The sequence below is a fragment of the Erythrolamprus reginae genome, chromosome Z (assembly GCF_031021105.1).
Source record: "Erythrolamprus reginae isolate rEryReg1 chromosome Z, rEryReg1.hap1, whole genome shotgun sequence".
In the NCBI taxonomy this organism is placed as follows: domain Eukaryota; kingdom Metazoa; phylum Chordata; class Lepidosauria; order Squamata; family Dipsadidae; genus Erythrolamprus; species Erythrolamprus reginae.
Genome location: NC_091963.1, coordinates 92,625,448 through 92,686,502, shown reverse-complemented (window position 1 = coordinate 92,686,502; position 61,055 = coordinate 92,625,448). Strand labels below are relative to the sequence as shown.

At 42.2% G+C, this 61,055-nt stretch overlaps 1 protein-coding gene across 1 annotated transcript; it reads right to left on the bottom strand.

The window, feature by feature from the left end:
- Nucleotides 1–2,860: 2,860 nt before the first annotated feature.
- LRRC37B (leucine rich repeat containing 37B) lies at nucleotides 2,861–48,623 on the bottom strand. Its single transcript, XM_070728268.1, has 9 exons — nucleotides 48,568–48,623; nucleotides 46,773–46,844; nucleotides 41,605–41,676; nucleotides 40,717–40,797; nucleotides 36,128–36,199; nucleotides 34,415–34,489; nucleotides 26,618–26,736; nucleotides 10,597–11,153; nucleotides 2,861–3,448 (listed from the first exon to the last, which is right to left on the bottom strand). Exons 1-9 carry the CDS (start codon nucleotides 48,621–48,623, stop codon nucleotides 2,861–2,863), a joined length of 1,692 nt encoding a protein of 563 aa, XP_070584369.1.
- Between the last annotated feature and the right edge of the window lie 12,432 nt (nucleotides 48,624–61,055).

The following is a 61,055-nucleotide window of genomic DNA, read 5'->3' as shown; positions in this document are numbered from 1 at the left end:
ACAAATATTTCCATTAAAATAAATCGGGATATCTCAGCTTTTCCCAAGGTGACATCCCTTAGAAGAAACCTGCATTTAGGCTCTCAGAAGTTTTCACAGATCCAATTGAAGCTTTTCCAAGCTCTTAATTCCTTATTATTTAGAGTTCCTTCAAACACGTCATCCCTCATAAGTTCTCTGATGTGAGGACCAACAAATAGCCCCTTCTTCAGTTTTGTGGTGAAATGCTGGAGAATTCTGTGAAATGTACGGGAATTTGTCTTCGCCATGGCTTTCACAAAGTTTTTAATCAACCCCAACTTTGTCTGTAGTGGAGAAAGAAAGATTTTTGTTGGAGCAACTAAAGGATTATGCTGTACATTGTGTCTACCTGGAGCATAGATGTTTCTCTGTCTTCAATCACCTTAAACATAATGCTCTACTGTATTACTGTCCCATGTACACAAGAAGCAACAATATTTTGTGAAACCTCCTTGCATTCCTATTAGCAGACCAATCACTTTCAAATCTCCACTGATATTCCATTAATGATGCTTATATTGTATAGCATCCAAAACAACTGACAGATTTTCATAACTTTCCTTTAGATGACATGAGTGAGCAATAAGGAGTGATGGTTTCATATTTCCATTGTGAAGCAACTTTGCTTTCAAACTTTTCTGGGATGAGTCAATAAACAATCGCCAATCTGCAACAAAATATTTGTTTGTTTGTTTGTTTTTTTGTTTGTTTGAGTTGAAAGGGACCTTGCAGGGCATCAAGTTCAACCCCCCGCTTAAGCAGGAAATCCTACTTGGATAATACTCTTGGTTCAGTTCTTCGTAGAGGCCATTCACATTGTTACAGTACACCATTGGTCCATCAACTGTGAAATTGTGTTACAATTTTATTTCTGTTTTGGTAATAACACACTTTGACATCATCATGAAGAAGATTTTTCTGTTTCAACCTAGATATAAGAAGTTTTACATTGAAAATGCAGAAATAATGTAATAACAAAAATGCCTCTATATCAGAAACTTTATGTGATAAAGCAAAACTAAGCATATTTTTGGAATCAGCACATCAAACTTTATAAAACAGACATATTACCTTTGCTGATTATTTTTTTGTGTTGACCAGTGTTGTAGTAATTGTTATTGTAGTAGTTGTTGTTATTATTATTGTTATTTATTTTATTTATTTATTTATTAGATTTGTATGCCACCCCTCTCCAAGGACTTGGAACGGCTCCCAACAAACAAATCCAATATTAAAAAGCAAAACAATTAAGAAACTCTTATTAGAACAATCACACAACTCAACATACCATACATAAAGCGGGACAGCCAGGGGAAATCAATTTCCCCATGCCTGGCGACATAGGTGGTTTTCAGTAGTTGACAAAAGGCAAGGAGGGTGGGGCGGTCCTAATCTCTGGGGGGAGTTGGTTCCAGAGGGCCGGGGCCGCCACAGAGAAGGCTCTTCCCCTGGGTCCCGTCAACTGACATTGTTTTGTCGACGGAACCCGGAGAAGGCCGATTCTGTGGGACATAATTGGTCACTGGGATTCCTGCAGCAGAAGGTGGTCTCAAAGGTATTCTGGTCCAATGCCATGTAGGGCTTTATAGGTCATAACTAGTGTTGGGTGAACCCAACGAAGTTCGGGTTTGGCTGAACTTGGCGGCGGAGTTCAGGTAAGTTCGCCGAACCAGAACCAGAACCCGATTTGCCTGGTACAAAGTATTTCAGCTTTTCCCAAGGTGATACCCCTTGGAAGGAACATGCATTTAGGCTGTCAGAAACCATATTTGCCAAAAATAATTGTTTTCATGGCCAGCTGCGCAGTTATCCATTGACAGGATTCAAACACAGAACACACACAAATATTTCCATAAAAATAAACCTGGATATCTCAGCTTTTCCCAAGGTGACACCCCTTGGAAGGAACATGCATTTAGGCTCTAAGAAACTATATGTGCCAAAAATAATTTTATTGATGGGCACCTCCAGTTATACCATTGACAGGATTTGAACACAAACTATACACAAATAATTCCATAAAAATATACCTGAATAAATAGATACAGACATGAATTTTACAGCTGTCGGGGGGGGAGGTGGTGGTAGCAAACACTCAGGTGGTGGCACAGCCAAGTTTAATTTTAAGGAATGTAAGTATGTCCACATTGTCTGTGGATCCTTTTGTCAGTTATGACCCCTCCTGCGGTGCTGAACACACGCTCAGACAGGACACTTGCCGCAGGGCAGGCCAGCACTTCCAGGGCATAGAGGGCAAGCTCTGGCCATGTGTCCAATTTACCTACCCAAAAATTGAAGGGAGTGGAGGCATCACTAAGTACCATGAGATGCGTGGGCAGGTAGTCGTCTACCATGCGTGTCACATTCCGCCTTCTGGTATTATGGGCCATCACATCTGATGGTGGGGGATGTGTGGGATGATGGAATAGGTTTTCCCACATTGTGGCCATGTTCACCCTCCTCTGTGAGGTGCTGCCAGTGCCCCTGCTGCGTTGGCGACTGCATCCTCCTCCTACTCCGCGTGTCACCACTGAGCCCTCCAATTCCTGTGGGAACTCTGCCACTAGTGTGTCCACGAGCGCACGCTTGTACTCTCTTATTTTGCGGACCCACTCGAGTGCTGTGATCAAGGAGGTGATGTTGTCCTTATAACGGGGATCCATCAGGGTGGCCACCCAGTAACTGGCAGAGGTGATGATGCGGGCTACCCTGGGGTCATTGCGCAGGCACTGGAGCATGTAGTGGCTCATGTGAGCCAGGCTGCCCTGAGTCAAGGAGAGGTTGTCAGTAACAGGTCTCTCCTCCTCCCCTTCCTCCTGCTCCTCCCTCCAGCCACGCTTCATTGATGCCCATGAACTGCACTGGGGGCCGCCCTGCTGCAAGTCCTCCTCCTCCTCCCCCAAAACTCTACGCTGGCTGTACAGCGGAGCACCTGGCTGCTGTTGGCCCAGCCACCCACCCTGCAAGCCATGGATGCGCCCCCTGCTGCCTTGGAAAATGGGCCTTCCTCCTCCTCCTCCTTCTCCTCCTCCTTCTCCTCCACCTCTGCTTCCTCCTGTGCCACATCCTCCATCATGGCCTGAAGGGTTTTTTCCAGTAGGCAAAGGATGGAAATGGTAGCACTGATGATGGCATTATCAGCACTGACCATATCAGTGGCATACTGGAAGCACTGCAGCATTGCACAAATGTCCCTCATGGAGGCCCAGTCATTGGTGGTAAAGTGCTGTTGGTCTGCACTTCTACTCACTCGGGCATTTTGAAGCTGGAACTCCACTATTGCCTGCTGCTGCTTACACACCCTTTCAAGCATATGCAGTGTGGAATTCCACCTGGTTGGCAAATTGCAGATGAGGCAGTGGGTGGGAGCAGCTGATAAGGACAGTTTCAATACTGTGGGAGGCCAGTGAGGAGAAGACTCCCTTGACTAAAAACACCTGGAAGATGACAAGAAAATTTGCAGATGAAGACACTTAGTGATACCAACATGCTAGTGGTACCCTACCTGTTTTCCCCTAAACTGCAATATTAAAGCTCTATTTGACTGGTCTGTGGGCAATGGGAAATAGGGACACATCAACCTTGTTGAACTTATTCTCCCATACAAAAGGATCCTGATAGAAGAACTTCTCTATAGTACTAAGAACATTTCACTTAGCACTTTATTCCTCTCCATGTGTTAGAGAGAGAACAATCCTGATAAGAGTGGACAATATTGTTTTTACTAGGACCTTGCTTCTATTTATTTCTAGTGCTATTTATTGTTGCCATTTTAATTAATTTTTTAAACTAATTTATAGGGGGCTAAATTTTTTAAGGATGGTTGATTGTTGTATGGATTGGATGGAGAGTATGAGTGAGTTGAGTGGAAGAACTAGCTCTTCTGGTGATGCATAGGTGGGGGAAGTGGGAGAGCCTATCTCTGGGGTGTCAGAGATCTGGAATATACTGGTCTTGCTGCGGAGGGGCAGATATGGTGGGAGCCATGGGATAGGCCACTCTCGGGGAACAAGAGCTTGCTGCTTGAAAGTGATCCCTTGTTCTTGTCCCATGAAATCAGCCTGGGGTATTGGTAACAGGCAAAATCTGAACCATGGGCTTAGGCTGTTGTTGCTCAATGCCAGATTGATTGTAATGTCAACCAACATTACAACCAAGGGGAGAGAGGTGGAATACAAATCAATCAAATCAAATCAAATAAATCAATCAATCAATCAATAAAGCTTCCCTCATCCTGGAGAAGGACGATCTGGCGTGTGTGACTGAGACTTGGCTGGGCCCAGAGGAGGGATTCCTCTCTCTGAAATGTGCCCAGCCAGGTTTCAGGTGTGGCATCAGCTGCGACCCCAGAGAAGGGGAGTGGCTATTCTAGCCAAGAAGACCAACAACCTAAGCAAGCTCACTGTTCCTGTGATAGAGGGTTGTGAGTCAGTCTTTGTGAACTTGGAGTTCACTAGGGGTTCAGGTGACCTTGTTGCTCATGTACCTGCCTCCCAGATGTGTGTCAACAGCTCTGCCTGCACTACTTGAGCAGGTAGCCAGACTGACATTTGCGTTTCCCAGACTTATTGGCTTGGGGGACTTAAATATACTGTCGCTAGATGAATCCTGTGGGTTAGCATGGGAGTTCATGGCAACCATGGACCTTACTCAAGTAATTCAGGATCCAACACATGAGGGGACGTACTTTTGACATGGTATTCCTCTCAGAGCAGTTGAGCAATTATCTGAATTTAAGAGCTTAGATATCTTGCCTTTGTCGTGGTCGGATCATGTTATGCTACGGCTTGATTTTAAGGCTTCATTCTTCCCCCACAGGGAGGCAGAACCAATTAGGTGGTTCTGCCCCAGGAGCCTGATGGACCCAGAGGGTTTTCAGAGTGTGCTTAGGGTTCTACCAGATTCGCCTGTACACAATTCGGTGGTGCTTCTTGTAGTGGCCTGGAATACAGTTGTGGTAGGGGCTCTAGACCGGATTGTGCCTTTGTGACCTCTCTGTGGCAGTAGACCCAGAGATCTCCTTGGTTTACCATGGAACTCCAGGAGATGAAATGCCAGAAGAGATGTCTAGAGAAGCATTGGAGGAAAAGTAAATTTGAATCTGACCAAACTCTTGTAAAATCTCATAAAGAGACTTATCAGGTGGTGCCCAAGGTGGCAAGATGCATGTATCATGCCACTTTGATTGCATCAGTGGAATCCCAACTGGCCGCCCTGTTTAGGGTGACACACTCCCTCCTTAACCAGGGTGGTGGCAAGGGGTTGACGAACCCTTGAAGGGTAGTGCTGAAGATTTTAATGAGTTTTTTGCAGCCTATGCAAGCTCACTGTTCCTGAGATAGCAAGTTGTGAGTCATTCTTTGTGAAGTTGGATCTAGGGGTTCAGATGGCCTTGTTGCTCATGTATCTGCCTCCCAGCTGTGTGTCAACAGCTCTGCCTGCACTACTTGAGGAGGTAGCCGTGCTGGCGGTAAAATTCCCCAGACTTATTATCTTGGGGGACTTCAAGCTGGGTCCAGGAGATTACCAATGCTTCCTTGAGGGAGGGGTCCTTTCTGGCTCCCTCCAAGGAGGCACTTATGTGCCCCATTCTCAAGAAGCCTTCCATGGACCCAGCTGTATTTAATAACTATCATCCTGTCTTCAATCTTCCCTTCATAGAAATGGTTGTTGGGAATGTGGTGTCACTCCAGCTCCAACAGTCCTTGGATGAAGCCGATTATCTAGGCCCTCAACAAACAGGATTCAGGCCCGGCTACAGCACGGAAATTACTTTGGTCACACTGATGGATGATCTTTGGTGGGCCTGGGATAGGGGTTTATCCTCTATCCTGGTGCTTCTTGACCTCCCAATGGCTTGGATACCATCAACCATGGTATTCTTCTGCACCGACTGGAGGGGTTGGGAGTGGGAGGCACCATCTTACAGTGGTTCTCATCCTCCCTCTTCAGTTGGTTGCAGTTGGTGTTAATGGGGGATCAGAGGTCTACTCCTACGTCCCTCCCTCCCTTGTGGAGTTCCTTCAGCAGTCGGTCCTCTCCCCTCCAGCTGTTTAATATCTACATGAAACTGCTGGGGAAGTTCATCCAAGGACATGGGGTGGGTTGTCGTCAGTATGTTGATGATACTCAGCTATCCATCTCTACCCCATGTTCAATCAGTGAAGCAGTGGAAGTGATGTGTCGGTGTCTGGGGGCTGTTAGGGTCTGCATGAGTGCTAACAGGCTCAAACTCAATCCCAACAAGAAGGAGTGGCTGTGGGTTCTGCCTCCAAAGGACATTTCTATCTGTCGATCCATTACCCTGGGTGGGAACTTTTGACCTCCTCCGCAACTTGGGCATCCTCTTTAATCCGCAGCTGACATTGGACCATCATCTTTTGGCTGTGATGAGGGGGGCATTTGCCCAGGTTCATCTGGTCCACCAGTTGTGGCCCTATCTAGACAGGGAGTCTCTACTCACAGTCACTCATGCCCTTATTACCTCGAGGTTCTACTGCTGCAATGCTCTCTATATGGAGCTATCTTTGAAAAGCATTCAGAAACTACAAATTGTGCAGAATGCAGCCACGCAAGCTATCATGGGCCTCCCAAGATATGCCCATGTTTCTTCAGCACTCTGTGGACTGCATTGGCTACCAATTGGTTTCCAAACGTGATTGTTAGGACCTATAAAGCCCTACATGGCATTGAACCAGATTATTTATGGGACCGCCTTCTGCCACATGAATCTCAGCATCTGGTTAGGTTCTACAGAGTCACCCTTCTCCAGGTCCTGTCAACTAGACAATGTCACTTGGCGGGATCTAGGGGAAGAGCCTCCTCTGTGGGGACCCCGACCCTCTGGAATCAACTCCCCCCAAAGATTTGTACTGCCCCCACCCTCCTTGCCTTCTGCAAAAATCTAAGAACCTATTTAGGCCACCAGACTTGGGGTCACTAGATCCCAGCTTTTGGCCAACAAATGTACGGTATGTTTGTGGCTTGAATGAATAATTTTTAATGTTTTATTCTTATTAGAATGGTTCTAAATTAATTATTTATATTACTTGGATTTAGATGTGTTATTGTATATTGTTTTTTAATTGATGTGTTGTGAGCCACCCCAACTCCATGGAGAGGGGCGGCATAGAAGTCCAATAAATAAATAAGTAAGTAAGTAAGTAAGTAAGTAAGTAAGTAAGTAAGTAAGTAAGTAAGTAAATAAATAAATAAATAAATAAATGATGCTGTTTTCCCATGATGCCTGGCAGCTGTCGGGTCCTGGATAGGGAAATGACAGACATTGACTGAACTGTGGCAAGACCAAATGACTTTGGGTACCAGAGATCTGGGACTTTGTTATCTTCTGATGGATAGCACTCTCCCAGACAAATCTAGTCCACAATTTGGGGGTTCTTCTGGACTCGTGACTCTTACTCAAAGAGGAGTTGTCAATCATGGCTTGAAGAGGCTTTGAATTAACTGGATTGTGCACCAGTTAAGACCTTTCCTGGATCAGGAATTCCAGTGCTTAGTCTTCTCATGCCTAAACTATCCATGCTGTGGATATTCCAACTTTCCACCTGATGGGGTGTAGCTCTCTTCTCTGTAATCACACATGCCCTCTGGAACATATTGCCCTCCCCTCAGATTAAGATTGACCCCAACTCTCCTAACCTTCTGTAAGAGATATAGCTCTGCTAGTAGGCCTGGGGCTTCCATGGGGTGGGGAGAAGCATCACAGTAGAGGTACAGTGATCCCCCGCTCGTTGCGAGGGTTCCGTTCCAGGACCCCCCGCAACGAGCGGGTTTTCGCGAAGTAGCGCTGCGGAAGTAAAAACACCATCTGCGCATGTGCAGATGGTGTTTTTAACTTCCGCAGCGCTAGCGAGGAGCCGAAGATTGGGGGGCGGCGCGGCCGCCGACATGGGGGGCTCGCTAGCACCCCCCCGAACCCCCAACCCGGGTTTGGCGGGTGCTAGCAAGCCCCCCATGTCGGCGGGGATGTTTTAAAACACCCGCGCGGCTTTCCAGTGAGTCCCGAAGACAAACGCGGAAGTTTGCCGTTTGTCTTCGGGTCTAATTGGAAAGCTCCGATCGTTTTAAAACAGTTGCGCCGTTCTCCGCTGACTCCTGGCGAACTTCCCCGCTTTAGGAGTCAGCGGAGAACGGCGCGCCTGCTTGGCTTCCCTCGCCAGCGCAGCCAACGTGCGCTACGATCTTCCGGGCGAGCCAGGCTCAGTGACGGAAGGCAGCCGCTTGGCCCGGGATGCTGGGCCGAGAGGAGCCGGGCTTGATCCGCTGAGCCTGGCTGGCCCGGAAGATCGTAGCGCGCGTTGGCTGCAGCGGCGAGGGAAGCCAAGCCGGCAGCAATGTCGCCGCCGCTGCAGCCAACGCACGCTACGATCTTCCGGGCCAGCCAGGCTCAGCAGATCAAGCCCGGCTCCTCTCGGCCCAGCATCCCGGGCCAAGCGGCTGCCTTCCGTCACTGAGCCTGGCTCGCCCGGAAGATCGTAGCGCGCATTGGCTGCAGCGGCGGCGACATTGCTGCCGGCTTGGCTTCCCTCGCCGCTGCAGCCAACGCGCGCTACGATCTTCCGGGCGAGCCAGGCTCAGTCACGGAAGGCAGCTGCTTGGCCCGGGATGCTGGGCCGAAAGGAGCCGGGCTTGAAGATCGCAGCGCGCGTTGGCTGCGGTGGCGAGGGCTTGCGATGGAGGGTGGAGGAAGCGGCCATGGGAGGGCGAGCTGCCTCAGGGAGGAGGATCGGGCGGGACCAGGTGGGGGCTGGAATTTCTCCGCTGGGAAGAAGCGGCCAGGGCGAAGGGCGGGCGAGCGGCGAAGGGCGGGCCAGCGGGTGCTGGGGAGGGCTTCTCGCCCTCCCGCCAGCAAGAGGGGGAGCGAACGGCATGGGCGGGCGAAGGGCGGGCGAGCGGCAGCGAGGAGTTTGCGTGGGCCGTGGGGAAACTCCTCGCTGATGCCAGCAAGAGGGGGAAGACCCAGGGAAGCCGCCCAGCAGCTGATCTGCCGGGCGCCATCTACGCATGCGTGCCCATAGAAAAAAGGGCACGCATGCGTAGATGGTATTTTGACTTCCGGGTTCAAAATTCGCAAATTACCCTGTTCGCAATGGTTGGGGACGCAATAACCGGGGGATCACTGTAATTGATTGACTAAGAGCAGATCCCACTACCACCCAGTGTTCCCTCTAATTTTTTTTTTTGGGGGGGGGCGGAAAAGTATAGTGTCTGAACGGTAGTCCCTTTGGGACTGAGCGGCACAGAAATAATAACTAAATAACTAAATAAATAAACAAACAAACAAACAAATAAATAAAAAAACCACCCTGTTTTGCCTCAGATAATTTCAAAATAAAATACTGTACTGTGTGTCTATAACAATGAGCTCATAATAGGGCAACTCTATCAATATCAAAATGCCACTTAAATAGTTGAGCTAGTTTCAAACTAGATTTTGATTTTCTTTCTCTCTTCCTTACTCCCATTCTTTTTCTTTCTCTTTTCCTTCCTCTCTTTTTTCTATCTGTTTCTCTCTCTTCCTCTCTCTCTCCTTCCCTCTCACTCTTTCCCTCTCGGCTTCTGGGCAGGTTTGGAAAACTCTGAGTTGATGATGATTTTTAAGTGAGCGATTGCTCACTGCTCAGCTTAGAGGGAACTATGCTACCACCACCCCCTCCTCATCCTACCCTCCCCACTTTTTAATCAGGCTGCTGTGCTCAGCTGTGTGATTTGTGTTTTTATCTTCCAACTTAACAACAAAGCAGCATATGAAGCTTTCAACTACCACCCTCAGGTCATCAATGGCATATCAGCTGCTGTACTAGTAAGTTAGATACCAGATTCAATGACACTATGAGAATTATAAGTGAATATTTTAAAATCACCCCAACTTGCTGGCTTCTTGTTCTGAATCATATAGCACTACCAACTTTACAAAGACAAAATTCACTAATGAGAGAATACCAAATAATTATGAACAATTCACTCCTACCAGGGCATGCCAACTTTCCTCATTTTTTAGCCAGAAAACTCAAATCTAGGAAACCTGCACTAGCACTCATATTAAAATCTGCCAACAACTTTAAAATCAATTCCCAGTGGAAAGCCAAATGGGTCACTGAACTCCTACCCATAGGAAGTCATAAAAATAATCCCACAAAAAAGGTGCTGCGCTTTGAACTATTACACCAACATTGGATATTCCTGAATAGGATTGACATCTCACACATTGTTTGCTAGGAGTTTCTGTATAAATAGTATAGTATACTCCCTTTCTTTGGTGTGACTACAGGATTCCACATCACGCTGTAAATCATATTGTGACCAGCTGTAATCTGAGAGTATGTAGCAATCTAGTATCTGAATTTTTTAATATAAAAAGGCTGCACTTCAATTAGGTTGATTAGGTAACCTAGACATTGGTATTTGAACATAGGTCTTTTAAACATTTATATTTTATTGTATTTTACAAATCTAGGTGAAATGATAATACATATTGCTAGTCCAGGTATATGCCATGTGCTAATTAAATAAATGTTTTTATTTATTTTAATATTGTAAAATGCCAAGAGCTACCCTTAGATAATATGGGTTGCCAATAACTATTATAAATAAAAAATAACATAAATAAAAATAAAATAAGATAGAGATTATCTGGAAAATGACATTCCTATGAGATGGAATGAGAAATGCCAATAGTTTGTTCAACATATCTTCAAAGATATCATCATCATAATCACTGTCTGGTAAAAAATCTGAGGGGGGAGCAGAGGTAGTTTGCTCCTGATGCTCATAATGTATCTCATGAGACAATGCATTATCAGGCAAGACTTCATTAAAAGTTTCTGCATCATCAGAAGGAAGTATGGATTCGCTTCCTAACATTGAGTAGGTTAACAGGTTTTCTATCATGGCTTCGAACTCTTGAGCCTCCTCTTCACTTTCTGCTATTTTTGTTTTGTGAACCACCTTTAGCAAATTGGCTAATGTAACCAGGTTCTCCACCAGGCGAATAGCTCGCGTATTATTCCCAAATTCATCAGTAATTGATTTTCCTATGTTGGCAAATTGTTTCCTGGTTTTCAGTATTTTCATTATTTCATCTTCCATAGTTTCCCCAAGTTTCTCTTTCTCTGCTCAGAAAGAAGAAAAAAGGAAAAGAAAAACAGATAAGCAAATGCTGTGAGTGAAACAAGTAACTAAGTTTGTTGATATTAATCAGTTTATTCAATTTGAATTAGATGTAGCTTATCATTCAATCTGGTATCCATTTACTAATTGGACAAGTTCCAATTACTCTTAAGCAGACATGTGTCAGATTATACAATGGATGTTACATAATCAGTACATTTGAATGATTAGATGTTATCTTCCATGTGAAGAAAAGATGCTAAAAATTTGGGTTGTTTGGCTAAGACAAGAATTAGTGGGGACAATCTACTTTTGTTTGTTTGTTTGTTTATTTGTTTATTTAGTTATCTATCTATCTATCTATCTATCTATCTATCTATCTATCTATCTATCTATCTATCTATCTATCTATTTATTTGACAAGCATGTATAAGAAGATTTTAATAGGTTTTTCGCAGATAAAATCGCTCAGATCCGGATGTACTTTGACTCCAATTGGAATGCAGTGTTGGCTGACAATGAGTCAGTTAAGGGGGCCCATCTTAGTTCTGTTGTGTGGGAAGAGTTTGACCTGAGACGCGGGAACACTGAATGGTGGGGGTGTTCGGCGTCAGAAGACCAGCCAGGTGGGGAGCTGCACGAGGAGGAGAGAGAGGAGACAGAGGGCTATGGGAAAACAAAGATGCCAAGGAGGAGAATACTATTATGACCATCAAAGGAACATACTGTGGCTGCATGGAGGTTCTGAATGCCACTTTAGTTATTGCTGGGAACACGACAGACTGGAAATGTCAATTTATGAGATCTATAGTAATGAGATACTGCTGCAAAACTACTGGGAACCAACGGAGGGCCGACCAGTGTGGTCTGGAGGTACTGTAAGAGTGGATGGGACAAGAGAGAAGGAAGATCTGGAAACATCGACATCAAGGAGTTTGAGAGACAGGGAAATTAATTTAATAACCAGCATACTCGGGATAAGGACATTCTACCGCCACTTCTCTGAGGAGGGGAGATATAGAATGACTCTTGACTCTGAGCAATTTTTGACTCTACCACCTGAGACCTTGGCGCTTTTGTTATTTGCTGCTGACTGGGTCCATTTTAATCAACTGAATTACTGCACTATTACCTATATTTTATATATTCTATATTTATTTGTATTTATTATCTTTTTATTAGTATTTTAATCTTTAGTATTTTTAATTATAAATTGATTCATATTTTAACTAAATTATTGGGGGGGTGTTTTAGTGATGGATAATTGGGGTGGGTATAGTGTGTATGGACCAAATGATTGGTATGGATGGGATGGGTGGGATGGGTGGGGTCACAGTATGGGTGAGATGAATGGGAACTATGTAAATAATATATTTGGCCAACCTGGAGCTGGAGAGGCAGGAGGGGGAGGGACAGCTATATCTGGGGTGACAGAGGGTCAGGATATTCCAGAGAGGCAGATATGGCGGGAGCCACGGAGCTAGCTGTTCCAGGGGAAGGAGGGATCGTTGCTTAATAACGATCCCTTATTCCGGCTCCATGAGGTCAACCCAGAATTCTGGTGACGAGTGTAAGTCTGGCCCTGGGCTCAGATTGCTGCTACTCAATGCCAGGTCGGTGGTAAATAAAGCTCTCCTCATCTGGGATTTAATCCTGGATGAGGAGGCTGACCTGGCATGTGTAACCGAAACCTGGCTGGGCCCAGAGGGAGGAGTTCCTCTCTCTGAAATTTGCCCAGCTGGGTTTCAGATATGGCATCAATCTAGACCCTGGGTAAGGGGGGGAGGAGTGGCTATTATAGCTAGGGAGAGCCTTTGCCTGCGTAGACTCGTTGCTCCGGAGATTGCAGGTTGTGAGTCCCTCCTGGTGAAGTTGGACTTAGGGGTTCAGGTCGGCTTGTTTCTCACATACCTGCCTCCCAGCTGCGTGGCACAAGCCCTGCCTGTGCTACTTGAGGAGGTAGCCGGGCTGGCGGTGGGGTTCCCTAGACTTATTGTCTTGGGGGACCTCAACCTGCCGTCGCTCGGCGAATCCTCTGGACTGGCACAGGAGTTCATGGCCACCATGGCAGCCATGGACCTGACCCAAGTAGTACAGGGTCCGACTCATGAGGGGGGGCACGCACCCGACATGGTATTCCTCTCTGAGCAACTGAGTAATGGTCTGAGACTAAGGGGATTAGAAGTGTTGCCTTTGTCATGTTCAGACCATTTTCTACTGCGGCTTGACTTCCTGGCTCCGATCCTCCCCTGCAGGGAGGCGGAACCAATTAAGTTGTTCCGCCCCAGGCGCCTGATGGATCCAGAAGGTTTTCAGAAGGCGCTTGGGGTTCTTCCAGATACACTTGTCCACAGTTCGGCAGAATCTCTGGCTGAGGCCTGGAACAAGGCTGCAGCGGAGGCTCTTGACCGAATTGTGCCGCTGCGACCTCTCCGTGGCGCTAGACCCCGTAGAGCTCCATGGTTCAACGAGGAGCTCCGGGAGTTGAAACGCCAGAAGAGACATCTAGAGAAGTGATGGAGGAAGAGTAAGTCTGAATCTGATCGAACACTTGTAAGAGCTCATATTAAGACTTACAAAGTGGCGCTCAAGGCGGCAAGATGCGCGTATCATGCCGCCTTGATTGCATCAGCGGAATCCCGCCCGGCTGCTCTGTTTAGGGTAACCCGCTCCCTTCTTAATCAGGGGGAGTTGGGGAGTCCTTACAGAGTAGCGCCAAGGATTTTAACACATTTTTCGCTGATAAAATCGCTCAGATCCAAGCGGACCTCGACTCCAATTGTAAAACAGAGTCAACTGACAATGAGTCAGTCGAGGTGACTGGGGCTAAACGTCTTTGTCCATCTGGCTGGGAGGAGTTAGACTTGGTGACACCTGATGAAGTGGACAAGGCCATTGGAGATGTGAGTTCCGCCACCTGTTTACTGGATCCGTGTCCCTCTTGGTTGGTCTCGGCCAGTCGAGAGGTGACACGGAGTTCGGCCCAGGAGATTGTCAACGCCTCCTTGGGGAGGGAGTCCTTTCTGGCCCTTTATAAGGAGGCACTTGTGCGCCCCCTCCTCAAGAAGCCTTCCCTGGACCCAGCCGTGCTCAATAACTACCATCCAGTCTCCAACCTTCCCTTTATGGGGAAGGTTGTTGAGAAGGTGGTGGTGCTTCAACTCCAGCAGTCCTTGGAAGAAGCCGATTATCTAGGTCCTCAGCAGTCTGCATTCAGGCCCGGCTACAGCACAGACACTGCTTTGGTCACGTTGATGGATGATCTCTGGCAGGCCCGGGACAGGGGCTTGTCCTTTATCCTGGTGCTTCTTGACCTCTCAGCGGCTTTCAATACCATCAACCATGGTATCCTTCTGCGACGGCTGGAGGGGTTGGGAGTGGGAGGCACTGTTCTTCAGTGGTTCTCCTTCTACCTCTCCGGTTGGTTGCAGTCGGTGTTAGTGGGGGGTCAGAGGTCGACCTCTAGGTTTCTCCCTTGTGGGGTGCCTCAGGGGTCGGTCCTCTCTCCCCTGCTATTTAACATCTACATGAAACCGCTGGGTGAGATCATCCAAGGGCATGGGGTGAGGTATCATCAATACACCGATGATACCCAGCTATACATCTCCACCCCATGTCCAGTCAGTAAAGCAGTGGAAGTGATGTGCTAGTGCCTGGAGGCTGTTGGGGCCTGGATGGGTGTCAACAAACTCAAACTCAACCCAGACAAGACGGAGTGGCTGTGGGTCCTGCCTCCCAAGGACAATTCCATCTGTCCGTCCATTACCCTGGGGGGGAATTATTGACCCCCTCAGAGAGGCTCCACAACTTGGGCGTCCTCCTCGATCCACAGCTCACATTAGAGAAACATCTTTCAACTGTGGCGAGGGGGGCGTTCGCCCAGGTTCGCCTGGTGCACCAGTTGCGACCCTATTTGGACCGGGAGTCACTGCTCACAGTCACTCATGCCCTCATCACCTCGAGGCTCGACTACTGTAATGCTCTCTACTTGGGGCTACCTTTGAAAAGTGTTCGGAAACTTCAGATCGTGCAGAATGCAGTTGTGAGAGCAATCATGGGCTTCTCTAAATATGCCCATGTCACACCAACACTCCGCAGTCTGCATTGGTTCCCGATCAGTTTCCGGTCACAATTCAAAGTGTTGGTTATGACCTATAAAGCCCTCCATGGCACCGGGCCAGATTATCTCCGGGACCACCTTCTGCCGCACGAATCCCAGAGGCCAGTTAGGTCCCACAGAGTGGGTCTTCTCCGGGTCCCGTCAACTAAACAATGCCACTTGGCGGGACCCAGGGGAAGAGTCTTCTCTGTGGTGGCCCCGGCCCTCTGGAACCAACTCCCCCCAGAGATTAGAATTGCCCCCACCCTCCTTGCCTTTCGTAAGCTACTTAAAACCCACCTCTGCCACCAGGCATGGGGGAATTAAGACTTCTTCTCCCCCTAGGCCGTTACAATTGTATGCATGGTATGTTTGTATGTATGTTTGGTTTTATATATTAAGGGGTTTTAATTCGCTTTTAGTATTGGATTATTATTGTATACTGTTCATGATTGTTGTTAGCCGCCCCGAGTTTTCGGAGAGGGGTGGCATATAAGTCCAATAAAACTTGACACTTGAAAACTTGAACCTGGTGACACCTGGTGAAGTAGACAAACAGCCATGGGAGCTGTTTTGGTACATCATCTTTCGGCTGTGGCGAATGGAGCATTTGCCCAGGTTCTCCTGGTGCACCAGTTGCAGACCTATTTGTACAGGAAGTCTTCACTCACAGTCACCCGTGCCATTATCACCTCAAGGTTTGACTACTGCAATGCTCTCTACATAGGGCTAACTTTGAAGAGTGTTCGGAAACTTCAAATCGTGCAAAACGCAGCCGCATGAGCAGTAATGGGCCTTTCCAGATATGTCCATGTTTTTCCAACACTCCGCGAACTGCATTGGTTGCCGATTGGTTTCTGGACAAAATTCAAAGTTTTGGTTATGACCTATAAAGCACTAAATGGCATTGGACCAAATTACTTGCGGAACCGCCTCCTGTCACATTAGTCCCAGCAACCGGTGAGGTCCCACAGAGTCGGCCTTCTTCAAGTCCCATCAACTAGACAATGTCACTTGGCAACTCCATATCTCAACCAATAAATGCGCTGCTTACACATTGGTATATCCACCCAGCTTGTATTTGGTATTATGATTTTTTTTGCCAATATGTAAGCAGCACATTTGTTGGTTGAGACATGGAGTTGCCAATTATTTGACTATTTTGATAGAAAGTCAAAATCTCTTTGTAGGGTAGCAGTATTGTCGATGGTGTTAAATAATTTTACATCATCAGTGAAAAGAATACCTGGCCGGTGACCTCATCCCTGGCCCATTTTGCAGCAGAGCCAGGGAGACACGACCCTCGGCGCAGCCGCCATCTTGTTTTCGGCTGAGATCTCGCGAGATCTCGTGAGATCTCGGCCAGCTCCTGGGAGGCTTTGGCCTTCTCAGTGTCGTCATCCAGGAGCGGAGCTTGCAGCCCTATAAAAGGGCTGATCAGGCTCCAGGGCCTCCTGTCCGCCCTGGATGACAACAAAACGAACACCCGGCTCCAGGGGGGGAGGCCTAGCGGGCCTAGTGAGGCCTTCTGGCCTTCAGGCCTTGGGGCCTAGGGGTGACCCCTTTCACTTCCCATTCAGTTTTAGGGGATACCAAGGATCATCCCCATTTTGAGGATTTCTTTCTGTTGTAGTTTTTGAACTGACTGATGGCTCCGAAAAGGCGGAGGCCTATACAACCTCATGTGGAGGCTGAGGCCCGGCCCAGGAGGGCCTTGAGACCTTCAGCCCGGGCCCGCTTGGTTCAGGAAGATACCCAGGCTGGGGCCAGAAGGGACAGATTGAGGGGTCCCCCTGTTAATGAAACTAACATGCCTGCTTATTCCTGGTCCAGGATCATCGAGAGGTTGGATGATCTGGATGCCCACTGGAGGTCAGTGTATGGGCCAGGAGGCGCCACTCCCACAGCTCCAGCAGCCTGTGGCGGACCATCAGGTGAACCAGCGGCCCAGACCGGGCAGATGACAGTGTCCCCCAGCTCAGTAGGAGCCGGGTCCTCATGGATGGCTTCTACCACACACAACACTACAACCGCTCCTCCCTCTGACTGGGCAGGCCATTGTGCCACCAGGTTTTGGGAGTGGGGTCAACACTTTGGGTAGTTCAGCCATCACCTGTAGTCAGGTATGGGCTTCCCCCACTGCTTCTGCGGTGACCCAGGCCCCTTCGACGGCTGCAGGGCCCTCAACTGGGTCAGGGGAGGCAACCGTGGGGGTTCCCGTGATCTTAGACCCTTAGCTGCCATTAGGGCGGCCGCCATTCCATGGGGGTTACCCTCCATGCCCCTGGGCTTTCACCTCCACCCTACTATTAGAGAATGTATTTGGAAAGGGGAGTACGTAGATCTTTTCTCCCTCCTTAATAGGGAAGTCCCTAAGAAGGAGAAAGAGGGTGAAGCTAAGGTGGATAAGCCCAAGAAGGTTAAGGTTAGCAGGTGCTTCAGCTCATGGCTGTATGCATACCTGACATACGCCTCCGTAGTGATTCAGAGGGAGCCTGCTCGGGCTGCCTCTATGCTTAAATACATTGACTTAATTGCCCGTGCTCACTTTGAATACAAGGGCACAGTTTGGCGCAACTACGAGGCATTTAGAATGTGGGTAGCATTTGATCCCACACTCCCTTGGGACGTGGTTGTACCCGACTTGTGGTTTGCCGTGACCCACGTCCGGGACCGGGGGCAGTGACCGCACGGACAGTGGTCACTACATGGAGGGCAAACCGGCGGCATCGCCTCCGGCTATGATGGATGGGGGAGGTGCGGCAACAGGTGCCCCTCCATGTCATGAATTTGCAGCAAAGGGGGCATGTTTTCGTCCCCTATGCAGATTCGGACACGTGTGTGGGAACTGTGGGGGCTCCCACACCACCAGCATTTGTACTAAGCCCAAAGGGGGTAAGGATAGGAAGGATGGGGGGGACAGGTCAAGCGTCCCCCGCCTGGTGGGGAAAAAGGGTCCCAGCCCAATTAGGCTGGGAGTGCTGGAAGAGTAGTTTAGGGAGTATCACCCTCACGGGAGAGCGGCTGCTCTCTTACAGGGTCTTACAGAGGGTCTCCCCCTTGGGGATGGTTCCAGGGAAGGCCAGTGGTGAATTTAAGTAGATTCACCACCGGTCCTTCCCGAAGGGAGAATCAGTGAATGCCTTCATTCCTGATGAGCTTTGCTCGGTCCGCTATGCGCCTTGACGCGGTGGCGGCCATTGGTTAGGAAGTATGGGGTAGGAGCCCTGAGGGGTAAATGCGACATTGTCGGTATTCCGGCTCCTCCCCATACACACAGATTGCCCTGGCCAGCTCTGTCTTACTGTGGCAGTATTAGGGATGCGTGGCAGGGGTACCTTTTTAAATACCAGGACGGTACCCCGCTTACCCGCTACCAATTTTGGGCTTTAGTGATTAGGGCTTTAGTCAGGTTGACATTGACCCCGCCGGATATGGAACGCATTCATTCTGTAGCGGCGGCGCTATCAGCACAGCAGTGTCTAATTTCCCGGGTCATCGGACCCGAGGGATTGGCCGCTGGCGGTCGGTAGCCTATTTTAGATTACGAACGGCCAGTTGCAGTAATAGGATAGGATGTTAGGCTAGGGAGCCTTTCTCTGCCTTCTTCTAGATAATCCCACCAGGGCAAGACCGACGGCGTTGCTGTGTGGCCCTAGTAGTCTTTTGGCTGGCCGCTCTGCAGCAAGAACCGCTGTGGGAACCCGGCTGTCTTTGGGTCCGGTGGGAGGAAGAGGCCTGCGAAGAGAGGGGTTTCTCCTGCTGCTCCTGGGAGGGTGGCACAAGAGGTGTCGCGCCCAGGTGGTCGGTCTTGCACTTCAGTGGCAATGACCTGTGTGTGCTTGGGGGTCTGGCACTGCTTTGCCACGCCCACGAAGACTTGCGTATTCTTCGCAAAGCTTGGCCAACCATGCAAGTGGTCTGGTCTGAGATCCTCCCGAGGATCGTTTGGGGATGCCATTTCCCTTAGGGCCATTCACAAGGTCAGGAGAAGGTGACTAAGGCTATGGGTAGGCTGGTTAGAGTGTTGGGTGGGGTAGTGGTTTCCCATCCCAACATCACCATAGATCAGCCGTGGCTTCACTGCGCTGACAGCGTTTCACCTGTCAGACCAGGGGAACACCATCTTCTTACAGGACCTGCAGCGGGCACTGCGCGAGCTGGTGCAGTTAGAGGGGGGAGTCGGGAGGCCAAGATAGAGATCTGACCCCCACTCCATGGCAGGTTAGGGGCGGAAAACTGGGTGGTGGTTAGCAACTGCGTGTTCTCCGTTGGGCATCTTTGGGGATGATTGACAGGTTCTCTCCAAAGGCTTATGGTGGAAACGACCTGAGCAATTGGGGGGAACCTGTCTTTGGGTCCCGCCCATTTCTTTCTCGTTGTATGGGATAGACGGCGGGACCTTCCACATGCAGGTTTATGGCAGTGAGTCAGGTGAGGGCAGGGCCCCTCACCTGGATCAGCATGGAACTACGCCCATAAGTTGCCCCGGAAGTTTTTCTGATGCTATTTTCCGCCCCGGAAGTAATTGTTTGACCCTGCAGGTCCTTGTTTAGGGTTATAGTTAATTTATGCTAATTTATTTCAATAAATTATGCAAATTTAATTAATAAAAATGACCCATTTTTAAATCCAGCTCTTGTGTCCGTGTCGTTACTCCGCCTCTGGTGCAACACAGTTTCTTATAATATGATTGCAAAGGTCATTTATGTAAAGTAAAAAGAGTGTAGAGTCTAAAATACTGCCTTCCCCCTTTCTTCTTCTAAAAACAATATTGAGAAATTATGAGCATTGGGCAATAAAGTTAAGGAGTTAGGAGCTCAAATGGTGTTTTCATCTGTACGTACTTCCAATGAGGGAAGAAAGAAAGTTAGAAATGAACCATTGGCTTAAAAATTGGTATTGCCAACTTTGGATTCCTAGACCATGATCTGTATTATTTACATAAAGTAATTCTGGCAAGGGATGGACTGCACCTCACAAGAACTGGGAAGAATATATTCAAAAAATAATTGCTCAATTTATCAGAAGGACTTTAAACCAAAATTGAGTGGGAAGAATGACCAATCCTCAGGATCTTTAGGATTATTCCCAAGCATAAACCCCAAAATAAGCAATTAAAAAAATGAGGTAGTGGATAAGAGGAAAGAAGAAAAACAGATATAAATTAGGAGATATAAGGTGCATACCTAGGGTTAGTCATAAAGGACTCAAATATCTATACATAATGCTCAAAGTTTGGGGAACAAACAAGGCAAACCTGAAGTACTAGTACATGAGGAAATTCTGATATACAGTAATTGCTAGTCCCAAAACTTGGAGTGGGATGAAATTCAAGATTGAAATATACTAATGGAAGGATACAAAATGTTCAAAAGAAACAGACCTAATAAAAGAAGTGGAGTCCCATTATACATAAGAGATCACTACATCTCTTCAGAAATGCATACAACCAAAATTGGAACCCTTCTAGAATACATATGGGTCAATAAAAAGGAATGACATTGCCATAAGTGTACATATAGCTATAAAAGTGCTGAATTTAATAAACGTAGAGTTTGAGAAGGATTCTATGGATGAAGATTTCAAAGGGGAAAACAACTCAATAAGTTTGCGAAACTCTGAAAACTCTGATTATAAAAAGTCCCATCAAGCTCAATACCACTGAAAAAGATAAACAAGAAATCTAAGAAGAAACCAGCATGGTTACACAAAGAACTCTTTGATAAACTGAAAAATAAAAAGGATAAATACAAAAAATGGAAAGAGGGGCACATAACTAAGGAAGGATACCAACAAATAGAATATTATAAGGTAGTAATAGGTAGTAGAGAGAAAACAGAGTTACTTACTTCATTATTTACATTATCTTTGTGCAAAAAGATAATACAGTCCAACCTACCAAAAACTTGGAGTACAAATTAAAATAAGCAAGAAAATAGCAAGAAAACACTTGTCCTTTCTAGAAGAGTTCAAATCACCAGGACTTGACTGGTTGCATCATAGAGTTCTGCAGGGTATGGCAGATGCGATCTCAATACTATTGAATCATATATTTCAAACATCTTGGAGTATCGGGAAACTACCAGAGGACTGAAAAAACGAGGTGGTTCCCATATTTTTTATTTAAAAATAATCCAGGAAACTACAGACCAATCAATCTGATATCAATACCTGGAAAAGATAAGCAAGCAACATATCTGCAAACACCTATAAGCAAGTAAAGTTATAGCCAGAAACCAACATATTTGTTAAAAACAGATCATGCAAAACAAATCTAATCATGCAGAACAAATCTACCTCAGATTTCTGTTTTAGTACTAGTACTCTTCAATATTTTCTCCACTATTTTCATAAATGATTTAGATGAGGTAATAGACTCATTAAATTTACAGATGACACTAAACTGGCAGAGATAGCTGATACTCCAGAAGATAGGCTCAACATTCAGATGGAATTTGACAGACTTGAACAGTGGGCCCTATCTAACAAAACAAAATTTATAGTAGAATAAAGTAAGGTTTTACATTTAGGCAGGAAAAATCAAATGTATAGGTAAGATTACATGAAACCTGGCTCAGTAACAGTAGCTGTGAGAGGAATCTTGGAGTCCTAGTGGTCAATCATTTAAATATGAGCAGCAGTGTGTGGCAGCCATCAAAAATATATAAAAGATGTTGAGACTCTGGAAAGATTATAGGAAGGAGCAACAAGGTGACCAAAAGGTTGGAGACTAAAACATATAAAGAACGGTTGCAGGAATTGGGTATGTTTAATCTATAGGTACTTCTCGAGTTATGAATGTAATGGAGTCTGCCAGCTACATTGATAACTGGAAGATTCATTGGAATGAGTCACATAAAATGAACATGAAACCTCCTGGATTTCCCCCACAAATGTGCAGGTCATTAAGTGCATGTGTGGTATCTCAGAGTGGGGAAAGCCATGGGGGCAGAGTAGCTATGGGACAGGCCACCTGCTTAAGCCCATCCAAGGTCTCTCCCAATTCGTGAGATACCTCATGCAATTGCTCCCCCTTCCCATCTTGCCACCCGGGTCATTTACCTTGCAAAAATTTAGCAAGCTCTCTCCTCCCCAGCCTCTCTGCACATAAGATCATGGCCCCAGAAGCTTCCAGTGTTGGCACTCAAAACATTTACAGGATGCCAATGGGACGTTTTGAGGCAGTGTGATTTTGCTGCGTCAAAGCATCCCATCAGCTTGCAAACATTTTACACAGAGATTGGAAGCTTCTGGGGACCATGCAAAATGTTAGCAACGTGATGGAATCCTTTAAAGGCAGAGAAATCGTACTGCCTCAAAGCGTCCCATTGGTATGCAAATGTTTTGCATGGAGAATGGAAGCTTCTGGAGCCTTAATCTCATGGCCTAAAGTTCCGTGATATCACGGTACCCAGAACATTCCAGTGTTCACCCAAAATGTTTGCAAGCTGATGAGACACTTTGGGGCAGCGCAATTTTTCAAAAAAAATCATGGCAGAAAGGAGATAGATCTTTGCATGGTAAAGGAGTCAGGATGGGAGGAGGAAGCAATTTCAGGAAGTGGGGGGATAGGTAAAGTGAATGGGGAGTCAGCATGGGGGTCACACATGCATGTGCAAGGTGTAGGACTCATAGGGGACATTGAATTATGGGTGTGAGTACACACGAGCCTGCTTTCGGCACCTGAGGGAAAAAAGGTTCGCCATCACTGGCCTAGTGAGTAAGTAGTTAGGGTGGCCCTTTTCTTAAAAATATATTATCAAAAATGTATTATAAACCAATGCAAAACTATTGATATGCAAATTATCATATTTTATAAGATATTAAAGTAGTTACTTTCATTTTTTCTATTTCAATATTCCAGAAAATGCCCAATGTAATAGTTTTTCCATGAACAAAATGCGGTATTTTGTTAGTAACTAATATCAATCATCCAAAAAGTTGCAAAAGTTTTTTTCCTAATGTTGTCATTCAGGTACATACTTTTATTTTAATTAAATTCCCTCTTTAATGTTCCTTCAAAAAGTACACCACCAATTATATTTCAAACTTAATCATTATGCCAAAGTGCTTCTTTCTTTCTTTATACATTTTTCTATAAACCAAGAAAACCTCGTATAGCCAATCAGATGTTAACAAAAGAAAATTAAAAACAAAACATAAACATATACAAATTTCAGATTTCCCCCCCTCTAAATAGTACATTTACCTAATCCAAAATTTAAAAATTATTTCAGCCCATCTAACATTTAGCCAATTAATACTTATCTACATTTCTTACTTAATTATTAATCTTCAATTTCAGACAATTTGAGAAAATAAAAAAGGAAAAAAATTCTAAATATTCTCTATTTTCAATCAATTAAAAATTATTAATATCATTAATCTCCCCAACAATTCTAAATTCAATTCCATTTATGCATTAATCCAAACCAGTATCACCTACTACATATTTTATTATGGTTTAGCAATGATGTAAGGGCTATAAATGAAAAAAGGCTGCCTATAGGAGGTATAAAAAGTCTGGAAGTTTAGCTGATAGAGAGGTGTATAAAATGAGACAGGAGGGGGCGAAACAGATAATATATGCTGCTAAAGTCTCTAAAGAGGAAGAAATTGCCAAATTTGTAAAGAAGGGGGATAAAACCTTCTTCAGATATATTAGTGATAGGAAGAAGAAAAACTGCAGCATCACAAAGCTTAGTACCGGGAATAATACATGCATTGATGGGAATAAGGAGATCGCTGACCATTTCAAAAGCTACTTCTCTTCAGTTTTCTCAAAAGACACCTTACAATATAATACTATAGATGGATATAGCATTGTTTCCAGCTGTACAGACTCAGCTCCATTGATCTTAGAAGCCGATATCTTAGAAGAACTTGAACGATTTAAGATAAATAAGGCAATGGGTCCAGATGGCATCCCCCCAGAGTTCTTAAAGAACTCAGATCTGTCATTGACTGATTTATTTAACCAATCCCTGTTAACAGGAGATGTTCCTGAGGATTGGAGAATGGCCAGTTTTGTGCCTATCCACAAGAAGGGCAGTAGAGAAGAAGCTGGTAACTACAGGCCAGTTAGCTTGACATCAGTTATAGTTAAAATGATGGAGACTCTACTCAAAAAGAGGATAAATCAGCACCTAAAAAAACAATAACTTATTGGACCCAAATCAGCATGGCTTTACTGAAGGAAAATCATGTCTGACTAATCTCATTGATTTCTTTGACTATGTCACAAAGGTATTGGATGAAGGTGGTGCTGTGGATATTGCCTATCTGGACTTCAGCAAAGCCTTTGATACGGTTCTACATAAAAAGCTGGTAGATAAATTAGTGAAGATTGGACTTAATCCCTGGATAGTTCAGTGGATTTGCAGCTGGCTGAAGTGTAGACATCTGAGAGTTATTGTTAATGGCGAGACAGGTTACAAGCGGTGTGCCACAAGGGTCTGTTCTGGGTCCTATTCTTTTTTATATGTTTGTGAGTGACATAGTGGAAGGTTTGATAGGGAAGGTTTGCCTATTTGCTGAAGACTCTAAAGCAGTGTTTCCCAACCCCAAAGATCCTGGAGCACCAAGGAATTGCCAGAGGACTGGAAAAGAGCAGATATAGTTCCCATCTTCAAGAAATGGAGGGAAAAACAGATCCAGGAAACTACAGACCTATCAGCTTGATTTCAATACCAGGGAAGGCTTTGGAAAAGATAATCAAGCAACGAGTCAATGAACATCTAGAAGTAAACAGAGTAATAACCAAAAGCCAATACGGGTTTGTCAAAAACAGATCATGCTGGACTAATCTTATAGCATTCTTTGACAAAGTGATACAATTAGTGGACCAGGGGAATTCTCTTGATGTTGTTTACTTGGACTTCAGTAATGCTTTTGATAAAGTAAACCATAACCTACTACTAAATAAACTAAAAGAATGTGGGATGGACAACAACACCTCCAGATGGATTCAAAATTGGCTAACTCACTGCACTCAGTGTGTAATGCTCAATGGAAGTACATCTACATGGAGAGATGAAGTGGAGAGCCCCAAGGCTCTGTTTTAGACCCAGTAGTCTTCAACATCTTCATCAATAACTTGGACAAGGGGATAGATGGGGAAGTTATCAAATTTGCAGATGACACCACACTGGCAGGAGTAGCCAACACTCCAAAAGGTAGGTGCAAAATACAGAGGATCTTGACAAACTTGAACAATGGGTACTATCTAGCAAAATGAAATTCAATGGTGAAAAAAGTAAGATTCTACATTGAGGCAAGAAAAACAAAATGCACAGGTACACTATATGTGGTACATTGCTCAACAGTAGTGAGCGGGATCTTGAAGTCCTAGTGGACAACCATTTAAATCTGAGCCAACCATGTGCAGCAGCTGCCAAAAAAGCCACCAAAGTTCTAGGCTGCATTAATAGAGGGATAGAATCAAGATCACATGAAGTGCTAATACTACTTTATAAGGCCCTGGCAAGGCCACACTTGAAATACTGCATTCAGTTTTGGTCGCCATGATGCAAAAAGATATTGAGACTCTAGAAAAAGTGCAGAGAAGAGCAACAAAGGTGATAAGGGGACTGAAGGCTAAAACATATGAAGAACGGTAGCAGGAACTGGGTGTGGCTAGGTTAATGAAAAGAAGCACCGGGGGAGACATGATAGCAGTCTTCCAGTATCTCAGGGGTTGCCACAAAGAAGAAGGAGTTAACTTATTCTCCAAAGCACCTGAGGGTAGAACAAGAAGCAATGGGTGGAAACTAAACAAGGAGAAAAGTAACTTAGAACTAAGGAGAAATTTCCTGACAGTCAGAATGGTTGACCAGTGGAACAGCTTGCCTCCAGAAGTTGTGAATGCTCCAACACTGGAACTTTTTAAGCAGAGGTTGGATAACCATCTGTCTGAAGTAGTGTAGGGTTTCCTGCCTAAGCAGGGGGTTGGACTAGAAGACCCCAAGGTGCCTTCCAACTCTGTTGTTGTTGCTGTTGTTGTTGCTATTATTATTATTATTATTATTATTATTATTATTATTATTATTATTAATAATAATAATAAAATGATAAAATAAAATCCAAAAGAGTTAATATTTGGAACTGGATACCAGAAATGAGACAATAAATTAAGGGGGGGGAGACTTGTCTGGCTTAATCAATTTTATGGTGCATGCTAATGTATTCTGATGCATCCATTTAATATACAATCATTATTTTGTAAATAAATTATTTACATCTGCCATAATCATTTATTGTTCTATCGTTGGATCCACCCCCCAAAAAATGCAATCTACCTACATTAGAACAATGAAAGATTGAATGGATACAGACAAAGTATTTTGAAAACTGTTTTTGGCCTACCGTACTCAATGAAATTTAAGTGACAATTGATGGTGCAATCCAACTTGGCAATTTTATTCAAGACTTCAGTGGAATCCAGAATTTTGCGAAGGTAGTAGGACATTTTCCTAGGCAAGACACTGGATTAGAAAAAAAGAAGAAGAAGGGCTTCACATACTTTTGTTATTACTTCTATAAGTTAAGATGTTATCTTTTCAATTGGGTGCCACATTTAGAACAATCTTCCCCTACTATGTTGGGAGTTGTAACTTAAGACTATTAGAAGGCAGCAGTTTAGGGAAATTGACTTTTAGGTTTTTCAGATAGTCTTCTATTTGAAGAAAATCTCATTTCTTCTACATTCCCCTTCCAATACTTTACATACTTTACAACAGAGTTCTAGTTTGTGGTGAGGGAAACATTTGGTTTGGTTAAATTATTATTTACTGGACACTATGGGAAGCCTCATTTGCCAATGTCGTTAGGCTCCAGACTTTCAGATTCCAAGATCAAAAAGAAAGATATCTGTGTCCATGTGGCTCAGAACTGGGTTGAAGTAATAAGGAGTTAAGATTCAGATAGCAAACAATGGTGGTAATTGCTTCCCAGAATATCTACCTGATTACTGACCTGGTATTATATTTCCATGCAACATTAGAAATCAATAGGAAGAAGCAAAAATGCCATAAGGAGAAGAGCATCATTATTAGAGTTAAATTGCACAGGCAGAAAAACTATTAACACCAAAGCTCCTTATGCCTTATGTGTATCTGGTGTTCTCCAGAAACTATGCAAGCTGGTACTACAACTTAGAGACTGTACTTGACTTCAGAATTCAGCTACGCTGGTAGAATCTTGCTAAAATCTGATTTTATCAGATCAGTACTTTTAAGCGATACAATGGCTCAAAAGTTAAAAACTCTTGAGTTTATCAGCTGGAAACCTGACAGCCCATTTCTGAGATCCAAGTGATATGTGACATGGTGAGATCCTGTTCTTGCTCCATCTTATGCCAACCTAGGAGTTCAAAATCATGCAAATGCAAGTAGATAAATAGGTAGCCCTTTGGTTGGAAATTAACAGCATTTCATATCCCCTAGAGTCAGACTTGAATGAACAGGGAAAACCCTTACCTTTATCTTTTGGTACATTTAATTCAATAGTTCTGCCTAACTTTAACTGGCAGTAAATTTTTAACCCTACTTCTTAAAATCTTTTTATTAGAAATAACCTTGGCATCTGGCTGTAGTGTATACTCTGTATATGAATTTTTGGTGTTACAAAACAGAAATTTCACAAGAAACAAAACATTTTGTAATGTTCAATGCAGCAGGAAAGAAATGACAACCACTGTGTGCTGTCCAAGGTTGTGATGGCCTGAAATGGAAAAGAATGGAGAAAGAACAGTATGGAGGCTGAATGAGAATATTTTGAACTTTTTAACTTCTATTTAAACTGCCCCTTTCTTTAAAAAAAAAAGACTGAGTGACAGTGGGGTTGGAAAAGAAGGAGGGTGATTTGTTGAAATAGCTGTGAATAAGCACCAAGCACCAAGCTTAAAGAGACCTGAGTAAGAAATTTAGACTGTTTGGTTAATTGGATGTTATAAATGTTAAAGAAGATTGGATTGGTTACAGAAGGAGTTAACTAAGTGGATATTATTGAATTAAAACTTTGTGTAGGGATTTAAACTTGATTTTGAACTTTAAAAGAAAAAATGGGGCATGCAAAGCAAGTTAAAGGAGAGGAGGAGGAGAGAAACAGTGCAACGGTGACATCTTCTGGCCAAAAAAATATCCAGAGAGAAAGGAAAGAAATGAAAATTGATAACAAGCTTGAGCAGCTTATTGGAACCATTGTTGCAAGAGTACTCTGTTAGATAAGATGCCTGCACCTGGGAATTGTTTATAGAGAAAATTACACAGAAAGAGAGTGGGAATAGTATAAGTTATAAATACTGCAGTCCTTTGACTGGATGTGGTTTTTAGCAGCTGAGGAACTGGAACTGAGAAGTAATAGCTGTTGCTTTTAAACAGAAGAAGATTTGTATACATCAGCTTTCAACTCTTCTCCAAGGGAATTCACAACTTTTTGGATATATATTTTGTGGGATCTTGGTGAGTTGTTGTGGATTACAATTTGGTGAACCCCTGTGAATTACAATTTATAACTTTGTGGATTATACAAGTGACTAAAAAGAAAGAAAGAAGAATGTAATTGTTGTTGAAAAGACTTGGACTATGAATATTTTGGAGTCGTGAAAAATAATTTCCAAAAGCAGAAAGTGATGAGATTTGAAAAAAAAACCTGGGAATAAAGAGAGTGTTGGATTTTTCCTCTTCAAATGTCTTTCCGCTTTTGAAGAGGAAAAAAGGGAAGAAAATGGCAGAACTACTGGCAGAAGGGATGAAGATAGACAAACAGAAAGCTCGCTATGGGATGGAAGAAATATTCAGCGTATTATCAGGGACGCAATTCAGCAGATTCTAGAGAATCAGTAGTGAAAATTTTGAGTATTCAGAGAACCGGCAAATACCATTTCTGGCTAGTCCCAGAATGGGGTGGGAATGGAGATTTTGCTATAGCCTTTCCCCTGGAATGGGGAGGGAATGGGGATTTTGCAGTAGCCTTCCCCTGCCACATCTACCAAGCCACATCCCAAGAACTGGTAGGGAAACTTTTAAATTTCACCCCTGGAGCATATACAAGTTACGTGAGAAGAAATAATCTTCCAAGAAAATACATGTGAGATTTTCAAGGAGGGCAATGAGAGTGAGATTACTTCGAAGAGCAAGAGATGCACCACTGAAATATAAAGGAAGAGAACTTGAACTTTAGTCTTGAAGCAGATACCCAGAAGAATAGGAGATACAAGGGGACAATGCAATTTTTGACAAGACAACTGATCAAATGAGGTAAACTTTAGATGGCCAATACCTGAGGGAATACTGGTGATCTGGAAGGAAAAAAGACAAAGACTCAGCACAGTGGAGAGTACACAATTCTATGAGTACTTTATGGCACATGAAGGAGAAGAGAAAAGGGAGCAAGCAGAGATGTTGGAAGTGATAAAAGAAGGAAACACACAAGAAAAATAAATTGGAACAGAGGAAAAAGAGAAGGGGAAGAGAAGAAGCAAAATAGAAAGAGAAATAAGATCAACTAGGACAATAAAACCAATTTATAAGTAAACAATGGAAGAAGAAATAAAAATATTATCGATTAATATAAATGGACTAAACTCACCAATAAGAATGATTTTTAATAAATTAGAAAAATTGAAATTAAATTTAATTTGCTTGAAAGAAGTGCATATTAAAAACAAGATAGTAAGCTATTAGAGTACCCCAAAATTGAGGAACTATACTTTTCATTAGCACAGCAAAAGAAATGAGGGGTTGATCTATGTATCAAAATAAACAATAAAAGCTAGACAACTCTTTGCAGATGAAGGGAGGACAATACTGATGGTAGAGGTAATAATACTGTTGATTGAGATTTATGCACCCAATAATAAGCAAGACGAGTCACATGGGAAAATACACAAGAAAATAATTGAATTGGAATATGAAAATATTTGTGTGTTAGATTTCAAAACAACTGTGGATACAGATCTTGATTATAAGAATAGTAAAAAAGCTAGGAAACATTTCCTAAAAGCATTTCTAAAACGACAGATAAATTAGGAATGCAAGGTGTTTGGAGAGAGACACACCCTAAGGAAAGTCAATGCTTGTTTTACTCTTATATGCATACAAATTGGTTCAGAATAGATATGGCATGGATTGACATCAGAATTGAAAGCATGTGTGCAAGAGATAAAAATAGAACCCCATGTTTAGGCAGATCATAATCCGATGGAAGTAGTATGGAAAGGACAAAAAAGAAAATAGGATTGAATGTTAAACTAAGCATCTCAGCGACTGGTTAGATCATACAGAGTCGGCCTTTTCTGGGTCCCATCGGCCAAGCAATGCCGGCTTGTGGAACCATGGAGAAGAGTCTTCTCTGTTGTGGTCCCGGTCTTCTGGAATCAACTTCCCTCAGAAATTCATACCGCCCCTACCCTCCTTGCTTTCTGAAAGGCATTGAAAAAACACTTATGCCTGCAGGCCTGGGGCTGTTGAGCGATAGTTCTCCACTCCAGCTAATAGTATGGATGAGTGACAATTGTATGATGTTTATACGTACTGGGTTTTAATTTTTTACTTGTTTTTATTCTATGTATTGGGGTATTTTAACTTTGTAATTGTTTTTATTGTTGTAAGCTGCTCTTACGAATTTGAAATTCTATGAATTTGAAAAATAAATAAATAAAATAAATAAATTATTGTAGGCCACTTGAGAAAGACAGAATTTCTAAATTTCTATGAATTTAAGACTCATACTGCGGTTTTATCTCAGGGATTACTTTCTATATTAGCTAGTCTTTTCCAGATCTCCAGACCCATCTGCCACAAAATCAAAATGTACTAAAGATATTTTTGTATGCCACTATTAATCCTAAACTTCCTATCGCTGATCACTATTGCACAGGAATGGAATATTCCATAGATGTCCCTCTCTCCCCCTCCCTTATCTATAGTTTATGTTACTTTTAGATCTTTTAATATTAATATTAGTAGTAATATTTAATTTTTTACTTTTTAAATTGATGGATAATTGGGGTGGGTTTAATAATATGTATGGAATGAGTGAGTGGTATGAATGGGATGGGGTGGGTGGGATTATGGTATGGATGGGGTAAATGGGTATGGTACGAATGATTTACATGGCCCACCTGACGAGAGAGAGGCGGGAGGAGAGAAGGCATCAATCTGACTCAAGTAGTACAGGGTCCGACTCACGAGGGGAGGCACGCACCCAACATGGTATTCCTCTCTGAGCAATTGAATAATGGTCTGACATTAAGAGGCTTAGAAGTGTTGCCTTTGTCATGGTCAGACCATTTTCTACTGTGGCTTGACTTCCTGGTTCCAATCCTTCCCCGCAGGGAGGCGGAACTGATTAGGCAGTTCCGCCCCAGACGTCTGATGGCCCAGAGGGCTTTCAGAGGGTGCTTGGGGTTATCCCAGATGCACTCATCCACAGTTCAGTGGAGTCTCTTGCTGAGGCCCGGAACAAGGCTGCAGCGGAGGCTCTTGACCGGATTGCGCCGTTGCGACCTCTCCGCGGCACTAGACCCCATAGAGCTCCATGGTTCAACAAGGAGCTCCGGGAGTTAAAATGCCAGAAGAAACGTCTAGAGAAGCGATGGAGGAAGAGTAAGTCTGAATCAAATCGAACACTTGTAAGAGCTTTTATTAAGACTTACAAAGTGGCACTCAAGGTGGCAAGATGCGCGTATCATGCCACCTTGATTGCATCAGCGGAATCCCGCCCGGCCGCTCTGTTTAGGGTGATCTGCTCCCTCTTAACCAGGGGGGAGTTGGAGAGCCCTTCCAGAGTAGTGCCTAGGATTTTAACATGTTTTTCGCTGGTAAAATCGCTCAGATCCGGGCGGACCTCGACTCCAATTGGATAACAGAGTCAAATGACAATGAGTCAGTCGAGGTGACTGGGACCCGTACTTGTCCACCTGTCTGGGAAGAGTTTGATCTGGTGACACCTGATGAAGTGGACAAGGCCATTGGAGCTGTGAGTTCCGCCACCTGCTTACTGGATCTGTGTCCCCCTTGGCTGGTCTCTGCCAGCAGGGAGGTGACACGGAGCTGGGTCCAGGAGATTGTCAACGCTTCTTTTTTGGGGGGATCCTTTCTGGATCCCTACAAGGAGGCACTTGTGCGCCCCCTCCTCAAGAAGCCTTCCCTGGACCCAGCCATTCTTAACAACTATCGGCCAGTCTACAACCTTCCATTTATGGTGGTGGCACTCCAACTCCAATGGTCCTTGGAAGAAGCCGATTATCTAGGCTCTCAACAGTCAGGATTCAGGCCCGGCTACAGCACGGAACTTGCTTTGGTCACATTGATGGATGATATCTGGCGGGCCCGGGACAGGGGTTTATCCTCTGTCCTGGTGCTTCTTGACCTCTCAGCGACTTTCGATACCATCGACCATGGTATCCTTCTGCGCCGGCTGGAGCAGTTGGGAGTGGGAATCACTGTTCTTCAGTGGTTCTCCTCCTACCTCTCCGGTTGGTCGCAGTTGGTTTTAGTGGGGGGTCAGAGGTCGACTTCAAGGTTATTCCCTTGGGGTGCCTCAGGGGTCAGTCCTCTCCCTACTGCTATTCAATATCTACATGAAACCGCTGGGTGAGATCATCCAGAGGCATGGGGTGAGGTATCATCAGTACGCAGATGATACCCAGTTGTACATCTCCACCCCATATCCAGTCAACGAAGCAGTGGAAGTGTGTGCCAGTGCCTGGAGGCTGTTGGGGTCTGGATAGGTGTCAACAGACTCAAACTCACTCCGGATAAGATGGAGTGGCTGTGGATTTTGCCTCCTAAGGACAATTCCATCCGTCTATCCATAACCCTGGGGGGGAATTATTGACCCCCTCAGAGAGGCTCCACAACTTGGGCGTCCTCCTCGATCCACAGCTCACATTAGAGAAACATCTTTCAGCTGTGGCGAGGGGGACATTTGCTCAGGTTCGCCTGGTGCACCAGTTGCGGCCCTATCTGGACCGGGACTCACTGCTCACAGTCACTTATGCCCTCATCACCTCAAGATTCGACTACTGTAATGCTCTCTACATGGGGCAACCTTTGAAAAGTCTTCAGAAAGTTCACATCATGCAGAATGCACCTGCAAGAGCAACCATGGTCTTCCCAAGGTATGTCCATGTTACACCAACACTCCGCAGTCTGCATTGGTTGCCGATCAATTTCCGGTCACAATTCAAAGTGTTGGTTATGACCTATAAAGCCCTTCATGGCATCGGACCAGAATATCTCCGGGACCGCCTTCTGCCGCACAAAACCCAGCGACCAATTAGGTCCCACAGAGTTGGCCTTCTCTGGGTCCCGTCGACTAAAGAATGTCATTTGGCCAGTCCCAGGGGAAGAGCCTTCTCTGTGGTGGCCCCGACCCTCTGGAACCAGCTCCCCCCTGACATTAGATCTGCCCCCACCCTCTTTGCCTTTCATAAACTCCTTAAAACCCACCTCTGCCGTCAGGCATGGGGGAATTGAGACATCTCCCCCGGGCTTATACAATTAATGTATGGTATGTTTGTGTGTATGTCTGCTTTAATAACGGGTTTTTTAAAAATGTTTTTAAATCATTAGACTTGTCTTGAATTGTTTTATTGTAGTTGTGAGCCACCCTGAGTCTACGGAGAGGGGCGGCATACAAATCTAATAAATAAATAAATATATATATATATTGTGAGAGAGCAAGATCGTTTACAATGTGCAAAGTATCTGCAAGGGAGCCTTAGCTGCCAATTTGATGTTTACATTGATAAATTTGTAATGAACCCTGGCATATTTTGGAAAGCATTGTGGATAGAAAACATTCTGGGACAACCACCATAGCAAATATTTATTTATTTATTTATTTATTCATTCATTCATTCATTCATTCATTCATTCATTCATTTATTTATTTAATTTTATTTAGTCAATAATATTAAAATACAAGGTACAAGTAAATGTCTAAATATTAAAATACATGCAACAAGTAAAAATAAAGAAACAGTAAGGATAGGGGACGGAAGGCATACTGGTGCACTTATGCACGCTCCTTACTGACCTCTTCGGTCATCAAAGATAATTGAACATCGAAGATAAATTAAACATCAAAGATAATTGAGCACCCTTGTCAGGAAATATGAATTAGAAAATACAGAAAAAGATTCAAAATACTTACAGAGTTTTCAACTTCAAGGAAATTTTGAGTAAATTCTGTGGTATGTCTGGAGTTATTTCTGTAGAACTTAGGTCCCTGCAAAAAAAGGACAAGCATACTTTTTCAAAGATGGGGGAGATGCAGAACAAAGCCAGGGAGAATACATTCATGAAGTTGAATGGGAGATTTCATCTCCTTGGTTATCCCTTTATCATTGGGTTTACAACACAGTTAACTTACTTGTTAACTATGATGTAAGCCCAGTCATAAAGGGATAACCAAGGAGATGAAGTCTCCCACTCAACTTCATGAATTAAACAGTCACAGAATAGGTAAAATTAGGTTATTTAAAATCTAACTTTATACTTTTGTGGCTAAGCATGATGTATAATTCCAGCCTGTTTGTTTACAGTTTAATGCACCAAACAAACACATTGCATGTTCAGTAGTCATTTTTTCCATACTTAACCTATTTAAGGATTATGAATTCAAGTTTATCTGATTGGACTGTTAAAATAGAAAATGAAAAAGTATTACTATTTCCACTGTTCTGAGCTCTTTGGGGGAAAGGACACAAATAACAATATGGTAATTTAAAAATAATACTATGATTTGATCAGTTGCTGTAAGAAGATAGGAAAGGGACTGCTGTTGCTGAACAATACTGTAAACAAGACTTCATGCAAAACTGGAGTGGAGGCTGATTTTCAAATACCAGGATGCCAGTCCTCCACATGTGAAGCAATGTTTAAAATAAGAAAACGAATATACATAAAGATTTTTCTTGCTATGAAATAATCACAGCCTATTACTAATATTGTTGACACTGGTTTCCATAGGGGTGTCAGGAGCCTCTGCATAGAGTTTAAAGGGGCTGGCCTGGGCATTGAGTGACCCAAGTTCTAGTCGCCACTTAATTGTCCAAACTCTGTGGGTGATTTTGGATCAGTCACTCATTCTCACTTATCCTACCTCACAAAGCTTTGGTTGTAAGAGAATAAATTGATCTTGTGATAAGTTCACACCAAATAAAAATACTAACTGTTGATTTTGAACAAAATTTGAGCTTCAATGCTTAGTCTAAAAATTATTTTTATAAATCAATTTGTCTACAGTCTTCTAGTGGATACATAATATATTGGGATGATTTCCTTTTGCCGTATATTGACACAAAGTCAAACATAAAATTAAAACAATATATAGTTCAACGGATTTATTAATAAATTCCAGCCTAGGCATGAGATCCAGGAACCAAGATTAAAAATCTATCATTAATGTAATTAAATGCTGCCAATAGCAAAAACAATATATACAGTGTTTCCTTACTACTTTCCCCCTTTTTACATAAACACATAATGCATGCCTATTTTGTTTTGTCCTCAGAAAAATAACTCCTCACAAAAATCACTGTGAAGTTATTTATTAAACAGTTATAATCTTTTCCTTGAAACCTCAATGCTATTTATCTGGCAGTTTCAATGAAACATAGTTCTAGTCTTCTTGTGGGATCTTTTTCCTGCTCTGGACAACTGATTATTAAGAGTTAATGACTGGTTTAGGGTTATGCTATGAATTTTGTGGCTGTAAGAAAATCTGGACCTAGATTTTTCTAACTGAGGGCCACACTGATCTTCATATATAATAGCACAAGTCAATTGAATCAGGAAAAAATGTTGAATACTTGTTCCAGAGTAAACAAACCCTTAATAAAGCCAACAGCAACTTCACACATACAGGAATTCCATTGAGGGCAATCTGTAGAAATGGGAATCCTCAATCTCTCTCAGTGGATTGTGGCTGAGAATCCTGAAAGAAAACTGGTTATCAATTTGGCAAAATTGAGAGTAGCAGAATAAAGCAGGAAAGCAAGCAACAAACTACATTTTCTTTTGGTCTTTGATCTTAAATAACATTATTATTAATTACTAATCCTACTAGTAAGAAGGAGTAATAAGCCAAATAAATTATAGGCAGGGGACAAGAGAAAAAAAATTATAAATCCCGCAAATATCAACATGTTTACTTTATCTGAACTGAGATCGTGCAGTGGTTAGAGTGCAGTACTGACAACTTCAGCTGACTGCTAGCTGCAGTTCAGCATTTGAAATCTCACTGGCTCAAGTTCAACTCTACCTTCCATTCTTCCAAGGTGGGTAAAATGAGGACTCAGATTGTAGAAGGCAATATGCTGACTCTGTAAACCACTTAGAGAGGGCTGTAAAAGTACTAGGAAGTGGTATATAAGTTTAAGTGCTGTTGCTAGCTTCTGTATTACCGTACTCTAGCTTGCCAAACATTCTTGTTTTCCTTACACCATAATTATCCTATATCTTGCCTTTATTATTTTTAATAAACTTCTCTCTTTTGAGACCCCCATCAATACCATCCAGTCATGTTTTCCTCTTCTCCCATCCTCTTTCATCATGTATTTTGCTTTGCATTTCTATTCTCATTTAATCTAAACTATCTCTACATGCTGGCTATGTATGTTTAATCTACATTTGTTAATCATTAATTCCTTATGGGCCCTATTATTTCTTTTTAATAGGCAATATACATTAAGTAACCCATTTCCACTGCATTCGACTTTTTATATTTTTCTGGCATACTTAGTTCTCCTTTTCGGTCAAAAAACTGGCATGCTCTTATACTCAGCAATGTTCACTGACTTTTCAAAAAAGCTTTCATGGATCTTTCTTCCATTTTCCTTTAGAATTATCCAAGTTAATATTTGCTACTTTTTACAGTAAGGAATTTGTTTGGTTTATTTTACACCAGATGAAATGCTACAATTCAGGTGTCCCAAATTTATTTCTACTTGTCCATTTGTTCCTGTTTTCCCTTTCTGTTTTCCTACTCTATTGAAGAACAGGTTTCTTTTACCACCAAATGTATTGGAAAGCATTTTTTTAAAATCAGCCTCTCATTTCTGAGCAATCTCCTTGGAGGTCACTAGGATTGCGTGTATGTTAAATGTAACAATAATGTGACCAATGTTCTCTACTTGTTCCATAAGATCTTGTGCTAGATTATGAGCACTTTTTAAAGATTAAAAATTGGCTAGTTGGACCTCTTGGTGGCAATGTCGAGGTGGCACAGAGGGAAGAAGATGAGCTCCATTCTTTAACCTCTGGTTTTTTGTGTCCGGGGACCCTTCAAAGGCATGCTCTGTTCAAAGGACCATGCGAAACGGAGGGGAAGCCCAAGAGACAGCATGGAGGAAAGCAGCTGCCTGTTGGAAGCAGGGAAATCTTCCTTAACCTGGCATGAATACAATCTGTCATGTCATTTTGACATGACAGATCAAGGGCATAACAGCAGCAAGAATAGCATTTGTGCAATGTTTGAGACAAAACAACCGTCAGAAAGTTTGGTAATAAAAAAATATATAATTGTGCTGAAATGGACAAACTAACAATTAAATTGAAAGAACAAATACATTTGGAATATTATGCAATATGGAAGAAATGGTATGAATGGATTGAATATAGAAAATGAGAAAAAAAGAGATAAAATATAAGAGAATGTAAAATGTATATTTGAAAAATGGAATAATATGGATTTGAATGAAAGGAGGTATAAATGTTATATATGAAATATTTTTTAAATTTGAATGTAATGATATGTAAATAATAGATATGTAAATAATAGACAATGAGCACAGTTATGTATAAAGTATGGAAACTTGTTAAATGAAAAAAATACAATAAAAACCTTTGGGGGGAAATTGGCTACTCTTTCCCCTGGTGGGTTCCAAGACTAATAAGAATAAAAGCAGGTTAACAAGAAATGTACTTCCTTTATCATGGTCTGAGCATGAATATCCAGTACTATGCATAAAAGTCTAATAATTACAATTTCTACTTTATGTGCCTTCCGTATTTCATTCATCATCTTACTGTCACCTCAACATTTTCATCAGGTAATTGATAATATATCCCTAGATTTAGTTTATATTTGTAGCCATATCCATAGTGATTCTTTGAAGACATCAAGTTTTTCTAGCACATCGGACTGTGCTGTTCTTGATACAAAGAACAACAGAATTTCCAGTGCATCTGTTTTTGTTCTTTATATATTGGATTGTTTGTTTGAGTAATACATAGGGTTTTTAGCTGTACTTTTTTAATGTAGTAGATTGTCTTGTACACTTTGTTTCTATATTTATTCTGTGAGCTGCCCCAAGTTTTCGGAGAAGGGCGGCATACAAATCTAAATAATAATAATACTAATACTAATACTAATACTAATAATAATAATAATAATAATAATAATAATATTATTATAAAGGTCAGATCCAGGAATAAGCATATCTACTCTCTTTCCCCATTCTACACAATAGATTTATTTCCTCATTCTAAAACCAAACATAATATATTAACGCCCCCCTCTTTTGACTTAGAAGAGTTGAGCATTGGTACATAAACACTAATATACCCAATGTTCATTTTGATGTGAGCTCTTTTCACAGACTTTTTGTCTCCTTCCCATCACCTAACAATCATGATATCTATTAGACAAATTTAATATTTACCCCTCTGTTTTTATTGATCAAATCTCTCACATCCATCACACAAGATTATGTGACTTTATCACTTAGGAGTTCAGTCCTTCCTAAAGTATACATTGCTTACTTAGCTTTATTTTTTTTCCTTCTTCTTCCAACTACAAAACTGTCATCCTGGCAGTGGGACAAACATAATCCATTTTCTATAAGTTATTCTTATAGTTTTTCTTCATAAGTCAAATATGTTCTCCTACTTAAATTCTTATTTGGTCTTCTCCCAAAATGATCCTATTTTACAGACTAAACAATAAATTTAATGCTACTTAAAGTTGAGAGATTATTGTTTTCATGGAATGCTTCTCAATTAAGTTACTTTTTACTTGCAGATTTTTGAGAATGAGGTTCCTATTAATATAGGTATAAATTTGTGAAGAATTCTATTACAGCACTTATCTTTTTGTCAAAAGTTAAGGTTAAAAATTGATATGGAGGCATTTTCCCCCTTCCCTCTCTTAAGGATGAGTTGTATGAAAACTGCATAAAAAAGAGGATGTCTGAGAAAATCCATAGTATCTCAGAGGGCTGCCTTAAAATTCTGTCACTGTATTTTGGTGACTTGCCTAAAGATATTTATTTATTTATTTATTTATTTATTTATTTATTTATTCATTCATTCATTCATTCATTCATTCATTCATGTATTCATTTATTCATTCATTCATTCATTTATTTATTTATTATATTTGTCAAACAAGTATAGAATTATAGTTTGTATTAACATGACAAAGTATAAAGAAGTGATAAAAAGGATAATAGGACAGAAGAACAGGGACGGTAGGCACTATAGTGCATTTATGCACGCCCCTTATATTGAAGCAACAATGAATTGAAGGATCATTGTGTGCTAGTAGTGCCAAGAATCTACACTTATCTGTTGTATATTTATATAGTTAAGTATGAATTTATCACAAAATGCTAGTTATTACCAAGTGAAAGCAGAACCTAAAAGAGTTTAAGGTTTGTCTCTGTAAGCTAAATTGGGATGGAATTCAATCCAATAAGAAATGCTGAGATTTTGTTTTTGTTAGAATGTGAGAACATGTTGTAGCCTTGAGAGGCAAATCAATAATTACAAGTAGAAATGTAGCTGAACAATGTTTGAATGCTGCTTCCTTTTGAAGATAATTCCTATTTCTTAAAACTCAGCAAAATTCATAGTGTTAGATAAAAATGTAACACTATAGAATAGGAATGTTTCTGTAGTTTGTAACCCACTTTGTCAGAATAGCTGACTAAGGAATGGGAGGGTATTTTGTAATTTAGGTTATATTAACTGGCATTTCGCTTTTGTAGGGTGTCATTCCCTTGCGGGGGATCACCATGCTTTTGGCCACAACATTTGTTTGAATACACAAAGAGAATAAAACTTTTCTGTTCTCTTTGCCTGAACATCTCATCTGGATTATTTTGTAAAAATTCAGCATACACCAAGGAATAATAACTCCAAAGAAGCAGTTTGAAATAATATAGGCCAAACTTGTGCTATTGGAAAAGTGAGGTGTAAAATCATAACAATATTTTTAAAATATCCCAGATATGTCTGGTAGGTTTGGAGATCAGGACAGTTGGCTTGGAGATCAATTTAGAAATTTTTGGACGTCCCTACTCAGAGGCTATCCTTCAAAAGAATAGGGATGAAATCGATCAAACAAACCTGTTCATCTCCTGCAGGAATTAGCAGACACTATTTTTTTAGTCCCATTTTTAGAAGCCATCTGTCTCACCCACTGTCTGAAAGACTTTCACTTTTACTTACACCTTGGATAGAAGGAGCATCCCATGCTGGGCCTGAAAGGTTCCTTGCATTATCCGCAAAATAAAGTTGCCACTGAGATTGCTGGAAAGGAAATTGAAGCAAGAGAGCTATGTAGAATATCTTCCAACTGCATAGAATAAAAAAATCCACATAAAACAAGGCAGAACAAAAGGAACTTTTTTCATTCCTCATTGAATGGGGATTGAATGAGAATTGCATTGCAGCCATATATGAAGTCATATCTTCCTCTTTCAAGTGAGAATAATACCACTTTGATCTTCTAAGCAAACACTCCAGGCTTCCTCCAGTTACTGTGCCAGTTCTTCAGTCCAGAAGTTCCAATGCATATTTGGGATTGGACTGTCATTAATGGGCTATAATTATTTAATAGGAATGCAGAGCTCATGATTCAAAGGGCAAATGAAATCCTCGCAAGCAATATAGTTTTGACTCTAAAGATTCCAAGTTCATAGTAAGTTCTGCAACGCCACAAAGGCACTGTAGTGTTTTCCCATTTATGAAAACTCAGATCTGGCACTCACAATCAAGCCTAGAACTCAATCTTGATCCACTTAGATCCCAGAGTTCAGTCCAAATTCGTTTAGGGTATTTCTTAGAACATGTAGAACATGCAGAGTCATCTGATCTTACCTATGACTATAAATCGACCTCTAGGGAGAAAGCTGTTTGTTTCAATCTTGAGTTCAAGCTCTTTCCCCATTAAAAAAAATATTTGTGGGATAGCCAAACTTTCAGTAATAAGTCATTGATACATACACAATTGGGAGAATTAACAGCATTCAGTTTCAATTTGCCTCCTTCCCCTATTTCTATCATAGTTTAAACTGGTTTGGATTTTTTTTGTTTTTTGTTTGTTTAGCGACTTACATAAATTCCAGAAATGGAACATGTTCAAATGCATTGGTCCCAATGGCCTGGATTTGATTATATGAGACATCCCTGTTTAAAAAAGCACACACAGCTTAAGCAAAATATCCAAACTGAAAAATACAGATGAGCTAAAATATTTTAACTGTTGGGCTAGGTTCTATGATTGGATGGAAAAAAGGAAAAAGCAAAAAGCAAAAAGCAAAGACAGGGAGTCAATAAAAGTTGGAGAGTAAATGTCAGAATATCGGTCTTTAAAAAAAGAAAGGGAAAGTAAAAGAGATATCTGAATAAGATAATTGTTTTGAATTGATAAATATTATGTAAACATGTAATAGAAAATAAGCATTATTACAGTTGTATTACAGGCACATATTATAATGTCCAACATTTTTAATATATCTTGTGTTTTTTGTGTGTGTTATAAATAAAATTTATTTTTAAATTAAAAATAAAAAAGAGATCTGTCTGTCTCTCTTTGTCTCTGTCTGTCTGTCTGTCTGTCTCTCTCTCTCTCTCCCCCTGTTTTATTTATTTATTTAGATTTGTATGCCGCCCCTCTCCGCAGACTCGGGGCGGCTCACAGCATAACATAACAGTTTGTAACAGTTTTATTTGCAGACTTTTTGTATATTTGTATCTTAGTAATCACCAAAACTCTTGTGAATGTAGCTACATACAACTTTGTTACCCAAGCAAATAAGGCACTATATTTTAAATTTGTATGTATGAAACATTCCTTATATCCAGAAACAATGAGAGATCTGTCACTTAAGTTCAAAATACTTTTACATAAATTGAAAACGTTTTATGAGCATTTGCAAACTATTTATCGTGTTGATTAAAATTTGAGAGTGCTATTAAAATTTGCCATAACATCTAAGCTATTATTCAGCTATTCTAGTCTAAACATCAGTATAAATTTAAAAAATCAGAAAAAGAGTTAGTTTATTTACATGACCAACTGCCTGACTCAATATGATTTTTAAAGTTATACTAAACTTTATAATATCACTATACTATACAATATCATTTATCCTGAGAGGGGCATGGCCAATCACCACAGAGATACAGAGTTCACTGCACTTGGTAGGAAGCCCGAATTCCCACTGCCTGGAGGGGCTTCGGTTCTTATGGAACTGACCCAGTACTATCCTGAAGGGGCAGTGAAGAAGAGGGACACTGTTAGGGACCTTTTTGGAGTCGGTATACCCCAGAGGAAGCCAAACTAGAGCCCTCAATTTCTGGCAGTGAAAATCAGCTTGAGATCCAGGTGTCCAAGCTGTGGCAGCTGAGTAACGAAGGATCAATTGTTTTCCTGGGGGTGGTCGTCATCTGGAAAGAAGATCAAAGCATTGTGCAGGAGAGATGGAGGGGAAGGAAAAATGGAAGTTGGTGAGTTATCAGTTACAAGAAGAAATTTTAAACATTCAAAGATTTAAAGTAGGGAAACAATGATCGTAAATCAAGTAGCAACTAAAGCAGCAAACCGAGACCATGGATTTAAAATCATAAATGAACTGTAACTTAAACAAGATTTGTGGGTTACAGGTTGATAAGCTGAAGGAGAATTCCGTGGTCAGATGGATTTATTCTCTAAATAGGAAAAAATGGGAAGGATTGAACCAGAAGAAATACCATTTACTCAGTGGAGAAATTGTTAAACAACTGGAGAAGAAGTTGGGGAATAGAAATAAAAGTAAAAGACTAGAAATGAAATTCAAATGGAACTAAAAATAAAAGAGGAGACTGTAGAAGAGAAGATGACTGAGGGAAACACTGAGATATATGAGGAGGAGGAAGAAAAGATTGCTGGAAGTGAAATAGTTTTAAAAAAAATTGGACAAACCCCCCCTCCCTTCCTCCCTTTTGCCCTATTTCTCTCTCCCTCCCTCTTTCTTTCCCTCTCTCTCTCCATCCCTCTTCCTTCCTTCCTCTCTTTTTTGCTTTCTCTCTCCCTCCTTCCCTCCCTCTATGTCTTTCCCTCTCCCTCCTTCCCCCCTCTTTCTCTTTCTTGCTTTCTCTCTCTTTCTTGCATTCTTTCTCTCTCTTTCTCTCTCTCTCTTGCTTCCTCTCTCACACACTTTCTCTCTCTTTCTCTCTTGCTTTCCTTCTCTCTTTCTCTCTTTCTTGCTTTCTTTCTCTCTCTTGCTTTCTCTCTCACACACACTCTTTCTCTCTCTTTCTCTCTCCCTTGCTTTCTCTCTCTCCCTTGCTTTCTCTCTCTTTCTTTCTCTCTCTCTTGCTTTCCTTCTCTCTTTCTCTTGCTTTCTCTCTCTCTTTCTCTCTCTCTTGCTTTCCTTCTCTCTATCTCTTTCTTTCTTTCTTTCTCTCTCTCTTGCTTTCTTTCTCTCTTTCTCTCTCTCTCTCTTTCTTTCTTTCTCTTTTTCTCTTGCTTTCTCTCTCTCCTCCTTTTTCTCTCTCTCTCTTTCTCTCTTGTACACCATGCCGGCAACAGAGAGAGAAAGAGAGAGAGAGAGTGGAGAGAGAGTGGAGGGTGACTTGCCGGCCGGTGGCCCCCTGGATCAGTGGCCCCGCATGGCCCCAGCGTGGACTCCGCTGTCGCCTTCGTCTCCGCCCCCATCCAGCTCTGCAGTTAAGAGGCAGCAGCCACATCCACCCCTTCGCCCTCCCAGGCGTCCACGGCGCTCAGCGCCCGATCACACACTGCCTCCACCTCCTGGTAGCGCGCCCGACTTCTACTTGCAGGAACTGGTGGTGGGGTGCCATGAAGGGCAGCCCTTGAAGGCCGCCACGGCACCATTGTTGTCATCATGGCGCAAAGCCACGCAGTCCTGGATCGCTCGCTTCTCTGGACAGCAAGCCAGCTGCCTGGGAAAGTGGCATGCTTTTTAAACGCATGCTTTTCAAACGCAGCACTTTCTTGGGCAGCCGGCTTTGCTGGCCGGAGAAGGGAGCAATTCGGGACTGCGTGGCTTTGCGCCACTTCAAAAGTTTCTGCGGGGAAGTGTTTCCTAATGGCTGTGCAGGTGCACGCCCACGCAGCTTAGAGGCAACAGTGACCAGCGCCCTCCCTTCGGGCCCCAAAAGTTCACTTGCCGTCACCGCCAGGGAAGCTCCAGCTGGGCCGGGCTTGCGGCACACCTGACCATGTCCCGCAGCACACTGGTTGAAAAACACTGCTATAGAACAGAGGTCTTCATAGCAAGTTGGAGAATTCTGGGAGTCAAAATTCACAAGTGTTAAAGTTGCCAAGTTTGGGAAACCCTGCTCTAGAACATAAAATGAATAATGCTTAAAACCTAATGTTTTGCTAGAAACCTTGATTATGTTTGGTAGTCTGCAGGAAGGTAGGTAAGGCTGTTATGTGGAATGGAGCATTTTGGGATATTCACTTAAGTTGTTAAAGTAGCAAGGAATACTTTAGATTGTTGCCTTTCAGTAAGTGATTATTTTGTGAGTGGCTATTTTAATCATGAAAGCACCTTTGTAACAATGCTCAAAATGTGCTTTCAAAATTCTAAGTAAGATGTTTCTGTCATTTCACTGTTCTATAGCTGCTCACTTCTAGGATGTGGGTGAATTCAATGTCCTGCTTGTTTTGAGTCCATTAATATGGGTACTGTTTTGAGGTTCTTGGAAAATCCTTGGTCAAGTCACATGATAGCCAAACTACTTCCACCTGGTCACATGGCTGGCAAGCCACTCCTACCTGGGCACAGGACCATCAAAACATACCCACAAAATAAGCCACACCCACAGTGTGGTAGTAAAAATTATGGTAGCCCTTCACTAAGTAAGGGGAAAGACCAGTCAGACAAAAAGATTAGGGAAAAAAGAAAAGAAAAAAGATAAGTGGCCAAGGATGTGATGATAGAAAAATGTAAATATAAAAAGAAAAAAGTTGAAAAACTGAACGAAAATGGATGAGGGTGCCAGAATATTACTGATTGCTTTTCATTTTGTTCCATTTTGTCTTAAAAGCATTAAATTAGAAATTCGATTTAGTAATTATAAGAAGATAAATATGAGGTCTGATATACATATAATGAATTTTAATTGATGTATTATAATGCATTTGGTTTCTTTTGCTGTTTATTATCTTGTATAACATAAAATTACACACTCAAGTTATGGATAAAATTAAATTAGTGGGGGGGGGTTGTTTAGTTTTGTTTCTCTATTCTTGATGTACCTCTTTCCCGTTCTGATGCCTTTCTTTTGATTAAATGAATCTATAAATGCAAGTATTTTAGACAGAAAAGGCTTGTTTAAGGCAAAATAGAATGGTTACTATATGAAAACATAAAGGATTAATTGACTTTAAATAACACAATGAATATAACAACATAATAATAGAATGAATTTTGAATCTTGAAGCTAATGATGTGATCTACATGATTATTATGACACTATGTTAATAATTTGGTTATTCTTTTATTTATGATATTTATTATATTATTTATGATATTGTTTAGTAGACGACGATATAGATTAAAAACTGCTGGATTAATTTGTGATGTAATACTTATGGAAATAGAAATGATGCCTTTAAATGAAAGTTATTTGAATATAAAATTTGAAATGTACTACATATAAAGTCTGAGTTAATTTTTTTGGATAAACATTAAAAATTTTGAAGATTAATTAGAAATGTTGAAATGTATAATGATTATTGTTATGACATGTTTAATTAGACAAAAGTGAGGATCATTCTCTTGCTTAATTCTCTGGTATCTGCTACTACATCTTTCCTGATCTTAGGTGCAGCAATGCCAGAGAGGGAATATATTTCTCAATTGGTATAGGTTTGAGACAATCTGTCATTCAGTGTATTGCTTTATTGATCTAATTTCTAAGTAATCTTATAAGTAGGAATTCATATCCAGTTATCTAAGGGACAACACCTATTCACAACTCCCTCCCAAAATATAGCAAGTCTGCTACCAGCCTTGGTGCTACATTCCGCTCTGAGTCTACGGAGAGGGGCGGCATACAAATCCAATAAAATAAATAAATTCCTTCTTTATGCTCAGCTAGGTCTCAGCAAATTGACTGCCTCAGGATTAAATTCAAAATATTATTCTGATTTTATTACAAATCTAACTATTATTCAAAAACTCCAGTATGTCCCTAGTTGTCACTCACTGAGAGTGGGAGTACCTATAGAGCTAGCAAGTAACACACCGCTAGAAATAGAAACTTACAAGTGCATGAGTAAAAACACGCCCTCTAGAGATGTATTGTCCAGCCTGCTCAAGCTATTGTTCTTGAGAATCCTAAAGAGATGGAAGAAAATTTAGAACAATTTAAAATTTAGAACCTCTTTAACACATCCTTCAGCTCAGTCTTTGTAAACAACAATGGCTCGTGCCCAATATTTCCTAGTCATACAATTAACTTCAAGCATCTAACATAAATTGATTTTACGGGAGATAATGTTGGAAAGGCATTATGCAACCTAAGACCATCGCTATTTATTGGACCTGATGGACTATTGCATACTTCTTTAAAAAAGCTCTCCACAACTTGGGGTGAACCGCTAAGCATAATTTTTTAAAGATCCTTCAGAACTAGCTCCTTACCCAACCTATGGTAACTAGCCACAGTCATCCCTATCTTCAAAAAAAGAAATCCAAGTAGTAACCTAATCTCCAACAATTTGGTTTCAGGAAAAAAAATTATCCTATAATCTGCAACTCTTACACTCCAAAAGTATATGAAACACTCAACTTGATTTGGGTAAAACAATAGGTGCAATTTACATAGACTTTGATTCAGTAATACACAACAAACCACTTCTGAAACTAAAATCCTAGGGCATCTCTGGACCCCTACATAATCGGATAACTGCGTTCATATCTAATAGACAACAAGTGGTCAAAATAGGAAGTGCCATATAAAATCCTGTTCCTGTCAATAGTGTGTACCTCAAAGTATTCTAGGACCAACACTCTTCATACTCTACATAAAAGATCTTTGTGATCATATTATAAGCAACTGTGTTCTCTTTGTTGATGATGTTAAACTATTTAACACCACTGACAATGCTGCTCCCTTTCAAAAAGAACTATCTTCATGTAGTAGAACGGTCAAACAACTGGCAACTTCAAATCTCAACTAACAAATACTTACACATTGGCAAAAAGAATCAGAATACAAGATACAAATTTGGAGTAAATGAACTTGTAGATGACCCTCACTCTATCAAAGACCTTGAAATACTCATATCCAACAACCTAAGTGCTAGAGCCCACTGTAACAATATTGCTAAAAAGGCACTAAGTGTTGTTAATCTAATCTTACATAGCTTCTTCTCTGGCAATATTACATTGCTAATCAGAGCATACAAAACATTTGTTAGGCCAATTCTGGAATACAGCTCACCTATCTGGAACCCACATGGTATATCAGACATTAATACAATTGAGAGAGTCCAGAAATATTTTACAAGAAGAGTCCTTCACTCCTCCACTCGCAACAAAATATCTTATTCCACCAGACTTGAAATAGTGCAATTAGAAAATTTACAACTATGTCACCTCCAAATTGATCTAAATGTAGTTCATAAAATCATATACCAAAATGTCCTTCCTATTAATGACTTCTTCACCTTCAACCACAGCAATACACGTGAACGTAATAGATTCAAACTAAATGTAAATTGTTCCAAACTTGACTCCAGAAAATATGACTTCAGCAACAGAGTGATCAATGCCTGAAATGCACTACCTGACTCTGTGGTTTCCTCCCAAAACCCCAAAAACCTAACCTCAGACTGACTACAGTCAACTTCTCCCCATTTCTAAGAGGTCCGTTAGGGGTATGCATAAGCGAACCACTGTGCCTACCATCCATGTCCTACTGTCCTATTGTCCTCTTTTATCATTACTTTTTTACTTGTGTTGTTTATACAAACTACTACATGTTTGACAAACAAACAAATTCTGACAAAAGCATAGCCTTTCACTGAGGTTGAAGATGGCCATCATGCTGTTTTACCAGTCCACCTGTAGTGCATAATCATTAAGGGCAAGACTGTTAAAGCTGTGGCCCATGGGTCAGATGCATCATACACTGGCCACATCCACACCCAGTTTAATGAAGAGGGGAAAGTCCTGATTCATCACATGATGATATTGTGACGATCCAAGTTTGATACCCTGATCAAGGGTCTAGTGCAGTGATAGCGAACCTTTTTCTCCTCAGGGGCCGAAACAGCATGCGTGCATGTTATCACGCATGTACGAGTGCCCACACCCATAATTCAATGCCTGGAAGGGCAAAAACAGCTTCCCTCTGGAGACCAGAAATGGCCTGTTTCCCAACTTCTGGTTGGCCCAGTAGGCTCGTGTTTCACCCTTCCCAGGCTCCAAAGGCTTTCCTGGAGCCAGGGTGAAGTAGACCCAGAGGCAGGATTCAAGCAATCGGTACTTTTATTCAGCTCAGAGAACAAGTGACAGCTCAGCAAGGCAAAGTGACAATTCAGCGAGTACCGACTGACTCTGCTTGGAGAAACCGCTCCTTTTATACATTTGCGGTTCCCGCCAAAGCTAGAGCCGGCCGCGTCTGAGCCAATCAGGAGCGACTTCCTGCTTCGGCTCAGACAGCGCTGGAAAGAGGAACAAACTATTTACAGGAATTACAAGGTAGCCATTTCAGGATACAACACCCCTCCCCTCATAGTTGGACACATCCATCACGAAAGCCATGTGACAAAGTCGTCCAATCGGTGGGGCCTCTGAGGAGCTCGCGCTGACCTGCGCAGTTCAATTTCTCCTTCGACACCGACTGTGGAGGATGGCTCGCCGCTGTTCTCCCGGCGCGGTGGACTTTGTCTGGCAGGCCCAACGAAGGCTTCGGAGGACGAGGATGGCTTGGCGTCGCTGGATGGTTCCCCCTGGCCCGATAAGTCTCTTTGCATATTTCTTAACTCGGGCAATGTGCTAAAGTCTGTTGAAGGGGGAGAGTCCATGTCAGCGGTTTGTGTCAATTGATTTTCTGTTCGCTTCCGAATGTGGTCTATGTGTCGTTTCCACAAACGACCATCCTCTAACTTTACAATATAAGTCTTTGGTGCATTTTGCTTAACAACAATTCCTTTCATCCAGTTTACATTTCCATCAAAACTTTTTACATATACATTTTGCCCCAAATACATTTCTCTTTCAGGTTTTACACACATTTGGTTATTATTAACACAGAACCTTGGGTTCAACCTGTCTAGTGGTGACCTCAATTTCCTCCCCATCAGTAACTCTGCAGGGCTTACATGTGTGTGTGAGTTAGGGGTAATGTGTTGGGTGAGTAAGAATTGGTCCAAGTTTTGTTGTACATCCCCAGGGCCTGACCTGCGCAATGCCTCCTTCGCCACACGAACGTAACGTTCTGCCAATCCATTAGCCCAGGGCGAATAAGGCGAGATGAGGGCATGCCTGACCCCTAGGCCATCTAGGAACAATTCGAATTGCCTGGCTGTTAGCTGTGGCCCATTGTCAGACACTAAGATATCTGGGCAACCATGGGATGCAAACAGTCTACTCAATACCTTGATGGTGGCACTTGTGGTTATGTTGTTCATTGCTATTATTTCCACCCATTTGGAGAAGGCATCAACCACTATTAGAAAATACTGGGACCCCACTGGGCCAGCAAAGTCAATGTGGATTCTTGACCAAGGACCAGCAGGCTGCTCCCACTCAGCCGGAGTTGTTTTGGGGGGACTAGGCCGTGACTCTTGGCATGGTTCACACCTTGAAACCCAACTTTCAATGTCAGCATCCAGCCCTGGCCACCATAAATGCCCCCTTGCTAGGCTCTTCATCCTGACAATCCCAGGATGACCCACATGTAACATTTTGAGTACCTTTTCCCTCAGGCTTTTGGGGATGATCACTCTATCTCCCCACAGCAGGCAACCCTTTACATAAGATAACTCAAGTCTTTTGTTTTTAAAATCACACAATTCAGGTTTCACAACATCATTTTGCCATCCCTTTAGTACACAGTTCACCACTTGTTTAAGGATTTGATCTTGCTGCGTGTGTGCAGCTACCTCTTTGGCCGTGGTTAGTGGCTTATCCTCGAGTTCTATCATTAATACATCTGTGGAAGGAACAGGGTCTTCCACTAAGTCTGTTATGGGGCACCTGCTGAGGCCGTCTGCGTGATTGATTTCCTTCCCCCCCTTGTGGGTGAGCTCATACTGGTACCCTGAGAGGAAAAGAGCCCATCTGATTAGTCTTGGAGACATAAAAGGTGGAGTGGGCTTGTTGGGGGCTAGCAGACCTAGTAGAGGCTTGTGGTCAGTGACTAGTTCAAAACTTCTTCCAAAAATATAATTGTGAAACTTCTTTACCCCTGCCACTAAAGCTAGAGCCTCCTTGTCTAACTGGCTATAATTCCTCTCTGTGCTGGTCATGGTTCTTGAGAAAAATGCTATTGGGGCCTCTGTCTTATTAGGTAGAACGTGAGCTAGGACTCCTCCTATGCCGTACGGTGAAGCGTCGCACGTGAGCCTAATGGGTAGTGAAGCACTATATTGGACTACTACACTTTTAGAAGTTAATAATTGTTTTATTTGAGAAAAAGCTTCACGTTCAGTTTCCCCCCATGTCCAGCGGGCTTCCTTCTGGAGTAAACGATGGAGAGGCTCTGCTACTGTTGCCTTCTGTTTTAAAAAAACGGAATAAAAATTAAGGAGGCCTAAAAATGCCTGCAGCTCATTCTTATCTCGTGGTTCTGGGGCTTCTCTAATTGCTCTTAGCTTCTCTGTTGTGGGGTGGATACCTTCTTTGTCTATTTTATATCCTAGGAATTCTATACTGTTGGTTCCCCAGACACATTTATCAGGCTTGATTCTTAACCCTTTGTCCTGTAATCTCTTAAGTACTTCCCTTATTCTTTTGTTTACTTGTTCCTGGTTTTCCCCTGCAATTAAGATGTCATCAAAGTATGGAATGGCCCCATTTACCCCTGACAATAGGCGTTCCATAATGCTCTGGAATATTCCTGGGGCTATGCTTACCCCAAACTGTAACCTCGTGCATTTGAACGCCCCCCTGTGCGTTACAATTGTTTGTGCGTTTGCTGTTTGTTCATCGACCGGAAGTTGCTGGTAAGCTTGCGCCAGGTCGATCTTTGTGAACCTTTTCCCCTCCCCCGGGGAGTGTAGAAGTTGTTGTACAACCGGGATGGGGTAGGGGTGGTGTTGGAGTGCCTTATTCAGGGTAGATTTGTAATCAGCGCAAACTCTTAAAGACCCATCTGGCTTCAGAGGTGTAACTATGGGAGTTTCCCATGGCCCCTGTTCCACAGGGACCAAAATACCTTGGCTAATGAGTTTATCCAACTGCATGTCTAGTTTGGGGAGAAGCGGAAGGGGAACCCTGCGAGGTTTTAGCCTGACCGGTGGGACCTTGGGGTCAATAGAGAATGATATAGGGGCCCCCCTATACTATCCCAAGGTGGGGCTGAACACTTCAGGGAACTCTTTCACAAAATTAGGCATAATATCACAGTTTACATTACACACACCCGAAATTTCGATCCCCAACGGTTCCATCCACGCTAAACCCAGAAGAGAATGCTTAGCCCCGGTTACAATAAGCATGGGAAGGGTACATTTAACATTCTTGAATGCAATAGGTACATTTGCTGTTCCCAGGACCGAGATTACCCCCCCTTGAAAGTCTCTGATCACTAAAGAGGTTTGATTTAGATCAGTTTTAGACACATTAGGCATATACAGTTTAAACTTCTCCCAAGGCATGATGGTATATCTAGAACCCGTATCCAGCTCCATTGAGCAAGGCTGGTTATTTAGTAACAGTGAGATAACAATTTTAGCCCCCTTTTTGGTTGCCGTGTTATTCACGGAAAATTGAGAGTTACCTCTATAGTAGTCGCGGTTAGCGGTTGAGTAGTTCCTTTGACCCGAGTTGCGGAACGGTCTTTTTTCTCGCGATTGGGGGGTCTGGTTTTGTGGTCGCTGGTATTGCGGTGTGGCGAATGTCTCTTCTGGTGCCATTGCTCTGCATGCGATGGCGATGTGGCCTCGACGGTTGCAGCGGTGGCATGTGGCGTCTCGGAAAGGGCATCGATGGCGCTGGTGGTTTCCCCGGCAGCCCGCGCAGGGGGCTGGGTGAGTAGCTCTGTGGTGTCTCGGCTGGTCTTGTACCAGGAGGCAGTTGTCCCCGCTGTGAGCTGGTTGGCTGAGGTCGTCTGATTCTACGGCGCGGGGAGACGCGGCGTCAATCTTGGCAATGAGTTCTCGCCTTCCGTGCTCTTTCAATTCTCTAGCTGCTGCGTCGGCGGCTTCTGCGGTTTGCGCTAGTTTAATCACGGTTTGTAGAGTCGGCTCTTCTTCGGTGAGGAGTTTATTTCTCACTGTGGCGCTTTTCATGCCGAAAACCAGGGCGTCGGTGAGGCGAGCTTCCGGGTCTTTAAACTTGCATTGAGCAAGTACCGTTCGAAGTCGCGTTGTAAACTGGTTGATTGACTCAGTTTCCTTTTGAGCCATCATGGAAAACTGATGCCGAAAAACCATGGCTGGTTTGGTCGGTTTGAAATGGCTCGCTAGCTTTTCCTGTAGGACGTCCCAAGCTACGGTTCTTGCTTGCTGCGGTTCGGTGAGAGTCTGGGCAAGGCCACGGATTTCTGGGCCGCAGTAATTAAGGAAAATAGCCCGTCTGCGATCGGCTTCGGCGTCCTGTATTCCCGCCGCCTCGAGGAAGATCTCGAAGGTGGCCATGTATTCGTCCCAGGTCGTTTTTTCGGGATCGAAGAGTTCTGGAGCCTGGCCGATCTGGACTTTGTTCATGTTGCACGCGATGTTTCTTCCGTCCGTTCGTCGCCAGTGAAGTAGACCCAGAGGCAGGATTCAAGCAATCGGTACTTTTATTCAGCTCAGAGAACAAGTGACAGCTCAGCAAGGCAAAGTGACAATTCAGCGAGTACCGACTGACTCTGCTTGGAGAAACCGCTCCTTTTATACATTTGCGGTTCCCGCCAAAGCTAGAGCCGGCCGCGTCTGAGCCAATCAGGAGCGACTTCCTGCTTCGGCTCAGACAGCGCTGGAAAGAGGAACAAACTATTTACAGGAATTACAAGGTAGCCATTTCAGGATACAACACAGGGAACGGTAAAAATGCCCTCCTCATCCTCCCAGAGGCTCTCTGGAAAACAAAAATACCCTCCCAGAGCCTCTAGCGAGCCAAAAATCAGCTGGCTGGCACACACATGCACGTTGGAGCTGAGCTAGGGCAACGGCTCGTGTGCCAGCAGATATGGCTTCACGTGCCACCTGTGCCACCTGTGCCATAGGTTTACCATCACTGGTCTAGTGGGCAGGGAGCATTCTTCTTTTGCATCCACTATCTCAAGGATGATGTAAGCCTAGGTCACAGTAAAGAAGGGGTTGGGAATGCATATTTCTTCCACATAAGTTATAGAAAGAACATGAGAAGTATACTCACAAGTACTTAGTCAAAGGATAGTCCCACCATACTGTTTGGTCAATGGAAGAAATTGCATTTTCAGTAAAATCCCTGGATAGGAAAAATAAATATAGGAGAATATAATTCAAATGGATAATGCCAGGTGATAATATCTTAAAATAAACATTAAATTATACTTCTAACACATTAACCAGAGTGTAAGCAAACATCATATTAATTTGACACACTAAATGGAACTAATATCTCAAGAGACAAAAACCTTTGTCTATTGACAAGTCCTCCAGAATCTTTGAAAGGTATAGTTTAATGGTTCTGATATCTTGTCTGCCAGTTCCTTCAGAACTTTGGGTTGTAATCTAACTAATTCTGGTGATTTGAACTCATCTAGGATAAAAAAGTGTTCACCTACCATTTTCTTCCCTATTTTAATTTGAGTTCCTGATATTTTTGTGATGTTGTTTTTGATATGATGGACAGCTGCAAAAAACGAATTAAGTAGCTCTGCTTTCTTCTTGTTGCTTGTCACCTTTGTCACTTTCTCTCTGCAATGGACCAATTGCCCAGAACTTTCTCAAGCTCAGCCAAAGATATTTAAAGAAAAGCAGGGAAGGAGCTTCAGGTATGTTTCTCCTTAGACACATTATCATATTTGTTATTCACAAAAATAGAGAACATGTAACAGCTCTAGGTTTCATTCCCCCTAGGCCTATACAATTTATGCATGGTATGTTTGTGTGTATGTTTGGTTTTTAATAAGGGTTTTTAGTTATTTTAAATATTAGATTTGTTATATGCTGTTTTTTATTATTGTTGTTAGCCGCCCCGAGTCTATGGAGAGGGGCGGCATACAAATCTAATTAATTAATTAATTAATTAATCAATCAATTAAATAAATAAACAAACAAACAGATAAACAAATAAACAAATAAACAAACAACAGCGAGAGATGCTGACAATTACAGTCACCTCTGGAAGGTCACACGTTTCGCAGAAGTAGACTATAAAATGAAGTATTAGGAAGAAACTGATCCTATAGTATTTCTTGACTTGGCTCTACATTGGTTGAAAAAACTGTATTGACAATTTGTTAAAAGCTAAACCAAAATTAAACTAAACTGAAATTTGTGAATGTAAGTGCTTACTGTTTTTCTACATTCTTATCAAAATACAGCAAATTATGTTGGAACTATGACATCATCTTCTTCATCACCACACATATCTTCCCAATTTCTAGATCAGCGGTTTTCAACCTGTGGGTCGTGATCCCTTTCACAGGGGTTGTCTAAGACCATTGGAAAACACAGATTTCCGATAGTCTTAGGAACCGAGACACCACCATGCAAATAGACTACTAAAAAAAAAAAAGTATCATGGGAACTTCTGAGTATGTGCAGAAGGTGAATTTTCAGCAATATGCATGAATCTCCATCTTGTTTTAGGCTTCTTTTTCCAATTAAAAAAAAATTCTGGCACTGCGCATGCATTTGCGTGAAAGTGCCTGCATGCCCCTGAGGCACAGCCATGCAATGCAAGAGGAAATGAACTGGCAGTGAGATAAGCTAGAATCCACTACCAAGTGGATATTTTATTATTTTATGGTTGGGGGTCACTACAGCGTGAGGAACTATATTAAAGAATCATGGTATTAGGAAAGTTGAAAACCAGCATCAATACATCAATAAAAATTAGAAGGCCGTGGGCTTTCATGCTAAGGGAAGCCTAGAACTTAGAAGTTTGTGGTTTCTAGGCCAGACCTATAAATTTAATACTAAACTGATTTTTTAATATAATAAAAATAGATGAAGTTCTAGTTTTATTATTTTGTATTTATTATTTCCTTCTAATATGTATTAATATCTTTCCCTGAGTTTACCTGAATGATTTTTATATAAATATATGTGCATATATTTCTGAATAATATACCATATTTTTCAGAGTATAAGATGCACCTTTATTTTGTGGGAGGAAAACAAGGGGGGAAAATCTGCCTCCCAGCAAACAACAAACAGCATAGATGATATACACTATTTGCAGTACTTCTATGCATGTATGCCTACTCATAAAAATAGCAAAGAATTGGATAAATATACATTATGGCAGTATACTAATGCCAGATAATTTTTTTTTAAAAAAAACGTAGTCAAACTAACTCCTCCTAATCTAGTCCAAACATGACTAAGTCGGGGTTTAACTTAGCTGCCTTATCTTAATACTAAACAGGACACTGTTACATTTCAGACTATACTTGTACAGATGCTGTTAAAATTGATGTGGCTTTCTTGAAGTATACATTATTCTCTGCTATTTAAACAAAGATACAATAGCATTGGGCCTCTTCAGATCAAGCATTTATTTCAAAAATCTTCTTTAATTCATTAAGGTGTCTAGAACAGTGTTTCCCAACCTTGGCAACTTGAAGGTAACTGGACTTCAACTCCCAGAATTCCCCAGCCAGCAATAATAAAGCAGTCTTTAAAAAAATAAGTCTAATACTGTAACTTGAACATTTTATAGACATTTATAGTTGTTATCTTACCTCCTTGCATCCAGTTTCAGCAACTGATTAGCACAAGAAAATCAAATTCTGCCTCCTCATCTCCCTCCCAGCATTTGCCTCCTTGCAGTTTCACTTTCATTTTAAGATGTGGCCCTGCCTGCAGCTTCAATGAGCTGAAGGTTGGGCGGCAGATAATCAGTTGCTTGTGCTAATCAGGCTCTGTGCCATTTGCTGCAAGGTAAATCACTGGGAGGCAGAAGCCAAAGGGTGGTAGATGGCTGGATGGGGCTATATTTGGTGTATAAAACACACCCAAGTTTTCACCCTGTTTTGGGGGGGTGGGGGTAAAAAGGTACATATTATATTCTGAAAAATATGGGTAAGTGATCAAATTTCTCAAAATTTTATAATAATAATAATTTTTTTGTTATTTGATAAGTATTACTTTCTGCCTCAGGCTTTTCTAATAAACTTCTTTCTTGATCTGAAATTTAATCTTTGAATATGTTAATTAATCCAAACATTTGTTTTATGCCGATCTGCCTGCAGTGTGCGGGAATAAATATCCATTTTAGATTATTTTTGAACTAAGTCCTCTCCAGATGTTTTGAATTACAAGAGCTATTAGGCCTAGAGAGTTGTTGGATCCCATTTTCCATTACTTGTAGTTGGCATACCCACGATAAATGATGGTAATGCAACAATGAATTGTAATAATATGCAATATTTAAAGCTTATACAGTGGTACCTCTACTTAAGAACTTAATTCGTTCCATGACCAGGTTCTTAAGTAGAAAAGTTTGTAAGTAGAAGCAATTTTTCCCATAGGAATCAATGTAAAAGCAAATAATACGTGCAAACTCATTAGGAAAGAAATAAAATCTTGGAATTTGGGTGGGAGGAGGAAGAGGAAGAGGAGGAGGACAGTCACTGCCAGAGTGAAGGGGGTGTTTCTTTTCTCTGGGCACTGGCAGAGGTTTATTCCCACTCAAAGTGCCCAGAGAAAGGAAAATGCTTTGTTTGCTTTGGAATGCCAAAACCTCCTTAAGCACCACCGAAAGCCTCCTTGGTAGCCCAGAAAAGTCTGAGATGGCCAGGAAACTGTCCAGGCATTCGTGCCACTCTCAAATTTCCTGGGAAATTTTTCTGGGCTCGGGTTCTTAAGTGGAAAATGGTTCTTAAAAAGAGGCAAAAAAATCTTGAACACCCAGTTCTTATCTAGAAAAGTTCTTAAGTAGAGGTACCACTGTAAATGAACGTACCATGTTTTCCCAAAAATAAGTCACCGTCTTATTTTCTTTTGGAGCCTAAAATAAGCACCAAGTCTTATTTTCAAGGGATGTTTTATCCACTTATCTTAGGAACACTGCAGCCAAGCTTCCCACACTGTTGTACCACTGTGCAACTTCTTCTACATTTGCTTACCACATGGCTTCTCACACCAATGCTACTGCTTGTGGCAGAAAGCTATGTGGTACATTGTGTTGTTGTGCGCGCAAACAGCAGCATGGAATGAAGAATGCTGCAGCATCTTGCCACAAACGGAAGCACTGATGAGATGAGCCACATGGTTAGCAGCCATAGAAGAAGTTGGGCAATGGAGCGACAGGCATCAAGGCACAGGAGGCCTAGCAGTGGTGCTCCTAAGGTAAATGAGTATGGGACACATTAAGCATCTCCACCCCTTCAGCCCTCAGCCTAGTTTGATTTTTATACATGTGGGTTGCCCCACCTCATACAACCAGGCAGTTGGGCGGAGCTGAACTAGGGCTTATTTTTGGGATAGTGCTTATATTAAACACTGGCGTGAAAATCTGTCTAGAGCTTATTTTTGGGATAGGTCATATTTTCAAGGAAACACAGTACATATTGTACAAAACCCAAAATGGAAACATGAAGAAAATGTTAAGCTAATTTCACAACAGTAAAGTTCTAATCCCTACTTTATAAACCAATGATTTCACCAAACTGGCTGCCAAAACAAAGAGTCTCAATGTGCTAAAACATTATAATTAAGTTCTATAGTTTTCAGGAGATATACAGTACATCTTTCCATCTTCATGCTTACTCTAGCTAGGAATGGGCATCTTCCTCTCACTTGTAACAAAAAAATCTCCCCTTTAAAATGGCTTTTTCCTCCCAATTTTAGAATATGAAGTTGCCTCCAAGTCCTAAATACTCACAGCACGACAAACATATATTCCTGACCAAATGACTCTCCATTAGGCACGTGGTAGAGATTAGGAGAATTGTTAGTCTTGCTGCAGTTGAGGATTTCTAAGGTACAATGGCATAAGGTGGGACACAGCTCTACAGCTTGGTTTGATCTCTTAAGAGGCAGTAATAGAATCAAAAGCAATACAAGGTGGGTAAAGGAGGTGACAATATTTTCCATGCTATACATTTGACTCCAGACTTGGAATATGGCCGTCAACAGTGAAAGTTACCAAGCAAACAATTATGCTGTTACTAAGCAACCACATCTACATTTCATTCCATATGGAGGCTGCAGGATAAAGCCACCACATTCTAAGAGTTCTATTTGGTTGTAACATTATTTTACCATTATCCCTGATTTAATAGAATTGCCAGAGTCAGAGCAACTAATAGGCAGTGTCTCTTTTATAGATAATGAGTTGATTTCATGAGATCACTCAGGTATTTGTGATTAATTTTTTGGGCCAGAGTCACAGTGGGGAGTATCATACATTTCAATGGGAAAACCAGACTGTAAGGCCTGTCTATCATTCTCCAGCTACTAAACACATAATTAGTTAAGTTACCTAAATCTTTTAAAAAGTGGGGAGAGATAAGCAGTAGAGGAAGGAGGGTGGGATGATTTATGTACCATCCAATTGTTCTTTATAGTAGGGGTCCCCAAACCTTTGGACCTTAGGGACCACCAAGGTCATAATTTTATATCCTGCAGACCACCAAATTCATAATTTTAAGTCCCATAGACCACTAATATGATTTTTTTTTAAAAAGATAAATCAGTGCTGATTTATTTAAAAGATAAATCCAGTCAGTCAGCGCTGAGTGGGGGAGCCAGGGGAAGATTGGAGTGGAGAGGAGCAGAGGGGAATGTGAGGCCTCCAGTGACCATCACTGTAGAACAGAAAGTGCACTCACAGTGTAGCCGCTGCCCTGGCTGGAGTATGGAAGTCTGGGAAAGAGAAAGAAGGACTTCTGCTCTTTTCCTTGTGTGCAGCCAAAAGCAGAAACAGCAGAAGTCTTTCTTTCTTTCTCTCTTCCAAACTCTGGCTTTGCGGCTTCCAAACCCCAGCCAGGACAGCAGCCGCTCTGCGAGTGTGCTTCCCACTCTATGGTGATGGCTGTAGCTGTAGCTCAACAGACTTTTTATTTATTTATTTATTTACTTACTTACTTACTTACTTACTTACTTACTTACTTACTTACTTACTTACTTACTTACTTACTTACTTACTTACTTATTTTGTCCAATGCACAATGAGGGTTTTAGTGGGTATATATCTATATACACATAGTAAAATACATGATGAAGGTTATAGAGGAGATACTCATAGTAAAATATATCTAAGAAAGAATAGAAAAGAAGATATAGTAATAGAACATATCAATGAAAGAATAGAAGAAGAGATATAGGAATAGAAGAAAGGTATAAGAGATATAGGAGAGCAATAGGACAGGGGACGGAAGGCACTCTAGTGCACTTGTACTCGCCCCTTACTGACCTCTTAGGAATCTGGATAGGTCAACCGTAGATAATCTAAGGGTAAAGTGTTGGGGGTTTGGGGATGGCACTATGGAGTCCGGTAATGAGTTCCATGCTTCGACAACTCAGTTACTGATGTCATATTTTTTACAGTCAAGTTTGGAGCGGTTAATATTAAGTTTAAATCTGTTGTGTGCTCTTGTGTTGACGCTCTGCCTCTGGTGGCATTTTGAAGCACACTCCTGCCTACGAGGGGAAGGAAGCAAGGCAGGGATCGATGCTCGCCTCGTCTTCCTTGCAGGCAAGGGCGCCTTTCAAAATGCCACCAGAGGCAGAGCATCTTACTGGAGTCTGTTGAGCTCCAGCTCCAGCCATCACCATAGAGTGGGAAGCGCACTCGCAGAGTGACCGCTGCTCTGGCTGGGGTTTGGAAGCCTGGGCAGAGCCCAGAGGAGCCGATTCAGTCCTGCAGGGTCTGCACACACCTGCCTCTCGCTTGCTCTCTCTCTACAATGAACCCGTGTAGGACATGTGTCCTACGGTAGGACATGTGTCTTGCAGCCTACCCTCCTTGCCTCACCTGCAATCCCAAAATTGCACTCTACCATGCGATGTGCGTTCTACCTGACACTTGTATTTCTGTTGGCTTCCTCGGTATTGTGTTCGGAGAAGCCCATTGTAAAATAAAACTTCTTGTGAGGTTGAAAAGTTTGATTGAACTCGTGAGAAGTTTTCTTTTACAACAGGCTTCTCTGATACAATGCTCAGGAACATGACAGAGCTACAAGTGTCAGGTAGGATGTGTATCTCATGGCCCAACATGTCCCTCTTATCAGAA

Bases quoted from the DNA above. Each gene is read 5' to 3' on its own strand.
- LRRC37B (XM_070728268.1), bottom strand. From the start codon at position 48,623: ATGGGCCACAGCTTTAACAGTCTTGCCCTTAATGATTATGCACTACAG. The intron at 46,845-48,567 runs GTAAAACAGCAT...CCATCTCTTTAG, and splicing joins TATGCACTACAGGTGGACTG to GATTCTCAAGAACAATAGCT. The intron at 40,798-41,604 runs GTAAGTCGCTAA...TTTCCTTTCCAG, and splicing joins GTTCCATTTCTGGAATTTAT to CAATCTCAGTGGCAACTTTA.